Genomic DNA, 71,714 nt, shown 5'->3' with positions numbered 1-71,714 from the left:
TGTAGGATGCTAAATCACAATTGTTTTGGGAAAGAAGAAGAAACACTCACTCCACTGACATTGCCAAAGTCCAGGAATTCCTGACTAAAAGGACATTGAGAACTGACCCTGGTGAAGAAACAAAGAATTACATTCTGGCAGGAAGAAATTTGTGGGACCCATGCTTGGGAATGTGGTATTAATTGGATTTTGGGGTTTATTCTACAGGCTGCGCCCTGTGTTTTGGATAAATCCTTCAGTATGTATTGCCCTCCCTAATTGGATTTTAAATGACATTGCCCTTATCCAGTTTTCACGTCACTTTTACATACCCAGATTGCTCACAAGGGGCTGCCATTAGATTAGCACAACGGAGAACCTGGAATAAGAGGACATTGGGCAGATCCCTATGGGCTGGGGCCAATAGTGTAGTAGCCATTTGGACTATTCTTAAAGGCCAAGAACATGATAAGAAATTGGGCCAACTAGAAAAGGCTACTAGCCTTATTCTTGAAACTCAGCTATCTTAAGTACAGGCTGGAGTTGGTGAGTTACATGTCATTTCCACCCTTAGTTCTATGACCCAGAAGTTACTGACAGAGATGGTATTGAATATCACTGAGGCTGGGAAGGCATTGCAGTGGGATCTAGACCAGACTTGGCCCACTGCCCTTACTGTCACATCAGGAGTGCCATCTGATCTGTGGTCATGCAGACATACTTGGACACTTTCTGGATGGAAGTGTGGACATTCACAGTGCTCCTTCCAAGCATATGGACCGGTTAGGGTGGGTGTGGGCTCCCACACACCGAATCCTGCTGGGTCTATGGGGAGGATGCATGTGGGACTGTAATTGTTTACCGAGACATCTGGGAAATTAGACCACCTGGTATAGCCAACTGATTTCTAGACAGTACCCCTAGAATAACACCTGACATTTTGGATAAGAATAGAGAGTCAATGGACATTTTGCCCGTTAGAACCACCACAACTTCAGTGTGTACAGAAACTGACGCCAGGGGAAGTTGTCACTGTTTATGACACTATTTGCTGGGAGGGTAGAGGTCAGGGAACTACCCTGACGGGACACCCACTTTTTCAAGCTAATGATAGCTGTGTGTACGTTAATGCCACCACTTTACAAGATATACATATTGATCTTACCACTGCTGCAGGCAATTATATCATTTACTGGCCTGCAGATAGAATGCAGGTAGAATGTTGCAAGTAGCTCTTAGATTTTGGGTATATTTTGATTGGACTAGGGTAGTGCCTGGTCGGTTTCAAAATTTGCTTTCATGGTTACCAGAGGTTCGAAGAATCTCTGCGTTGCAAGGGCAAATTCATATGCTTCAGGATATGTATATCATGCTGAATAGTATGCCTTTCATACAGCTTATAGAGTGTCTACTTTAGGTACTGAGTATGGTGTATTGTGCTTTGTAACCAAATTGTACGACACCACCATTATTTTATTCCTATGGGAATGTTATTGTTTGTGGTGTTGTTAGTTAGTTTAGGATTATGTTCTTGTTGTTGTAAAGGATATGATGCTAGTAATAATACCTTTCATGTTCGTGCTGATCATGCATTGTCATTACATCCCATGAAAACCCCTCAGGTTGACATGTCTGCTGTAGAATCTGAAATCCATGGTTTAATGCAAATTGAGATTTGAAATATTTGTTGTACTAGAAGTACAAAAGGGGGGAGTGTGGAAGCCAGTAAATAATTAACAAGAATTTGAAGAGATCTTAATGAATGTTAGTTAGCAAGAGTCAGGCCATACTGTAACCCTAATGACGTGAGACTTGTAGGAGCAAAGATAGTGCGAGGCGACAGGACAGGAACTGTGTACAAAGTTATTACGACCTTGCAATCACTAACCAAAATGCAGGCTTGCTTTTCTTAGGCTTATCTTATTGTCTCACTCCTTTCTGCTATGTATAAACAAAATGTATTTGTTGCTTTTTACTGTCTCCATGATTGCTAGAAAATGTCTGTAACAAAGGTATAAAGGCTTGATGTAATTGTTTACCAGTTGAGAGACCTGTCCAGGACTGGGGCGACCCTGTGTCCTATGGCACTCTCTCCCTCCATGGTAATTACTGGAGAAATAATAAAGTATTTGATTTTGCTGCACCCAAACAAAAAGCGAGAACTAAGTTTTTCTTCGACAAGATATTGAACAGAGCCGGTCCCAAAACAGAGCCCTGCAGAACCCCACTCGTTATACCTTTCCTGCAGGATTGGGAACCATTAATAACTACTCTGTGAGGGTACGTCTTCACTACCTGTCGGATCGGCGGGTAGCAATCGATTTCTCGGAGTTCGATATATCGCGTCTCATCTAGACGCGATATATCGAACTCCGAACGCGCTCCCATCGACTCCGGAACTCCACCAGAGCAAGTGGTGGTAGCGGAGTCGACGGGGGAGCCGCGGACGTCGATCCCGCGCCGTGAGGACGGGTAAGTAATTCAAGCTAAGGTACTTCGACTTCAGCTACGCTATTCACGTAGCTGAAGTTGTGTACCTTAGATCGACCCTCCCCCAGTGTAGACCAGGCCTAAGTATGGTTATCCAGCCACCCACCTTGTAGTAGTCCCATCTAAATTGTATTTGCCTAGTTTATCGATAAGAATATCATGCGAGACCGTATCAAATGCCTTACTAAAGTCTAAGTATAGCACATTCACCGCTTCTCCCTTATCCACAAGACTCGTTATCCTATCAAAGAAAGCTATCAGATTGGTTTGACATGATTTGTTCTTTCCAAATCCATGCTGGCTATTCCCTATCACCTTACCACCTTCCAAGTGTTTGCAGATAATTTCCTTAATTACTTGCTCCATTATCTTCCCTGGCACAGAAGTTAAACTAACTGGTCTGTAGTTTCCTGGGTTGTTTTTATTTCCCTTTTTATAGATGGGCATTATATTTGCCCTTTTCCAGTCTTCTGGAATCTCCCCGTCTCCCATGATTTTCCAAAGATAATAGCTAGAGCAGGGGTTGGCAACCTTTCAGAAGTGGTGTGCCGAGTCTTCATTAATTCACTCTAATTTAAGGTTTTGCGTGCCGATAATACATTTTAACGGGTTTTTAGAAGATCTTTTTCTGTAAGTCTATATTATATAACTAAACTATTGTATATAAAGTAAACAAAGTTTTCAAAATGTTTAAGAAGCGTCATTTAAAATTAAATTAAAATGCTGATCTTACGCCGCCAGCCTGCTCAGCTCGCTGCCAGCCTGGGGTTCTTTTCGCCTAGGCCAGCAGCGGGCTGAGCAGAGCCTGCAGCCTGGACGCCAGACCTGGGGGGGAATGGGTTTCAGGGTTCAGGGCAGAGGGCTGAGGGAGGGGGTTCAGGGCAGAAGGCTGGGGTGGGGGGCATTCAGGGATCAGGACAGAGAGCTGGGGTGTGTGGGGAGCGTAGTGCAGAAAGCTGCATGTGTGTGTGGGGGGGTCAAGATTCAGGGCAGAGGGATGGGACTGTGGGGGTGCAGGGCAGAAGGCTGGGTGTGTGTTGGGGTGGGAGGGTTCCGGGCCGCGGGCGGGAGGGGGTGGGGGTGCAGGGCAGAAGGCTGGGTGCGGGGGCGGTTCAAGGGTCACGGCAGAGGACTGGGGGTATGAGGGGTGCAGGGCAGAAGGCTGAGTGTGTGGGGGGTCAGGGCAGAGGGATGGGGGTATGGGGGCTGCAGGGCAGAAAGCTGAGTGTGTGGGGGGTCAGGGCAGAGGGCTGAGGGTTTGGGAGGTGCAGGGCAGAGGGATGGGGCTGTGGGGGGTCAGGGCAGAGGGCTGGGGCTATGGGGGGTGCAGGGCAGAAAGCTGAGTGTATGGGGGGGTGCAGGGCAGAGGGCTGGGGTGCTCGGGTCGTAGGGGTGCTCCCATCCCCCTGCCCTGAGCGGCTCATGGCAGGGGGCTGGAAGGGATGTGCCCTGTTCCACCCCCTTCCCCCAGGCTCCGTCCCTACCTCTCTCTGCATCCTCTACCAGGCTGCGTACACGCTGCCGCTCTCCCCCCGCCCCCTCGCTAGGGCCATCAACTGGTTGACGCAGGGACGGAGAGGGGGCAGGGTAGGAAAGCACCACACCTGGGGAAGAAGCGGGGGAGGGGGAAGCTTGGCTGCCGCAGAACCAAGTTTCTGCCTCCTGCCCCCACAGGGGAGAGCGGTGGGTGGGGAGGCTGAGTGGGCCTGGGGGCCGGAACTACGGCAGAAAGCTGCGTGCCGCTCACAATTGGCTCGTGTGGCATGTTTGGCACACGTGCCGCAGGGTGCCCACTCCTGAGCTAGGGGCTCAGATATCTCCTCTATTAGCTCCTTGAGAATTCTAGGATGCGTTTCATCAGGCCTTGGTGACTTGCAGGCATCTAACTTTTCTAAGTGATTTTTAACTTGTTCTTTTTTTATTTTGTCTTCTAAATCTACCCCCTTCCCATTAGCACTCACTGTGTTAGGCATTCCTACAGACTTCTCGGTGAAGACTGAAACAAAGAAGTCATTAAGCATCTCTGCCATTTCCAAGTTCCTGTTACTGTTTCTCCCTCCTCACTGAGCAGTGGGCCTACCCTGTCCTTGGTCTTCCTCTTGCTTCTAATGTATTGATAAAAAGTCTTGTTTCCCTTTATTCCCATAGCTAGTTTGAGCTCATTTTGTGCCTTTGCCTTTCTAATCTTGCCCCTGCATTCCTGTGTTGTTTGCCTATATTCATCCTTTGTAATCTGTCCTAGTTTCCATTTTTTATATGATTCCTTTTTATTTTTTAGATCATGCAAGATCTCGTGGTTAAGCCAAGGTGGTCTTTTGCCACATTTTCTATCTTTCCTACCCAGTGGAATAGCTTGCTTTTGGGCCCTTAATAGTGTCCCTTTGAACAACTGCCAACTCTCCTGAGGCCTTGTCTACACTACAGGACTATTTCGAATCTACTTAAGTCGAATTTGTGGATTCGACCTTAATAAGTCGAATTTGTGTATCCATACTAAATACACAAATTCGAACTTCTGAGTCCACATTCACGGGGCCAGCTTCGACTTTGGAAGCGGTGCACTGTGGGAAGCTATCCCACAGTTCCCGCACTCCCCGCTGCCCATTGGAATTCTGGGATTTCCCCCCAATGCATGCTGGGGGGAAAAATGTGTCGAGGGTGGTTTTGGGTTAGTGTCGTCATTGAACCGTCAATCACGCCCTCCCTCTCTTCCTTGAAAGCGCCGGCGGGAAATCTGTTCGCACCCTTGTCTGGTCGGTTACAGCGCGGACGCCACAGCACTGTGAGCATGGAGCCCGCTGCGATCATCGCTGCACTTATGGCCGTTGTCAACTCCTTGCATCTTATCGTCCACCTCTGCAACAGTCAGCTGCTGAGAAACCGGGCGAGGAGGCTCCGGCAGCGCGGTGAGGAGAGTGGCACAGACCTCTCAGAAACCAGGGTACGCCGGGCAGTGGAGATCATGGTGGCAATGGGTCACGTTCATGGTGTGGAACGGCGATTCTGGGCCCGGGAAACAAGCACAGACTGGTGGGACCGCATAGTGCTGCAGGTCTGGGATGACACAGAGTGGCTGCGAAACTTCAGGATGCGTAAGGGCACTTTCCTTGAACTGTGTGACTTGCTGGCCCCTGCCCTGAAGCGCCAGGACACAAGGATGCGAGCAGCCCTGAGTGTGCAGAAGCGAGTGGCCATAGCCCTCTGGAAACTTGCCACGCCAGACAGCTACCGGTCAGTAGCGAACCACTTTGGCGTGGGCAAATCTACCGTGGGGATTGCTGTCATTCAAGTAGCCCACGCAATCGTTGAGCAACTGCTCACAAAGGTAGTGACTCTCGGAAATGTCCAGGTCATCATAGATGGCTTCGCCGTGATGGGATTCCCAAACTGCGGTGGGGCTATAGATGGGACTCACATCCCTATCCTGGCACCAGCCCACCAGGCCAGCGAGTACATTAACCGAAAGGGCTACTTTTCAATGGTGCTGCAAGCTGTGGTGGACCATAGGGGACGTTTTACCAACATCAACGTCGGGTGGGTGGGCAAGGTTCATGACGCGCATGTGTTCAGGAACTCTGGTCTGTTTAGACGCCTCCAGGCAGGTACTTTCTTCCCGGACCACAAAATAACGGTTGGGGATGTGCAGATGCCTACAGTGATCCTCGGGGACCCGGCCTACCCGCTAATGCCCTGGCTCATGAAGCCCTATACAGGCGCCTTGGACAGTGAGAAGGAACTCTTCAACTACCGGCTGAGCAAGTGCAGAATGGTGGTGGAGTGTGCTTTTGGACGTCTCAAGAGGAGATGGCGGACCTTACTGACTCGCTCGGACATCAGCGAAAAGAATATCCCCGTAGTTATTGCTGCTTGCTGTGTGCTCCACAATCTCTGTGAGAGCAAGGGCGAGACCTTTTTGGCCGCTTGGGAGGTTGAGGCAAATCGCCTGGCTGCTGTTTACGATCAGCCAGACACCCGTGCCGAGAAAATATCCCAGCGGGAAGCGATGTGCATCAGGGAGGCTTTGAAAGCGAGTTTCCTCGCAAAGCAGGGTAACCTGTGACTGTCCACTTGATTTTAAGAGAGCCTGATCACAAACCAAGTTTCCCCCACTTCCAAAGGACGTTTTAAAACTAAGGACATGTTTCAGTAATTAATAATAAATCTTTCGTTGACTTTGCATTTCTGTTTCTTGGTTGAAACATGGAAGCATTCTGTGCTGGGTAAGGTGTGCACTGATGTACAGACCGCTTGTCCAAAAGAGGACGGACAGCCTCCTGCTCCCACATAGGTCTGCGGGGTGGGAGACGGTTTACGGTGGTTGTGCATGTAGGGGGAGGGTTGCAGGAATGGGTGGGTTTGCAGGAAGGGGCGAGGGGTGCCGTCTTTGGATAGGGGTTAACATGACGGCTGTGGGTTTGGGCGTTGGAAGGGGTGAGGGGTGTGGGGGAAGGGTGAGTATCTGCCCCTGGATGAGGGCTCTTTTTGGGGCTCAGGGCACCGGGGAGGATCGTGGCTACGGTCCAAGTGCATGTGAAGGGAAGCCTGCCTTTACATTTGGGGATGGCAGGCACCAGGACCCTGGACAAGCATACACATCAAGGAAAGACCCGGGGCAGCATACACCACACAGACTGTCCCTGGTGCCTAGTGACTGCAGTCTGTGTGTGCCCTGCAGTTGACCCTGCACCCAAGTCTGTACCATGGCACTGTGGGCTATGCACTAAAATTACAATTCCCCCCCCCACACACACCCACAGAAAGTCTTCTGACACCAGAAACGTGACGGAAACAGTGAGTAACACCAAACCGCTTTTAATAATGTAGTACACAGTGGGGGGTTTAAACTTGGAGTTGGGACTGGTTGATGCTGTAAGGAAAGAGCTTGTACAAATTTACAGCGCGAGAGTTGTCTCGAACATTATCGGTCTGCTGCGGTGCAGGGACAGTTCTCACGGCCCCTACCGCCCCTCCTTCTTGTAACTTTGGGTGAGGGGGGGACAGGACTTCTTGGCGTTGGAGGGCGGTTGCAGATGCACTGCAGGGGGGCTCTCTCCTCCTGCCTGCGGTCTTGCAGAACATCTACAAGGCGCCAGAGCGTGTCCGTTTGCTCCCTCATTAGACCAAGCAGCGTTTGAGTCGCCTGCTGGTCTTCCTGCCGCCACCTATCCTCCCGTTCCAGGTGTGTGCGATGCTGCTGACACAGGGTCTCCCTCCACTGTCTCTGCTCTGCCGCCTCCGCTCTGGAGCAGGCCATCAGTTCCTGGAACATGTCGTCCCTAGTCTTTTTCTTTCGGCGTCTAATCTGAGCCAGCCTCTGCGAGGGGGATGCCGGGGCAGTCCGGGAAGGAGCCGAAGCTGTGTGATGCGAAAAAGTAGGTGATTTCCTTGAACACATACATGTTTGCCAACAGTAAACACAGTCTAGTCAGTTTCAGTTAACAAGACCAAAGAGGGAACCAAGTCTCAGGAGATCTCAGAACTAGTCCGAGATTTCGGAATACGCTCTCATTGGCGGCGCCATTGCACTGGATAGCGCACAAGCGAGGAGAGACAGCTGCATCCCTCTTGCACAAAGTCCTGGTAAGCCTTACAGTACATACTGCTTATCAGTTAGTGGTTAGCTGTGCTCTCCTGCTAAAGGCAATGTGCAAAGCAGAAAAGATTACCCTTTTGCAGCCCCTCCCGCCAGTGCACGGGAAAGATCACTGTATGCTTTTCCTCTGTGGCCTCCAACACGTGGCTGTTAAGCGAGGGTCATTCTTATGCAAAGTAAAAGTCTGTTAAGCGAGGGTCATTCTTATGCAAAGTAAAAGTCTGTTAAGCGAGGTCATTCTTATGCAAAGTAAAGTCTACCATTCACAATAGTAACAGTACACTAATTCCCCTAATTAGATGCAGCACTTCCAGAACGACATTACCCTGAGGCGTGTCAGGCGGACTCAGAGAGAGCGGATGCTAACAGAAGCCCTGCACAGACCAGGACCATACGCTGCCATGCTCGTAGAGGCGATGCTTCCCCTTTACCTTAGGATGGCCTGGCGCGGAAGAGTGTACTTCCACGGAGCACCCAATAAGGCACCTCTCCCAAGGAACCTCCTGCTGAGGCTTTTCCAGCTGCTCTCTGAGAGCTTTTTTGAACTGTCCCCAGAGGATTATTGCTCGATTCCTATATGTGTAGACCTACTTTTTGTATAGTTTGATATTTAAAAATTTTTATATAGTATTTCTATTTTTTATATATATACCTGTTTCTTAAAAAATAAATGTTTCCCTGTTTGTAGCACTTACCGCCTGATCCTTCCCCTGATTCCGAGTCCGGGTTAACAGGTGGGGACGGTTGGTAGGGTATCTCTGTGAGGGTGATGAAGAGATCCTGGCTGTCAGGGAAAGCGGGAGTGGGTTCGATGTCGCCTGCGCCGTCCTCGAAAGACCCTTCCTCATCTTCCCCATCGGCGAACATGGAGGAGGAACTGTCCCGGTACACTATTCCGTCCTCGGAGTCCACCGTCACTGGTGGGGCAGTGGTGGCAGACCCACCTAGAATGGCATGCAGTGCCTCGTAGAAGCGGCATGTCTGGGGCTGGGCTCCGGAGCGTCCGTTTGCCGCTCTGACTTTTTGATACCCTTGTCTTAGGTCCTTCACTTTCACGCGGCACTGCATCGCATCCCGGCTGTATCCTTTCTCTTTCATGGCTTTAGAGACCTTATCGAAGGTCTTCGCGTTCCGCTTGTTGGAGCGCAGCTCCGAGAGCACAGACTCCTCGCCCCACACACCGATCAGATCCATGACTTCCCTGTCAGTCCATGCTGGGGACCTCTTTCTATTCTGGGATTGCCCGGACTCCTCTGCTGGAGAGCTCTGCATCGTTGCAGGTGCTGCGGAGCTCGCCCCGATGTGCAACCAGAACGTCAGATTCAAACCGCCCAGACAGGAAAATGAATTCAAATTTTCGCGGGTCATTTCCTGTGTGGCTGGCCAGAGAATCCAAGCTCGGACTGCTGTCCAGAGCGTCAACAGAGTGGTGCACTGTGGGATAGCTCCCGGAGCTACTAAGTTCGATTAGCATCCACACCAAGCCTAATTCGAGCTAGCCATGTCGAATTTAGCGTTACTCCACCTGCCGGGGTGGAGTACCAAATTCGAACTAAAGAGCCCTCTAGTTCGAATTAAATGGCTTCCTGGTGTGGACGGTTGAGCGGTTAGTTCGAATTAACGCTGATAAATTCGAATTAAAGTCCTAGTGTAGACCAGGCCTCAGTTGTTTTTCCACTCAGTTTTGATTTCCAGAGGACCTTACCTATCAGCTCTCTGAGCTTACCAAAATCCACCTTCCTGAAATCCATTGTCTCTATTTTGCTGTACTCCCTTCTACCCTTCCTTAGAATTGCAAACTCTATGATTTCACGATCACTTTCACCTAAACTGCCTTCTACTTTCAAATTCTCAATGAGTTCCTCCCTATTTGTTAAAATCAAGTCTGGAACAGCTTCCCCCCTAGTAGCTTTTTCAACCTTCTGAAATAAAAAGTTGTCTGCAATGCAGTCCAAGAACTTATTGGATAGTCTGTGCCCCGTGGTGTTATTTTCCCATCATATATTTGGATAGTTGAAGTCCCCCATCACCACCAAATCTTGGGTTTTGTATGATTATGCCCAGGATAGACTGTAACAAAGGATATTAGGAAGTTTAACTCTGCAGAGTACAAGCCATGGCACATTTTCAGGGCAGGGCCCATGCTATATGATACCTAACTGTACAGGATCAGCACACCAATGGCACTGAGAGAAGACAACATTCAGTGACGACTGCACCAGGCCCAGCTGAGAATTTTGCATCAAGATTTTTTTTTTTATAGAAAACTAGATTTTGACTAAATTATTTGTTTTATTTTGCTCTTTTATTTGTGGAATTCTCTCCTCTCTTTGAACATTTTTTATTTTTGTTGGAAAACCAAAAGCTCAATATATTTTGGAAGTAGCAAAAACCTATTCCCTGCCCTTCACAGAATAGTAACACACTGGGTATTGGCTAACCAAGTAAGATCATTCCTGACCTGAGAGGATGGTACAGAGACACACAAATTTTAAAGTAATTCCATAATTACAGGCTTAAGCAGTGGTACAGGAACACACCTACCATCCTTAAAGATAAAGAGGGATGAAAAGATAATGGATAAGGATGTTTGAACTTGTAGGAACAAGGATAAGGGTGGTGATAACGGTAGTAACTGACAGGATCTAAAGTGGAATACATGACTTCTTTATAACAGTGTATAAAAGGAGAAGTCGTAGGAGAGGCATCTTTGTACTAGTCTAGACACAGCTCTCTGGTGTGCTGATTGAACTGGTACCTTGTCGCAGACATACATGTGTTAGTGGATCTGTAGTTCTTATACAGCCACTAAGACTGTGCTTTGTCGACAGCAAACCTAGCCGAGCACCTTCACCACTGAACCGATCCTGTGCTCGTTCTTCCAGCATGAATCAACAGACTGCACCATCGGCTAATGCTGCTGATGTTGGAGCTGTGAGAACGTTAGTAACATTACCATTGCTGCAGCACCAGCAGCACTAAGCAACATGAACAACAATTGTTAATTGTACAAACATAGACATGTCAGGCTGGAAAGGACCTTAAGATGTCATCAAATCGATCCCTCTTCATTGAGGCAGGATCAAGTAAACCTAGACCATCCCTGACAGGGGGTTTCTCCAACCTGTTCTTAATAACCTCCGACAATGGGGATTCCACAACCTGCCTTGAAAGCCTGTTCCTGAGCTTAACTTCCCTGATCATTAGAAAGTTTTTCCTACTATCAAATCTAAACCGCCATTGCAGCAGATTTAGCCATTTACTTCCTGTACTACCTGCAGTGGGCACCGAGAGTAATTGATCACTGTCCTCTTTATGACAGCATTACACTGGTATCATGTCTCCCCTCAGTCTTCTTTTCTCAAGACTAAACATGCCCAGTATTTTCAGCCTTTCCTTCTAGGTCAGGTTTTCTAAACGTTTCATCATTTTTGTTTCTCTCCTCTGGATTCTCTCTAATTTGCCCACATCTTTGATACGATACCCAGAATTGCATATAGTCCTCTAGCTCATACCTCACCAATTCCCAGAAGAATGGGACAATGACCTCCCATATGTCACATATGACACTCATGTTAATACTTCCCAGAATGACATTAGCCTTTTTTGTGACCGTGTCTAATTGTTGACTCACATTCAGTTTTTGATCCTCTGTGATGCTCTTGGCACCCTTTGAACCGAGACATGCAGAGCACAAGAGATTGGCAATCCAGCACCTTACCGGTCATTTTATCAGCCAAACAGCCCCTTCCCCACCAGCTGTTCCTTGGTTAGCCAAGGCCATGCACCCAAGCCAGGGTAGAGCAGACATAGCAGGGGAGGCCTGCAAGCAGACCAGTCGTGTAGAGACTTCATGCTTGATTCTCATTATTGTAAGCAAAGTTTGAGTCCTACCTGGTGTAGGAAGTGTTGCGGCACCCAATTTGTGGGGAGCTTTTAGTGTTCTTTTGGTGACCATACGGCTTAGCTGGGTGAAGAGATGCAGAAGAGCAACCCAGCAGTTGCCTCCACAAAATGAAGAAGTGACAGCCCACAACCAACGGGGACAGTAGGGCACAACAGATTAGTAGTCTAGGGCCTTAACCACTCAGCCATCCTGCATGATGTAGCTATCGGCTTGGTATGCCTGCAGGCTAGATTATGTTTCCTTCTCTACATTCACTTGTGTGTGTGGTCCCATTGAATGAAATAACAGCTCATGTGAAAGAGGCCCCACTGGGTAAAATGGTGGCTGAGGAGTTAAGGCTGATCCTTTGTATTTGTCATTGGTGGGTTTGAATCCCACCTATGCTGATAGGCAGCCTTTCCTTTGGCTGTGGTGGACGCTGGCTCTTGCTTCTTGAGGTCCTCGCTACCCCAGCATGTCTTACCATAAAAATAAAAATGGTTGTAGCCATGTTTATCCCAAGATAGCAGAGCTGTGTAACTCAAAAGCGTCTTTCTCACCAGGAGAAGTTGGTCCGATAGAAGGTTTGAGCTCACCCGTCTTGTATGGCTGATAAAAACCAAATGCATCCAACAAAATGGAGCCCCCAGCAGGCCCTGGGCCAGCTGGACTCCAGGCCGACTCTCCAGCACTGGCACCTCAGCAGACAGAGCCCGTGTCTTCCCCACGCTCGCTCGGGCGTCTGGCCGTGGCTGAGCAATGCCGGCGTAACCCCCGTGTTTGCATTTCAGGGTGCGGTGATGTCACTAGGGGAGCAAACAGTCATGGCACCACCTGGAACACGCTGAATCATTAAGGTAGGTCCCTCCCCGTTATTACCCGCTTTCCTTCACTCTCATGGGTGCTCACACTCCTGCCCCCTGGAGCACGTCCCCCCTGCCATGGCCTGTTCTTGTAAATGGAAGATGCCTCCCTGGTTGTTATTATTACCACCTGTATTACAGTGGCAACTAGAGGCCCAGCTGAGATCTGGGCCCCCCATTGTGCCAGATGCTTCACAGACCATGATTGAGATGAGCGTCCCATTGTGCCAGGTGCTGCACGTACAAACGTTGAGAGACCGCCCTGCCCCAAAGAGCTCTGTCTGGCAAGAGCTTTGTCAGTGTGCTGGGCTCAGACCTTTTCAAGTTTTGTCTCCATGGGACATTATGTTGTGTTAGAACATGTGTTAATCCAGCACAGGACACTGAACACACAGGCCTGGTCAATGCTGGAGGTATGTGTGGTGTTAGATAACGTACTAACTGTCAGACCTAGTAGTTCATGAAGCCCTCAGTTCACACTCGGCCAACAATGGCAGCCTTGATTATCGACCTGTCCCCTCGAGTACCTCCGCACTTTCTCCCACGCTGCTGTCATGCAAGGGAACAGCTCTCTGCCAATGTTCCCAAAGCCACCACCTTCCCCTCCTTGAAATCCCTCCTTGGAGCTACCTCTGCCATGGGGCCTATTGAGCGCTGCCACCTGGCGCTGGCTAGGCTAGCGGCCAGCTGGGACTCTGTTTCCCTGCTACACTCCCTCTTCTGTCTTGTTATCTCATCCTCCCAGCCCCTCACCACCGAGGGGTTTGTCTGTTTCACCCACTGGCTGTGTCCTGACATTTAGAATCAGATGGTGAGTACTCCGGGGCAGGGACTGTCATTGTTACATGTCTATACAGCACTGGGCACAGCGGGGCCCTGACCCCGCTGGGGTTCCTTCTCAATACCGTAATGCAAATCATAGACAACAGTGTAATGATACCTCCCATAAGGCTTTATGGAAATATGCTTAGAATGTGTTTTATGCTACATATGCCTTGTAACGTATCTCCGTAAAGGTTATGATTTACTGAATGCATTAATCCTATTTATATGCATGTATCTTTTTTTTATTCGAAGTTATTAATGTTATGAATGTTGGCTGTGTACTGGCTTGATTTCTAAATAACCTTAGTAGAGCATTTGGTAAGTTCCTGGAGAAAGGAATGTTGAAATTAAAGATCTAATCAAGAAACACTTAAAGGATAATGGATCTTAGAATGCTCCAATCCACATAGGAAGTCTACTTGAGGATGTTCAAGGTACCATGTAAACAATGGATGTTACCTGTAAAAACTGAGTCATGCATGGACATGTGACTTGCCCAGGTGACTCCTAAACTCTATCTTGGAGCTGGACTTTGCATAGGAGTGAGGAGGGGGTCTCCACCCACAAGAGAAAGTCTATTTAAACCCCTGGGAGACCCCTCCATTTTGTCTTCAGCTGGCTAAAGAGAGAGCCTCTCCACTTCCCAGGATACTTGAAAGAAACTGGAACAAAGGACAGTGTGCAAGGGGTGTGAGTGATTGCTGGACCCAGGCTAAAAGGATATTAGCCAGTAAAAGGGAGCAGTCTGGAACTGGTGAGGATCTTATCTGTATTCAGTTTGATTAGACATAGATTTGCGCATTTTATTTTATTTTGCTTGGTGACTTACTTTGTTCTGTCTGTTATTGCTTGGAACCACTTAAATCCGACTTTCTGTATTTAATAAAATCACTTTTTACTTATTAACTCAGAGTATGTATTAATACCTGGGGGAGCAAACAGCTGTGCATCTCTCTCTATCAGTGTTACAGAGAGTGAACAATTTATGAGTTTACCCTGCATAAGCTTTATACAGGGTATAACAGATTTATTTGGGTTTAGACCCCATTGGGAGTTGGGTATCTGAGTATTAAAAACAAGCACACTTCTGTGAGCTGTTTTCAGGTAAACCTGCGGCTTTAGGGCAAGTTTTTCAGACCCTGGGTCTTTGTTGGAGCAGACGGGAATGTCTGGCTCAGCAAGACAGAGTGCTGGGGCCCTGAGCTGGCAGGGAAGGCAGGGGTAAAAGTAGTCTTGGCACATTGGGTGGCAGCTCCCAGAGGGGGTTCTGTGATCCAACCCATCACAAACAGCAATAACTAGCCTGGTGTGATGAGCACTGTGCTGAACACAGTTTTTCTCTTGGTGTGGAAAAGGACGTCTGTGGTCAGCATTGTGTTGACTGGCCACGGTGACCCCTGGGAGTCACTCTAGTGTTATTATTGTGGTGGTACCTGGGGCCTAGTCCTGGAGCAAGGGACCCAGAGTGCTGGGTGCTGCACAGACACAGAACAGAGACAGTCTCTGCCCCAAAGAGCTCACAGCCTAGGGGAAAGACTCTAGGGTTATCCACAACCAACTGACACCATGTTACACACAATACGTCATGTCTACACTGAGGATGAAGTCTTGTCCCTGTAGAGGCCAATGGAACACGCCCATTGATTTCAGTATGGTCAGGGGTTTCACCCTGGGTGGTTAGTGCTGTTAACACACGCTCTAGCACCAGGCAATTGTCCTGTGCAGAGAGGTCACAAGGGCCCTGGCTGGGCTACACTCATCTGGGGAGAGCTGGATTTGCTGATCAGAAGCCAGGAAGCTCTGGGGGTTGCTGTGTGTTAGTTTCTATTCTGAGTCTGGAGCTCACAGACTGTTCATCTGCAGGAAGATTATGCTGGCTGGTGGGTAACATCTTCATAGCCACTCAAGTGATTTAGGAGCTTTGGGCTGGAGTCACAACATTGCAGGGGCTGACTCCCAGGTGCCCTGTCACCTAGTGGACTTCACAGCCCCAAGTTGGCAAGCAAGTTCCCCGTACAATGTCTAGGCAGAGCTGGGCACCTACCAAAGGGCCCCTCAGAAGCCAGCACGCTGAAGAACATCCAGGTCACTGACAAAGGGAAATATGCCTGCCAGGTCGATGTCTCAGACTGGCACGGAGAAGCCTACATTGAACTGGACATTACAGGTCAGTGAAACAGCTTCTTGGTTTACACCAAGGTAATCATGAATCTTCTACTGTCTGGAAATTGGAGACTGAGAGACGCCAAATCCATCCCAGGGCCAACTCCAGTGAAGTCAGTAGGATTGTAACAGGGGTGATTTTGGAGCTGGGTGTCCCAGTGATTAAAGCAGCAGGGTTTTTTACTGAGTCAAATCCCCATAGGAAATGACTCAGTAAATGAGCCCAGACCTGCCACAGAACAAGAATAAATGTGTCACTCATTCCTGAGGGCCTGTTCTACAGCTGGGGCCTGGATCAAGTGAAATCTGGCAGGCGATTCCACCTCTCTCTTAAATGATTCCGTCTCTGAAAGAAACTCCCCACAGAGCCACCTTCTGGGGTGATGGTGTTTGTCCCGGCCCTCTATTTGAGTGGGCCCCCAAACTAAGTGGCATGCACACTTGTGCACAGGGTCGCAATGCCGCTCCCATTTGGCCCAGCCTCCCCTCCCTCATGATAGGGCGGGCGACTAGGCCAGTTGTGTTGTGACCTCGCACATGGGGTTGCTGCGCTGTTCACTCAGGTTTGGCCCAGCTGCCCCTCCATCATGAGGGATGACTGCACCAAACCAGACTGGCACTACTAGCCCACACACCACTTCACACAGCCTGGAGTCAGGATCCAGCCTCAGCCCCATGGGACAGGAACCAGCAGTAATGGGGGGTGGAATCACTCTCCAAACCCCACCACCACTGGGGCCTCCCCTCAGGGTGTTTTTGCACCCTGGGTAATTTGTTTGGAATGGGGAGTGGTTCAAATTCATGTTTAGTTCCAGGCCCCAAAAAATCTCTGTGCAGCCCTGTCCCCTCCTTACGCCATCTACTACCTCCTGCTGTTCCTTGAGCCCTTGGGAATCAAGAACCTCCCTCTCACTCCCCTGCTGCCCTCTGGCTTCATGTATGGGTCGCCAGGTTGTGAGGATACTCTGCCACATTTCCTTCTGCCTCCCCATAAGCCCCTGCCAGCATCAGAAAGTTAATCAGTTCTCCACTGTGAGTCTGGGGATGCTCATCAGTGTCCCCGTTTAGGAATTGTGTATGTTGCTGCCTATTATGAGCCTTGTGGGGCTCTTTGAGAACATATCAAATTCACCCCCCTGTGAGCCTTGGTAGGAGCAATTCAGAGTCCCCCCATCTCACCCTCTTTAGCCTCCAGAGTGTTAAGAGACGCCTAAGAGTATGGAGAGAAAAGAGCACTGCATGCATTGAATGAATCCTGTGGGAAACACAGTATATAGTTGTTTAATTAATTATGCGTATGCACCAGGGGGCAGAGTTAGGGGTACACGGGCAACCTTAATTCTTGTATTTCCTAACTTTTGCATGCTTGACTTTGTACCCTGAGCATTCTTTGAACATAGGTTGTTTTTTTCCCCACGTTTATGTATTTCTAGCTTAATATATAATTTTCTACAGTGCAGAGTCGGAAGTGTACCCCTAGGGGCATTTTATAGGCAACTATCTGACACACAGAATATGTGTATTGCTCTCTCCTGACAGCTCCCTATAGAATCCTTCCTAGCAAGCCTGTTATTGGAGTCATTGGAGCAGGTTATGCTTCCATGCCAGCTCTCAGTCACTAAGTTACCTGGAAGCTTCAAAGTGCAGTGGAAGCTGTTTAGACCATCAGTATTAATCCATGAGATCTCCTATAATGGAGGGATCCAGACAGAAACTCAAGGCGATAGACATCAGGGTCAAACGGAGCTGTCCATCACTGAAATGACTCAGGGAAACTTGTCACTAAAACTGAAGCATGTCTAGGTCTCTGACAAAGCAGAATATGTCTGCAGCCTGGATTCTGGGAGCTGGTATGATGAGACGGTAATTGAACTGGATGTGATCGGGTAGTGAACCTGCTTCTTGGTTTATGACAAATAAATGCTAAATTTTCTAATGCCTGCTAGATATGTCAATGTCTGGAAAAAGCCCTGAAACTTCTAGGAAGAAAGGATTCTTTTTCCATTTTTTTTTCTGAGACCCAGTATGGGAAAACTGGAAATCTCTGGCGGAAATGAAAAGAAACTGTTATAGGAAATATTTTCTCTCCAAATGAACAGTGAAAGAGAAAGGAAAAAAGGAAAAACTTGAGCTACGCTACCATTTCCAAGTATATATTAGTAACTAAGTTATATTTTACTGGTTCATGTAGTTTTGTCTACAGTTATGACAGTTTCTGTATGTATGATGATAATGCACTATTGGTATTACTCTGAAGTTTGGATACATAGACAAATTTACTGCTGGGTCTTAAAAATTGTGCTCTCATTACATAAGAACAATATTCATTTTCTAAGCTTTTTCTCTAGAAACTTTTTCTGACGTACCTACATGGTAATGTCAGGTCAGGTCTATTTACATACCATATTTTAGACCAATGGAACAAACCTTCTGTTTGTTTACAAGAATATTGATTCTTTTTATTTGCAATATTTTATATTTTTTCTATTTGCCAAAAGGCAAAAAAAAAAAAAAGACACAATAGAACCTTAGTATGGAATGGCAGCTCCATCCCTAATACTAGGTATATTTCACATTCTGATTTGTATCAAAGCTAAAGAATTTTTACTTATTTATTTCATACATATGTCACAAAATCATAGAAACATAGAATATCAGGGTTGGAAGGGACCTCAGGAGGTCATCTAGTCCAACCCCCTGCTCAAAGCAGGACCAGTTCCCAACTAAATCATCCCAGCCAGGGCTATGTCAAGACAGGCCTTGAAAACCTCTAAGGAAGGAGATTCCACCACCTCCCTAGGTAACCCATTCCAGTGCTTCACCACCATGCTAGTGAAATAGGGTTTCCTAATATCCAACCTAGTCCTCCCCCACTGCAACTTGAGACCATTGCTTCTTGTTCTGTCATCTGCCACCACTGAAAATAGCTGAGCTCCATCCTCTTTGGAACCCCCTTTCAGGTAGCTGAAAGCAGCTATCAAATCCCCCCTCACTCTTCTCTTCTTCAGACTAAATAACTCCAGTCAGGGCCAGCTCTACTGTTTTTGCCACCCCAAGCAGCTTGCCAAATTGCCTCCACGGACAGTCGGGGCAGTCTGTGTGCTGTTAGGGCAGCATGCATGTTTCCGCGACAGTGGCAATTCGGCGGTAGCTTCTGTCTTCAGCCGGAAGACAGAAGGCACCAAATTGCCGCCACGGGCAGCTGAACATAGAAGCTGCCATTGAATTGCCATTGCCGCAGAAACGCGTGTGCCGCCCTAACTGCACATGGACTGTCCCCACCGTCTGCGGCAGCAATTCGGCGCGCTGCTTGGAGCCGCAAAAACACAGAGACTGATACCCCTTGCAGATTGCCACCCCAAGCACCTGCTTGGAATGCTGGTGCCTGGAGCCGGCCCTGACCCCAGTTCCCTCAGCCTCTCCTCAGAAATCATGTGCCCCAGTACCCTAATCATTTTCGTTGCCTTCCACTGGACTCTCTCCAGTTTGTCCACATCCCTTCTGTAGTGGGGGGACCAAAACTGTACAAAGTACTTCAGGTGTGGCCTCACCAATGCCTAATGGAGGGGAATAATCACTTCCCTCGATCTGGTGGCAATGCCCCTATTAATACAGCCCAATATGTAATTAGCCTTCTTGACAACAAGGGCACACTGCTGACTCATATCCAACTTCTCATCCACTGTAATCCCCAGGTCCTTTTCTGCAGAACTGCCTCTCAGCCAGTCAGTCCCCAGCCTGTAGCAGCACATGGGATTCTTCCGTCCTAAGTGCAGGTCTCTGCATTTGTCCTTGTTGAACCTCATCAAATTTCTTTTGGTCCAAACCTCCTATTTGTCTCTTGGTGTTTCTCTTCACCGTGTTTAACACACTAAGAGATGGAGGCAGTGGTGACAGGTCCAGAGGCCAAGTTACATGTCTGAAGTTGGGTCTAAGTGGTTCTGAGTGGGTCAAAGGACATCTAGCTGGTGTCACTGCCATGGCTAGAGTGGGGACGAGTGGTCAAAAATTTCCCATCAAAACTTTTGTTTCTGACAAACAATATCTGTGTAATAACAAGATTTTGTCAGAAAACAAAACAGTTTCATTTTTCAGGTGAAAATTGGAGGAGATTGGGTTTTTTTTCTTTTTTTTTTTTTCAATTAAACCTGAAATTTTCTGCTGAAAACCCCACCAAAACAGAACTATTTTCCAATCGGCTGTATGGATGGACCCTGAATGAGGATGTAAGTTACAGAGGGATCATTTTAAAGGTTCATTGTGCTATTAGACCAATTGTTGTTATTTGTATCACCAAAGCGCTTACATGGGGATCACTGCAGCAGCTGGATGTATCTCTCGAACCTGAATTAACTTTGTAGCTGCATCCATGCTCTATTCATCTAAACTCCCTGGTGCATGTGGTCCAAGTGCTTGTCTCTGACATGGCCAGTTTCTTAGGCTTTTGGAACCTACGTTCAACCTTTCTGATCAAGGACAAGGAGGATTTTAAAGACATTTTTCTGACTTCGTGTTATTGAGTTTGTGCAAAGACCCGCACATCAGTGGTTCTGAGGAGGAGGTGCCTTTTGTTTGTCACACTGGCAGGTGACCGGTTGATTTCATTATTTCCCATTCCAGAGATGACGGCCCTGATTCTATGCAAGCTGAATTTTCTAAGCTGAAAGCCAGCTGTGTCCCTTTCTGGCACACAAAGACCATCCTAGGGTGGTTATCTCATGGGTTTGATGGATTCCTTCTATTGGGTTTTGGTCTGGGGTTAATTTCCCCACCGAAGACCCAGTTTTGCATCTGCTACAGGTTTGGGGCCTGATTTAGTGGGATGTTCAAAAGCACTGGGGTGCCTAAAACCCACTGAAATCTGGTCCTTGGCTTAAGGCTGGGCTCAGTCACTATGGCCCAGATCCTGCCCTGCTGGGTTCCAGGCCAGCAGCACAGAGCTCCTCTAAAGCCAGCGGATCTGGCCACTGGAGGATTCCATCTCTCTAGTGGAACCTGCATGCAGGGGCGGCTCTAGACATTTTGCCGCCCCAAGCAGGGTGGCATGACACGGGGTGTGCTCTGCCGGTCGCCGGGAGGGTGGCAGGTGGCTCCGGTGGACCTCCCGCAGGTGTGCCTGTGGAGGGTCCGCTGGTTCGGCGGCTTTGGTAGACCACTGGAGCTATGGGACCAGCGGACCCTCCCAGGCATGCCACCAAAGGCAGCCTGCCTGTTGCCCTCCCGGCGACCGGCAGAGCGCCCCCCGCGGCATGCCGCCCTGCTTGGGGTGGCAAAATGTCTAGAGCCGCCCCTGGCTGGGACATACTGGCCCACAGCTTTTATAGGCAAATGAGTTCAAACTGATGAACTGTTTCCTCTGCAGAATGAAATACAACAAAGAGTAATAGGCTAATCGGCATCTCGTTAGAACATCAGTGCTATCTAATTAGGAATCTAATTAACCTAATCTCTGAACATAGGTTAAAAAATAACTAAACAATTCATATATTCAAAATAAATGGGAAAATGTGTTTATAACTTTTTTTTCTCTTGGGAACCTTTTTCATAGTGGAAGGATCAGTTGCATGACTAATTTTTTTTTGCAAAAATAAAATGCATGTGCCAAACTCTACTAAGATTAACCCATGACCTGAGAGTGAATTCATTGGCTCATGGTCAGGGATTTTCTAACAATTTTTTTTTCATCAGAAAATTCTGATTCATCTGACCCAAAACTTTTTACAGGAAAGGGCTGATTCGGGGCGGGGGGGGGGGGGAGAAATCATTTGAATTTTTTTTCCCAGGGTACGTGTGTCCCAGAGTAACCACCTGGTCATGGCACTTGCCTGGGAGGAGAGCCAGGTCCAAAACCAGCAGAGCAAGGGCTTGAACCCACAACATTTTGACAGGTCTCAGATTCACCCCATTGTGGAACAAATTACAAAACCCCACAATTTTTTGTGGGATGGAAATCTGTTTTCCAGCCAGCTCTGCTCTTGGTGCACTGCTTGGGTATTTGTAGGCATGCAACATTCATTTTCAGATCATACCCAGATCACATACTAATAGGCCAATGGACGCACACATCATGTTTGTGGGAATGATTCCAATCTTCCCCTTATTTTTCTTTCCTTTCATGTGTGGAATGAATTTTGTTATGTGCACCGATATCGAGGTAATGTGCGGATATGCACCACCAGTAGAAACAAAAAAACCTATATATAGTTTATATTATAAAAAGTTAACATCTGTGCCAGCTAGGACAGATTAGGCATTTTAGAACTCACTACTCAAATAATTAAATTTAAGTATAAGAGAGAAATAAAATGATGAAATGCACAGACCAGTCAAAAAACTAAAATAACAGCACCTTGAAAGAATAAAATTACAGTGACTATATGTGCATTGCAGGAAGTACCAAGAAGTAACAACAACAACAACACACGTATGTGTTGAGAGGTGAGTGTAAAAGAGACAATGGGAGTGTGAAAGAGACAGATTGTGTGTTTGTGTGTGTGTGTGTGTGTGCATGTGAGAGACAGAGACAGACAGAGGCATTGTGTGAGACACAAAGACAGAGTGTGTGTGTGTGTGTGTGTGTGTGTGTGTGTGTGTGTGTGTGTGTGTGTGTGTGTGTGTGTGCTGGCTGCAGGGGAACTGCATGAGAGACCCTGAGCTGTCTCTAAGCATAGTGGCACTCACCAGTCTGAAGGATCCTTCAGACCACAGCAGCTGCCAGCAGCTTCATATAAGTCCAGAGCTCTGTCCCCCTCCCCTGTTCTGCGGAAATGATGTGAGGGAGGCAGGGACAGGGGACACCCTGACATTAGTGCCCCCTACGCCCTGCCTGCTCTGCACAGCCAGCAGGAGGGTCCCAGGAGCAGCTGGCCAGGGGCAGGAGCATTGCGGCAGCAGAGCAGCAGGGTGAGAGGCACCTAAACACAAATTGCCAGTTGTGCGCGGCTCTGCTAATCAAGTGCGCGGGACTTGATTGATTCTTGTGTGGCCATGCAGGCATGCAGCTTAGCGGGAACACTGATAATAACTCTGAGAATGAATAATAAAAACATCCATTTTAGCACAAACAGAGGCTGAGAGGAGTTAATGCAACACTGACCTTGATTTGTTTGTAGAAGTCATCATAGAATATCAGAGTTGGAAGGGACCTCAGGAGGTCATCTAGTCCAACCCCCTGCTCAAAGCAGGACGAATCCCCAACTAAATCATCCCAGCCAGGGCTTTGTCAAGCCTCACCTTAAAAACCTCTAAGGAAGGAGATTCCGCCACCTCCCTGGGTAACCCATTCCAGTGCTTCACCACCCTCCCAGTGAAAAAGTTTTTCCTTATATCCAATCTAAACCTCCCCCACTGAAACTTGAGACCATTACTCCTTGTTCCATCATCTGTTACAACTGAGAACAGTCTAGATCCATCCTCTTTGGAACCCTCTTTTAGGATAGTTGAAAGCAGCTATCAAATCCCCCCTCATTCTTCTCTTCTCTAGGACATCCTCCCACTGTTTGAACAAAGGTTTGACACGACGAAGCAGAGGCAGAGCGGTGCTGGGATGGAGCATTCCACTCAGCAGACAGGAACTGCGATTCTGTGACATTTTTTGTGAAAGTGATGAAGATTTTAGGGATAAGGAAGATCATAATTAGCTCCAAGGCTGCAGCTGCTAATTCTGGCTTTCAAAGGAAAAAATCCACCCTGTGAATCTGGGAGCCAGCCCCATGTAGATGGGATTAAGGCTAGAAAAAAAGAGGATAATCTGAGAGTAAATGGGGACAAATGCATAGAAAACCCTGGGAGTCTGTGATCAAATAACGGGGAAAAGTGAAGCCATCCCTAGTCCTTCTTTAAATTGGGCCACAGTTCCTAGTACACTCAGGCTGCTTCACACTACACCAGTGTCCCAAAGCAGCCATAATTAACTAGCCAGTTAAGCTGGGTGCACAACTGTTAGTCATCACAGAATGGTGCAAAGCAATTGAACAATACTGGTGAATCTGGCCCGTGGTGCTGCAGAAAAAACATGACATGATGGTGGCTTTTCCCTGTCTGTTACAGCTCCATTTTGTTTCTTAAAGCTGTCCCCTTACTCCATTTTGTTCTTGTTCTCCTCTGTGGCCGCCCCTCCCTGGCTGTTAAGTTGTTTACCAGGGCCTCTGCCCTTCTCAAAGAGAGGGCCCCTTAAGTTGTTTAACAAAAGCCATTGCCCTTCTCAAAGGGATGGCCACTTGTGCTAAGTGGGACCACTGCCCTGTTCAAAGGGTTAGTCCTGTTATCACCTTGTTAAAACCTGGGCTTGGTGTAGGGTAGGCTCTGTCCAGAGCTGCAAGACCTATTGTGTTTTTAAGATCCTGGGCATGAGTCATACCTCTGGGCTCAGGACTAGTCCAAACGTGTCTTGGTGGCTGCCTGCAGTTTTTTTTTTCTCTGCCTTCTCTCCTACCTGTAAGAGGGGGAGCCAATCAGAGTTACTGGCGGGAAGCTGCCAGGGTTTGCCTTTATAAACAGACATTTTTTGAACAGACTTCAGAAAGGTTCTTGCATTGCTGCCTGGTCTGATCAACCAGGGGTTCTGGGGGTCCTTTGTCTGCTCTCGTTTTATTTTTGAGCATACCCCCGTTTTTGAACCCCCCCCCCACGAACAATGAATTTTGCCTGGAGATCTCCTGATTATTGTGAACGAATTGAGCCCTCTCTGCATCCTCTGATGCTGATGCTGCTGTGCCTGCTCCACTGCTGCTGCTGCCTTGTGGGATGGTAAGAATCCCTCTGTGAAAGTTTCTATACTTTTATTTTATTATTTTAGCTGCTGGCTCTGTCTCCCCAGCACACAGACTCAAGCTAAACCTTGGTCTGTGTCCTAAAACCTCTCTTGCCCCCCGCCCCTATCCTGGCTGCTGGCTCTGTCTCCCCAGCACACAGACTCAAGCTAAACCTTGCTCTGTGTTTTAAAACCTCTCTCTTAAACCCCGTGGCACTCTGCCACTGAAAATAAGTTTGTGCTGCTGCTAAGTTCTGCTCCTGTGGGCTTTGCCTTGGACTGTTTTCAGCTGTATCCACTGCTGCAGTCACCCTCCCCCTTTGGAGCTGTGTCCTGGACACACACCACTCAGCCCTCTGGAACTATCCTTAGCATAAGGTGCACCCATTAAGTTAAGTTTAGCATTATACTTTGTAAGTTAGGCTTAGAGAATTGTTGCATTGTGTTTTAATTTGTGTAGTCTTGGTTAAGTTAGCTCATAGATAAGATTTTGCTGTGTTCTGTATAATTGTAATTGTCTGTCTTCCCACTGCAAACAACCCCCCCCCCCAGCTTCTCTGTGTCTTTCTACCTTGTTACACTCTCTCTGCTGCTTAAGCTTGCAGCCCGTTTGCTCTGTCTCACTAAGTTTAAATCTCTAGCATAAAACCCCATTGGTTACTTTCTTCCTTTCTGATACCCCTCACATTCTACATTTACACCACTGTGACACATTTTTACCTGAAATTGTTTGTTATTTAACACATTTTATCCATAACTGTTAGTTGGTTATATGCTGCTGTGACACACCTTTTTACATAGAAATCGCTAGCTACCTGTTATATTTATACCTCAGTGTTAACTGATTACCCACTGTATTGTATCCTACTGTGTTGTACCCCACTATTGAAACCCCCTTACTGTTCACCAAAAAGAAACCCCTTCCCAATTGTCTACCTTAACAACCCCATACCCCTCACTATTGAATTTTCCCTATTTTTGTATTTTCTTAATAAAGTTTATTTTGCACCCCACCCGTGTGGTAATTGCTCCCCAAGATCCCATATACCTGCTGGCAGGGACATTCCCTAGTTTTGCGAGGTGTTTTATGGGAGCCCTTTACATTGCTGACCTGTGTTTGGGCTCTTCTAGGAGTTAGTTTCTTTGTACCTTGCTTGTGAAAAGAAACAAGCCCACTACCTTAGAGTCAATGATTTTGTATGAGGCACTAAGGGCTGGTCTACACTGGGAATTTACACTGGCAAAGCTGTGTCTCTCATGGGGTGTGAAAATCCACACCCCCGGGAGATTATACTTGCTATACTGACCTAACCACCCTCAGTGTAGCCAGTGCTATGTCAATGGAAGAATTCTTCCATCAACCTAGCTACCGCCTCTTGGGGAGGTGCATTATCTACTATGCAAATGGGCAAACCCCTCCTATCAGCAAGGTAGTCTACTCTGTAGCACTACAGCAGCGCTGCTCCAGCTCTGCAGATGCATTGTTTCAAAATGTAGACATACCCTAAAGATGTGAATTAAAAGTGGATTAGCTAAACTGCATTAAACCCCTGTGTGGACACTCTCGTTAAGGGTAGGTCAACATTTAAAACACTGACAGGTGATAGCTATGTCAGCAGGACAAGCTCTCCCATCAAACATAGCACTGTTTACAAAGGGGTGTTAAGGTCATTATAACTACATGGCTCCAGGGTATGGAATTTTCATACCTGAGCATCATAGTTGGACAGACCTAGGTCTGTTGTGTAGACCAGACCTCAGAATTAAATCAGTTTAGCTTAATTCACTTTGAGTGAATTCCCAGAAGAATTCTTTCTTGATGGGAAGTGTCAGGAAGATTGGATAACTTTATCCAGGAGGTGGGTGTGTAAAAATTGTGTCTATAGTGGAAATCTATCTTCAGTCTAAATTTTGTTCCAGCCACTGCAACTTCATAATACAGAATAATACCATCCCAAAATAAGGTTATTAGTGAGATATCCATGTTACGTATCTTTTATTACTGAGGAAAATGCTGAAATTAGCAATGAGATTCTTGTTATTTTGCCTCCGCGGTGAAGCTGCCAATAAGGAAAGTGTTAGAGAGGATGGATGGTGTTTTCTTAACATCTGCATCAAATTCCCCAGAAACACTGTGCTAGTCAAATATTGTATTGGACAAAAGTCACAAGCAAAAAACAAATAAGAAATTAAAACATTTTATTGCAAAACACGTAAGGAAGACAGCATGACAATGTACATTTAAAAAAAACAGATTTTTTCAACAAAATACATTCATGAAAACCTTGATTTCAGTTACACCAGTATAAAATCAGCATCAGTGTCATGTTATATTTATTCCTCTTTAATTGAACAAATTCTCATTGATGTTTCTTTGTGTGAATTTTTAAAGAATGGATAAATCTCTCCTGAGAATGAACATTCATTAAATGTGAACAACACAGACATGTCAGTTACATTGAAAAAAGTCACCTGCCCCTGTTGGTAACTAAGGTAAACTCCAATTTTCTTGGGCTTTTTCTGCACCATGACCCGGGTCCATGGGTCTGTTTTTGCCCAATAATCTCTCCCACTCAGACCCAGAGCCCAGAATCCCTCTTTATGAGACAAAGAAAGTTTTCCTTTTCTTTGTATTGACTTTCTGGCCACTCCCAGGTCCCAGTCAGTGCTGCTCACAACCTCCACCTCCCAGTAGTGCTTTCCAGAGGAGAATCCTTCAGAGCCCAACACACAGACAGTTGAATCGAACCTCTCTGGAGCTGGAGGAACTTTCTGAGGTTGGGCTTCATGTGTAAAACTCTTCTTATCCCCAGAAATGTGGAGGTTGGGGTGGGCTGTAACTCCATTAAGAGTGATGTCATCTACAGGAACAGAGTTTTCTTTTTGAGAATCACTCCTATAATGCCAGTATATATTGGACTAGGAGGGAAATATACACTATGAGCCTTCTCCTGCCTCCTCTCCTCATGCAAAGCTCCCACTGATTTCAATGGGAGTTTTGCCTGAGTAAGGACTGCAGGACTTGACCAGTGCTGCACACTTGCCAATTCAATGGTGCATTGAACTTTGTTGGAAATGAGACTTGTGTGATATTTGCACAAAAATAAAAGTGATCCACAATTGTTTATAACATTAGTACTCAAATTGGGCCAGATTCTGAGCTCAGTTATACAAGTGTGAATCTAGACTAACTCCACTTCATCTAATGGCCAGCAAAGTGCACCATCACCATCATAACTGAGAGATGAATCAGGCCACTATGTGTCCAGCATTATGGGATATTTTGTGTGGGACGAGTGGCAAAAATATGTTTCCTACGTCAGCTAATATAGAAAATGTTTATCAGAATGTTTATGAGAAGTTCATCATAAAACACAGAATTGGATTATGGAGATATCAAACACTGGTCATGTCAACATACCTCTAGTACCACATTGTAAATAAATACAATGCACATAAGTAATAAAACGTTATAATTATTCATTAAAATAAAGTTTTACCTAATAATTAGACCTGGAATCAGTACCCCTAGGTTCTGTTTCCAGCTTTGCTGCTGTGTGACATTGGTCAGGTTACATAAGCTCTCTGATAGTTGGTTTACTCCTCAGTAAGCTCAATATAGTGCCAACTTCATGAGGTGTTTTATAATTGTTTGTAAAGAGCTCGGAGATGGTCAGCAGAAAACTGCTGTAACAAGCAAATTATTATCTGCACTATCTTCACTGTCAGATCACCATCACTGTGTCCTTCCTCACCTCAGCATCATTTTAGTCTTCTCTCACTATAATTATTATAATCAGCAACATCACAGTCAGTCTCTGTTATCACCAGAGCCAATAATCCCACCACTGTCTTCATCATGGTGCCCTCATAAACCTCATCGACTCGCTCCTGACCATGCCTGTCACCACTGCAGTCCCCTTCATGGTCCCACCACCACTGCATTATGATTCTCATCACATCCCCATTCCTGCCATCAAATCATCTGTGCCTTCATTCTGGCCAAAATCCCAAAGTTCTTCTGTAGGCACTTTTTAAAATCCTGCTCCAAGTAAACACTGAGACCCAGCTCCTCAAAGGTATTTAGGTGCCTAACTCCCATTTGGATCATTACCTTGGAGGAGCTGGGTCGAAGTGACTTGGGAACGCAGGTCTGTCAGAGGGTAGCTGGCCCTCTGAAGGGGTCAGGGGCCCAGCCTTCCGCTGACAGGCTCTGCAAGGGGACAGGAGGAAGCTCAAGTTCACCTGGGAGTAGTTACCTCAGTGAGTAACTGGGGGAAGGGAATTAGGCGGGGAAGAACTGGGTATTGAGAAAAGGTTAAGGGCCTCAGTGAGCGAGGAGCTCCTGGGGAGAAAGGCAGCAGCCAGAGAGGCAGAGGGATTGCAGAGAGAGGATCCCTCCAGCACACTGGGGAGAAGCTGCTTGAGAAGCCAACACGACAAAGAGAGAGAAGCAGAGTAAGAGGCTGGGGAAGCCTCCAGAGCAGGAGCAATAGGAGGCAGCTCACGGAGCCGCAAGAGAGTGACAGGAACTGGTTCTGGCTGTTCCAAACAAGGACCCTGAGATGGAACCCAGTGGAGTGGATGGGCCCGGGTTCTCCTACCTACTCCAGCCAAGACATGTGGAGAAGAAGGCTCCAAAAAATGGAGCTCTAGGGCTCTCTAGCCCCACTAGAGTCAAGGAACTTCCAATTCCCCATGATCCTGAAGGGGACTGAGTCTATTAAGGACCCAGTGAAAGGGCTAGAGAATGAACTTGACAAATACACAATTAAGGGTGTATGGAGGGGGATGGAGTCAGGTGGTGAATCTCTCCATCCTGCCACAGTGGGGTGTTAAAAGATATAGGCCCCATATACAAGCCCCATTGAGTTGCAATGAGATTTGTGCTCTGCAATCACTTAGATTTTTTGAATATCGCACCATCAGTCATCACTCAGGAAAATCTCTCACTGGAGGCTGATTCTGAACTAATTCAGCAGTAACTCCATGCAGGTCAGTGGAGTTACAAAGGTGTAAAATTGATGTAAATAAAGTCAAAATTAGGCCTTGAAATTAGTTTAGGAGCTGAGAAGGACCTTTAGGAGCTGTGTCTCTGATAAGAAAAGGTGGTGTTTCTAGTTTGATTATAGCATCAAACCTGCTGATTTCCTTAATAATGAAATAGATTGCAATGTATTGAGGTTCTCACAGTGCATCTATTACCATAGTATCAGCACCTCTATCCACGTGCTCTGTATTCTCTTACCTGAATTGTTCCGAGCCCTTCTCCATTCTGAAATGAAAGTAAGAAAACAACAGACATTGGATTAAGAGAGGCATTGACTGAAAACTTCCTCCATCCAGCAGCAGGGAAGTTCCAGACTGAGGGCAAGTGAGGATGCCAGATGCATTAGGGGGTGATTCCTTTTGCAAGAGTTAATATAGACAAAAATGACACTTGAATGGTCATTCTCTCTCCTCTCTCTCTCTCTGTCACACACACGTGGCTGTTCTGAGCTAGGATTAGAAACCAGGGCAGGGGTCATGCTCTAGCTAACATCTGCTCTGTCAGTTCTGCATCTCCAGCCAATGTATCACCTCCCCATGTTACCTGATCTCTCTGGCTTTGATCTAACTCCCTCTTACAGTTCCCCTCTCACTTGAACAAAAAATGAACCTTCCCATTAACACACACAGTGTTTCCAACCACCAGGGGCTGTATTCACAGCAACCCAGCTTCTACTAGGCAGGACATAGAAGGACAATTCCCTCCAATGTGTGTCTACATTGCAGCGGGGAGGTGTAATACCCAGCATGGGTAGACAAACATGTTCCAGCTCTGTTTGAGCTAGTGCACTAACAATAGCAGAGTGACCACACAGACTAGGGTTAGCTGCATGAGATCAATCCACTTGACTCCTGTGTATGTATTCAGGCAGCTGGTCTGAGCTGCTACTTGTCTCTTTGCACTTACACTGCTATTTTTAGCATGCTAGCTTGAGGAGAGCTGGCAGGTGTCCGTCTGCTTGCACTGGGAATTACACACCCCAGCTGCTGTGCAGACATACTCTAAATCAGTGACACTCCAGCTGTGGCTACTGAGGTGTTTTATACCCCATATGTGGCTGTCAAGGAGACAGTGGGTCTGTCCCACTCCTCAGGCTGAGACAGACAACAGGGATCAGGCCACATCTCCCATGATGCCTGGTATGTGTGTGCTGTGTGGGGAGCTGCTATGTGTCTGCCTGGAGCTGCTGTATTCCCTCCTATGGATGAGGAAGAACATGGACTGTCAGGATCCCCTTCTCCATCAGGAGCAGCCAAGGAGATGGAAGAGAGACACGAGAAATGGCCCCTCTCTCCAAATACCCAAGCAATGGGAGTGGGGAAACCAACAATAGTGTACATAGGTCTTCACTCACCTAATTCCTTCTTCATTTCATCTGGGAAAAAAATTATTACAGCCTTTTAAACTCTTGTTCAGTTTTTCCCTTGGTACCATGCATCAAAGATTACCCAGTAAATGAATTAAATTGTTCAAAACCCATGATGACTTAAATTTAAAAAGAGCTAGAGAAATTTATAGCCAGACAGCTGGAAGAATTTACTGTGATGATGGTTTATGGTTTGGATGATTAATCTCACAGATATTTATGTCGAATGGGGAAAAAGTGTGGAGTTCAAGGGGCTTTGAGATCCAGGTAAGGGACGGCAGATCTGCAGAGCTATCTGAGCCATTCTTCCACATAAAGAGAGAGGAATCTTGGGTGCTCTGCAGAGGATATGGGTGTGCCCCTTTTTTTTTTTAGAATCATAGAATATCAGGGTTGGAAGGGACCTCAGGAGGTATCTAGTCCAACCCCACACTCAAAGCAGGACCAATCCCCAACTAAATCATCCCAGCCAGGGCTTTGTCAAGCCTGACCTTAAAAACCTCAAAGGAAGGAGAATCCACCCCCTCCGTAGGTAACCCATTCCAGTGCTTCACCACCCTCCTAGTGAAAAAGTTTTCCCTAATATTCAACCTAAACCTCTCCCTATCCCTGTGCTGAAGATATTCTGTTTCATCACCAGTACCAAGGGTGTTGATGGCATCAACGTTGGCCCCAATGCTGAAGAAGTTGAAGGGCCTGGAATAGCAGATGGTATCGATAGTCCTGCTGATTCCTGAGATGTGCTGAGACTGGCATGACAAATAAAACAAGTCCATTGCTGCCACACCTGTGTCTGTAGGTACTGGATTTCACAGCCATCCCTAGATGGATCCAGAGTCACCAGTATGGTACAGGATAACTCCTGTCCCAGTACAACCCTGGTTACCATCTGGACATCTCAAGGTTGTCATTGAGGAGGAAGATGATGAATCCTTCCTTTCTGCAATCTGTCTTATGGGTTCTCTTTCAAGGCGGTTCCGGAGACATAGAGCAACTTCCCTCTTTGAGGGAGAATCAGAGTCCCAGGGTCTGTCCTCTGCCACTTCAGGGGTGGAAGGCAGCTGAGGGTGGTTAGACCCACAGGCAGTGGAGGGTATTGATACCAATACAGGCCTTATGGCTTGCTCCACCAACTGCTGCTTCGGAGAAAGTTTCCTTGACATCTGTGTTCTCTTTTTAAAAGAACAACTCTCTGAAATGTGACCCACCCCAGGGTGGAGCAAACAGCAAGTGTGTAAGTCACTGATGTAGACAGAGACCCCGACATGACGGGCAATGCTGAAGCCCGGAGAACGCTGCATAACCCTTGTTGCTGGGCAACACAAAACATTAAAAATGACTAACCGTAAAAACTACACTAAATCTAATTAGACTTTACCATGAACAACTATTTAAAACTATTTTGAAAGTGAAAAACTCAGCAAAACAGCCTGATGTAGAGCGAAAAAACAAAGAGAAAATGTGCACGGGGAGCTCCAACTATGGCCCCTGGCATCAAGAAGGAACTGAGGGGGGTCGGGGCGGTGCTGCCCTTGTATAGCCTCTGGAGGGACAAAAAGGAGGTGTTAAGCACATGCGCTGCCCTCATGGGTACTGCTAGGGGGAAAATCTCCAGCCCCAGTGCACTGAGCACAAACACACCTGAGTGGAATACATGTCTCCAACCATCCCAAGAAAAACTAATAGTTATAAAATTAAAGATTTTGTGAACAGGATTGTGTTTTATGGAGATTCTCTCTTTTGGTGAAGGAGAAAAGGTGCATTATCCTCACACATATCCAACCCAGTCCCCGGCTCACTCTTTCTCTACATAAAGTTCCATGGATCTGAAGAAGGACCTTTGAATACCAAGAAAAGGGGCAACAGAAGAGCAGAGTGTGTTGAACCCTCCTTCCATGTAGGGGGAGGGGTCACAACTCTCCCTCCTCACACACACACACTTTTGTTCTGGCACAGAAGCTCCTGTAAGACACTCCTGGGAGGGAGAGGGTCTGAAAATGTTGCACAAAAGAAATTGCACCAGTTTCCATGCTATAGCATCTGAGAGACCACCTGCCAGTGGAAAATACTCTACAGCACTGAATCTCAACTTTAAAACTTACCCACCTTCCTCTCAATGCAAAAGCAGAAAGATCCTGATTAGTGCGGGTTGGAGAGCCCTGGAGCCAGATCCTGGGCTTCCCATGACCCAGTCCCACAAGCACTGAAGCTTTGAGCAGGGGATAGGACTAGATGACCTCCTGAGATCTTTTCCAATCTTGATCTTTTATGATTCATGACAAGCATCTTTTGACTTCAGTGGGAGCAAGATTGAGTCCAGACTGTTTATTAAAAACACCCCTGTGGAGCTTATCATCTTCAGACTGAAATATATGAACCATTGCTCTGTTCTGTGTATTTCATCAGTTAAAAAAAGGGAAAACCAAACCAGCCAACCAAAACCAATAACCAAATAAGGTAAGGTGTCATAGCTAGGGAGAAAGACAAAGCAATTTTGATATGTTTACTATTAGAAATTGCAATGTGTTCAGAACCCATGGAGATGAGCACAGAATAAATAACAGAGAAATAAGAGTAGGTAGAAAAATGAACAAGTGTTGGACCAGATTTCATTCACAAAGCTTCGTAATGACAGTTCACTTAAAATTCATATTGATTTCAATGGAAATTTAGAGTTATGGAAACAGACATCACACACTGAGGTACAGATATAAAAAATGGTCCTATAAGAAAGAGGCTGAGAACATGGTTTAGTTAGAACTGGGCAGAAACTAGAATTTCCATTTCATGGGAAATTCTATTATTGTAAAATTAGTCTTTTCTTCTAAAAAGAATGAAAACAAAGATTTTTGAAATTTCCTCCAAAATGTTCAGGTCAACCAGAACATTCTGTTTTGATAAAATTGAAACATTTTGTTCCCTTTTTTAAATGAAAAAAAAATATATAAAAAAATCCATTTCAATGCAGTCAAAAAGGAAAGTTTTTACCTTACTGAAATGTTTTGTTTTTATTTTCCCCCAAACAATTTTCTTTTTTTGAAACACACACGTTTCGATGGAAAGTTTTTAACAGCTCTTGGTCCAGTAGTGAATACACTGGGTTGGAAGCCAGAATATCTGGGTTGTATTTCCTGCTCTAGCAAACATTCCTGTGAGAATGTGCAGGAGAATTTTCAAAAGTCTCCTCTGGGTGTTCTGCATAGGGCATGGGTTTCCAGCTGGGGGAAGCTATTTTGGAAAGACTATTCTCCTCCCAAACCGGCTTCCTGCTTTTGATGTACTTAACTTTTCTTTGTTTAGTTTTTAAACCTTCAGCTAGCTGCCCTTCAAAATATTTTTGGCCTGTTTAATTGTACTTTAACACTTGTCAGAGTTTATGCTCCTTTCTATGTTCCTGTCATAAATATAAAGGGAAGGGTAATAACCTTTATGTATGCAGTAACATAAATCTCTCCTGACCAGAAGGACCAATGGGGAAAGAAGATCCTTTGAAATACGGGGTGGGGGAAGGTTTTATTTGGCTCTCTTTGTTGGTTCCTTCTTGGGACAGAGAGCGAGACCAAGCAGGTAAACCAGCTTCTGAAAAAGTATCTGAAATGATATATCTAAAGTTACAAAAAAATGTAAGTAAAGGCAAGGAAATGCATTAGATTATCTTTTGTTTTAGCTTGTAAATTTTCCCTATGCTAAGAGGTAATTTTATTCCTTTTTTGTAACTGGGAAGTAGAGTCAGAGGGGAATCCTCTGTGTTTTAAATCTTTTTATTTAGCCTGTAAAGTTATCTTACATCCTGAATTTGCAGGTGTGATTCTTTTATTTGTTTTTAAATAAAATTCTTCTTTTGAGAACCTGATTGATTTTTCAGTGTCCTAAAAAACCAGGGATTTGGTCTTTGTTAACCTATTGATTGGTATATTATTCTCAAGCCTCCCCAGGAAAAGGGGGTGAAGAGGCTTGAGGGGATATTGTGGGGGGAATAGGGCTCTAAGTGGTGCCTCCCTGAATGTTTGTTTAAATCACTTGGTGGTGGCAGCAATACTGTCCCAGGATAAGGAAAGGAATTTGTGCTTTGGGGAAGTTTTTAACCTAAACTGGTGGAATATAAGGTTAGGGGGTCTTTCATGCCAATCCCCACATCTGTACCCCAGAGTTCCTCAGTAGGATTTTACTTCTAATTTTTAATGGATGCCTTTTTGCCTCTAACTGCTTCTTTTACTTTGTTTTTTAGCCTTGGTGGTATTTTCTTGGTCCTCTTAATATGATTTTTTTTAAATTTGAGGTATATATTTTACTTGAGCCTGTATTATGGTGTATTTAAAAAGTTTCTACAGCTTGCAGACATAACACTTTTGGGACTGTACCTTTAAATTTCTGTTAAACTAGTCCAATGATTAACTCATCTTTATCAGTCTTAGTTCTCTCAAGGTAGAACGCTACTGCATGTCTGATGTCCAGAGTATATAGTATTTAGACCTGTTTGCTCCCATGAGGTTAAGGGAATAATGAAGGAAGATGAGTTGGTTGGTTCAATTGGAAAGAGGAGGGTATAGTGGGTAAAAATTTAGTTTGATGTCAAATATTTGTTCCTCGTGTTTTTAATTATAGAGTGTGATCGAGTCATCCCTTTTCTTTATTTAGCAAAAAAGATTGAGCTCCTGGAGTGTATCACTATAAAATATGTTTTCTAATCCTTTAATCATTTATCTTCTTCTTCTCTGAACCCTCTCCTATTTATCAGCTTCCTTCCTCAATTGGGGACACCAGAAATGGACACAGTATTTCAATGGCAGAGCCAAAGACAGAGAAAATATAACCTTCATAGTCCTACTTAATACCATCCCCATGTCCTCTGGCCCACTGGCTACCCAACCCATTCCTATTGAAGGGGTTTTGTGAGCTTCAAGGAAAAGGGTACAGTCCTGCTGAGAAAGAAATTGCACCTGTTCAGATTACAGACAATGTGTGTCTGACTGAACCAGTTATGGGACAGGAATGGTGAGCGGGTTCTTGGATATCACCCTGGGGAACAGTAGGAGGGATTGTATAGAAAGGGGTTAATGGCTCTTCCTGGAGATCTCAGGTTTGCAGGGGGACAGCACCCTCAGCATCCTGCTGCCAGAGGCAGAGGCATCCAGGAAACTCTTCTGGCAGAAAGACACAAGACCTCTGAGCATGAGACCTGGCATGTGTCAGAGTCTTGGGCTTTGTGGTTATTCCGCATGCTCTGCACTCTGCTGTGTGAGCGGAGAACCCCCCACCCTGATGCAAGATGCAATTAAAGGCCCTGAAGTTTCCAGCAGAAGTTTCCCATCCAAGGGGATGCTCTGGCCTTTCAATATCAAGAGTTCCCCCTCAGAGCACTGTATAAAACCCCACAGAGATGTTTAAGACTTACCATGATTTTCTGGGTGCAATCTAGAGCTGGCTGCTAAATATTTCCCTGATAAAATCCCACTCTGTGTGATCACCTCAGAAATCAAAGCAAACTCATTCTTCCTGTCCTACCATTGTTTGCAAAATGAGATACAGGCTCATACCACCTATTTGTCTTTTTTTCTGAAAATTGCGTTAATGAACTTTTCTTTCCTCTCAATAGCCTCCCTGGCGCCAACTTCATCAGTGCTCCAGGAATGGAGCAACCATGGAAAAAAAGACAAGGTGTCCAGCACTCACCGGCAGGCCCTGCCAATCAGGTCCTCCCCCTCCACCCCAGCACCTCATGTCCGCCACAGATCAGCTTTTTTGCAGAGGGCAGGAGGTACTGAGGGGAGGAGTTGAGGAAGGAAGAGACGGAATGAGGGTGGGGCTCCCTTGGAAGAGGGGGTGGAACAGGGCAGGAAGAGGCAGAATGGAGCAGGACGATGTGGAGCAGGGGTGGGGCCTGGGGCAGAGAGGACCCAAGAGGAAATGAAAAAGTTGGCGCCTCTGCCTACACTGCCCTCCCATTATTTCATAACTGAATCAAACCTTAACAATGTCTCATTCATTTTGAAGTGAATAATCAGAATGTTCCTCCTTAATATGGAGGAAATAGAAACTTTTGACTCTACTGAGATACTTTTGCTTCTTTCTTGTTCTTTTTTCATCCATACATTTTTTCCATCTGAAATAGAAACATTCCCATGGAAAGTTTCTGCCAACGCCTTGCTCTCATACTGAGTACACGGAATGGGAGGACAGAACAGCTACGTTCTATTTCCTGCTCTAGCAAACATTCCTGTGTGACTATCAGCACTTCCTTTGCAGAGGGATTGTCAAAGAGCCTACACTGGGTGCTCTGCACAGGATGTGGGTTCCCAGTTTGGGGGAAGCTCTTTGGGGAGGACATTTCTCCCTCCAACCCTGAGGCACAGGGTGGAGTGTCCACATGGCCTCAGTTACTACAAGGTCAGGCACAGCACTAGCAACTCGGTCCTGCCACACTCCCCAGCCAGAGCCTTTTCATTGAATGGAAATGTTCGATTCCTGTAGCATGTGGATTTTTTTCTCATACCCCACTGCCCTTAAACCCCGCACTGACTATCTTTGCAAAGTGACGTCTCAGCTCGATGACATACCACAATTCCACAGTAATCTACACAGACTCTCCACTTCCTAGATCCACAGGGAATGTGTCCCTTCTGCAGTACAATGTACGTCCATTGTCTTATGAATTGAAGAAGGTGAATGAGATCCTTTCTTTATTAATTAGCATAAATATTGTTCATGGGGAGTGAATTAGCTATTCAATCCGTGGGCTAGCCCCATTCCTATCCCACCAAGTAGTAGATAGAGGAGATTATATTCTTGCTTTATTCAATTTAAGAAGAAGCTTCATGGTCACAAGTAATTAACAAAAGGTGAATACGTTCCTCTGCTAATATGGGTTCTGCTATGAAAGGAGCAGTAACACCATTTACATAGTGTGCTGCATTCCATTTGCTTATTTCAATGCAGAGTCCTTTCAATGTCTACATTGCCTTTAATAGTGTGTCTCTGCAAGAGTGTTACCGTTCTTGGAGTATACAAACAAGTAGTGGGTGAGTCTATTTAAATTTCAACAATGTATGAGCAGCACTGCTCAGAACCAGAAAGTGCTCATATACGTTTATTGACAAAATTAGACAAGTCATCCACTCTATCAAAAAGAGGAGTAGAGCACATGGAAGGAAAAGGCCACAGACTTACTTATTGTTTTTTCCATTTCTCCTAAAAAAGAGAAAAAATATATTTAAAGATAACAATAGCACCTTTTGTAATATATGACCAAGAACAAAGGTAACTACTAGTTAAAATATCAAAAGCTGTATTTATTGGAGAATAGCTCTGAGGGAGCAAGTGACACAGTGAACATCATACTGTCTAAGGCCGGAAGGAAACACTCTCAAAATCTATTACATGCACCAGAGAACTTCCCCGAAACAATTCATTTTTGCAATAGAGCAGTTCCTTTAGAAAAAAATGTCAAGTGATGAAGGATGCACCACAACCTCTCATCAATTGTAACAATGGCTTATCACCCTCACTCTTAAAAATGTATACCTTATTGCTAGTCTGACTTTCCTAGTTTCAGTTTCCAGCCACTGGATTTTGTTAGACCATTCTCTTCTAGGCTAAAGAGCCCATTATCACATATATGTTCTCTGTCTACATATGGCTAGAGTGTATCCAAGCCACCCCTTTTCTTTGGCGAACTAAATAGATTGAGCTCTTTGAGTGTATCACTATAACACATGTTATCTAATCCTTTAATCATTCTGGTGCTCTTCTATGAAGCCTCTCCAGTTTGGCAACTTCCTTCTTCAGTTGGGGACAGCAGAACTGCACTCAGTATTCCAGCAACCGAGCCATATATTGAGCTAATATAATGCCTATAGTCCTAATTAACATCATCCCCATGCCATCTTGTTTGGGGCCTAGTGAACACTTTCCTCCTGAAGGGCTTCTGTGAGCTCCAGTGAATGGGGTACAGTTTTTCTCAGACAGAAATTGCACTCACCAGCAGACACCATCAATCAGCTCCTCCCCCTCCACCCTAGCGTCTCCTTCCCACCGCTGATCAGCTCTTCTGCAGAGGGCAGGAGGCGCTAAGGGGGAGGAGCCGAGGAAGGAAGAGGTGGAATGAGGGCGGGGCACTCTTGAGAGAGGGGGTGGAGCAGCGTCAGAAGAGGAAGAGTGGGAGTAGGAACAGGTGGGGCAGGGGTGGGGCCTTCAGGGAAGGGGTATAGTTGGGACAGGGCGTTGGGCAGAGAGGTGGTCAAGTACCCGCGAGGAAATCAAAAAGTTGGCACCTGTGCCTATACTGCCCACACATTATTTCATAACTGAATCAAACCTTAACAATGTCTTCTTCATTTTGAAGTGAAAAATCAGAATATTCCTTTTCAATATGTAGGAAATGGAAACTTTTTACTCTAATGAGATGCTCTTCCAACTTCCTTGTTCTTTTTTTAATTACAAACAGTAGTTTTTGGCCTGAAATAAACATATTCCCATGGAAAGGTTTTGTCAACACCTTGCTCTCATAGAGAATACATGGGACCCGAAGACAGAATATCCAGGTTCTATTTCCTACTCTAGCAAACATTCCTTTGTGACTAATTAACATCCTAATTAACATCATCCCTCTGGTTTCGGGCCCTCTGGTTTGGGGCCTAGCGAACACTTTCCTACTGAAGGGCTTATGTGAACTCCAGTGAAAGGGGTACCCTTTTTCTTAGACAGAAATTGCACTCACAAGCAGGCCCCACCAATCAGCTCCTCCCCCTCCACCGCAGTGCCTCCTGCTCACCACTGATCATTTCTTTCTGGAGAGGGCAGAAGGCGCTGGAGGTGGGACAGGGGACGAGGTTGGGGCACGCTTGGGAGGGGAGGAACAGGGCAGGAAGAGGTAGAGTGGGAGCGGGCAAGGATGGGGCCTTAGGTGAAGGAGGTTAGGAGAGGCAGGGCCTGGGGCAGAGAGGTTGTCAAGGACCCCTGTGGAAATCAAAAAGTTGGTGCCTGTGCCTACACTACCCTCCTGTGTTTGGGTAACTGAATCGAAACTTAACAATGTCTCCTTCATTTTGAAGTGAAAAATCAGAATATTCCTTTTTAACTCGGAGGAAATAGAAACTTTTGCCTCTACTGAGAAGCTTTTGCTTCTTTCTTGTGCTTTTTTTCACCCAAAATGTTTGTTTCCACCTGAAATAGAAATATTCCCATGGAAAGTCTCTGCCAACATCTTCCCCTCATAGTGAATACACCGCTCCAGAAGAAAGAGTATCTAGGTTCTATTTCCTGCTCTAGCACACATTCCTGTGTCAATATTAGCCCTTCCTTTGCAGGGAAATTGTCCAAGAGTCTACACTGGGTGCTCTCCACGGGATGTGGTTTCCCAGTTTCGGGGAGGCTCTTTAGGAAGGACAATTCTCCCTCCTTCCGTGAGGCACAGGGTGGAGTGTCTGCATGGCCTCAGTAACTACAAGGTCAGGCACAGAACTAGCAACTCGGTCCTGCCACACTCCCCAGCCAGAGCTTCTTCATTTAATGGATATGTTCAGTTCCTGTAGCGCGTGGATGTTTTTCCTATCGTACCCGACTGCCCTTGAACCTCTGCCTCTTTGACTTTCTTTGCCAAGTGATGTCACAGCTTGATGACATTCCACAATTCCAGAGTAATCTACACAGAACTTCCCATATCCATGGGGCATGCAATGATAGCGTCCCTTCCGCAGTTGAAATTGTTCTAACCATTAAGGCCACACTTAGTTTGGTCAGTCAACTGTAACTATTGAGTAAAGTAGGCAAACTCACCCTTTTCCTCCTGGAGTTGTTCTGCAAAAAAAAAAAAAAAAAAAAAAACATTGGGGAGGAGAAGAAAACAGTTCAGTGTATGTCCATTGACTTATGAATTGAAAAGGGTGAATGAGATCGTTTCTTTCTTGATTAGCATAAATATTGGCCATGGATAGTCAATTAGCTCTTCAATCCGTGGGCTAGCCCCATTCCTATCCACTATGTAGTAGATAGAGGAGAATATATTTTTGCTTTAATCAATTTTAGAAGAAGCTTCATGGCCACAAGTAACTACCAAAAGGTGAATATGAAACACTACGCTCCTCTGCTAATATGGGTTCTGCCATGAAAGGAGCAGTAACACCATTTACATCATGAGCTGAATTCAATTCACTTATTTAAATGCAGAGTCCTTTCAATGTGTACATTGCCTTTCATGGTGTGTCTCTGCAAGGGCGTTATGGTTCTTGGAAGCTACAAACAGGTAGTGGGTGAGTCTATTTAAATTTCAACAATGTATGAGCAGCACTGCTCAGAACCAGCAAGTCCTCATATACAGTATTGACAAAATCAGCCAAGTCATCCGCTCTATCAAAAAGAGGAGACGAGCACATGGAAGAAAAAGGCTACAGACTTACTTATTGTTTTTTCCTTTTCTCCTAAAAATTAGAAAAATATTTAACGATAACAATAGCACCTTTTGTAATATATGGCCAAGAACAAAGGTAACTATTAGTTAAAATATCAAAAGCTTTATTTATTGGAGAATAGCTGTGAGGGAGCTAGTGACACAATGAACATCATACTGTCTAAGGCCGGAAGGAAACACTCTCAAAATCTATTAAACGTGCCCGAGAACTTCCCCCAAGCAATTCATATTTGCAGTAGAGCAGTACCCCGCCCCCTCAAAATGTCCAGTGATAGAGGATGCACCACAACCCCTCGTCAATGGTAACAATGGCTAATCACCCTCACTCTTAAAAATTTAACCCTTATTTCTAGTCTGACTTTCCTAGTTTCAGCTTCCAGCCATATTCGGTGTTAGATTAAAGAGCCCATTATCACATATATGTTCTCTGTCTACATATGGCTAGAGTGTAACCAAGCCACCCCTTTTCTTTGGTGAGCTAAATAGATTGAGCTCTTTCAGTCTATCACTATAACACATGTTATCTAATCCTTTAATCATTCTGCTGCTTTTCTATGAACCCTCTCCAGTTTGTCAACTTCCTTCTTCAGCTGGGGACACCAGAACTGCACTCAGTATTCCAGGAACTGAGCCATATATTGACCTAATATAACCCCTACAGTCCTAATTAACATCATCCCCATGCCCTCTGGTTTGGGGCCTAGTGAACACTTTCCTACTGAAGGGCTTGTTTGAGCGCCAGTGAAAGGGGTACCCTTTTTTCTGAGACAGATATTGTACTCACAGGCAGACCTAACCAATCAGCTCCTCCTCCACCGCAGTGCCTCCTGCTCACCACTGATCAGTTCTTTCTGGAGAGAGCAGAAGGCACTGGGGGTGGGGTAGGGGAGGAGCTGAAGAAGGAAGCGGTAGAATGAGGGTGGGGCACTCTTGGGAGTGGGGGAACAGGCAGGGCCGGCTCAAGGTTTTTTGCTGCCTGAAGCAAAAATATTTTTGGCTGCCCCCCACCATGTCCTGGGCTCTCCCCCACCCCAGCTGCCTACCCTGGGTGGGGATAGGACAATTCTTCTTCCATCCCTGAGGGACAGGGTGGAGTGTCTGCATGGCCTCAGTGTGGAAATAGAGCAAGAACAGACAGAGATTTCAATGCATGACAGTCTCTGTTAGCAAGAGTCAGGCTAGCTGTAACCCTAATAATGTGAGATTTGTAGAAGCAAGGATTGTGTGAAGTGAGTGGGAAAGAACTGTGGGAGAAGTCGTTGTGACCTTGTTTCGATAATAAGGAATGTAAATTGGCATCTGAATAGAACTGAGAAAAATAAGATAACAAAATAGCCTATGTATAAACAAAATGCAGCTGTTGCTCATTATTGTAGGTAACAAAATTATAAATGACTGCTGTAATTGTTTACTTGGAGCGAGACCTGCCTAGGAATGGGGCAACCCTGTGTCCTAGGGCACTCACTCCCTCTATACAATCGTAAAGAGAAAATAAAGTATGTGATTCTGCTGAACCCAACCAAAAAGTGAGAACAAGTTTTTCTCCAACATTAGTTACAAAAAGGTCAGGCACAGCACTAGCAACTCGGGTCTCCTGCACTCCCCAGCCAGAGCTTCTTCATTGAATGGATATGTTCGGTTCCTGTAGCGTGTGGATTTTCTTTCTGTCATACCCGACTGCCCTTGAATCCCTGCACCTATGACTTTCTTTGCAAAGAGCTGGTGAGGTCTAGGCTTGATTACATACCACGATTCAATAGTAATCTACACAGACCTCCCCCCCACTTCCCAGATCCACGGAGCATGCAATGATAGTTTCCCTACTGTCGCTGAAGTTGTTGCAACCAATACAGGGCACACGAAGTTTGGTTAGTCAACTGTAACTACTGAGTAAAATAGGAAAACTCACGCTTTTCCTCCTGGAGTTCTTCTGCAAAAGAACAATGGGGAGGAGAAGAAAACAGTTCAGTGTATGTCCATTGACTTATGAATAGAAAAGGTTGAATGATATAGTTTCTTTGTTGATTAGCATAAATATTGGCCATGGATAGTCAATTAGCTCCTCAATCTGTGGGCTAGCCCCATTCCTATCTCACTACATAGTAGATAGAGGAGAGTATATTCTTGCTTTAATTAATTTAAAAAGAAGTTTCTTTGCCACAAGTAACTAGCAAAAGGTGAATATGAAACACTACGCTCCTCTGCTAATATGGGTTCTGCCATGAAAGGAGCAGTAACACCATTTACATCATGAGCTGAATTCCATTTGCTTATTTAAATGCAGAGTCCTTTCAATGTGTACATTGCCTTTCATGGTGTGTCTCTGCAAGAGCGTTATGGTTCTTGGAAGCTACAAACAGGTAGTGGGTGAGTCTATTTAAATTTCAACAATGTATGAGCAGCACTGCTCAGGACCAGGAAGTGTTCATGTACGTTATTGACAAAATTAGCCAAGTAATCTCCTCTATCAAAACAAGGAGTAGAGCACATGGAAGAAAAAGGCCACAGACTTACTTATTGTCTTTTCCATTTCTCCAAAAAAGAACAAAAATATATTTAAAGATAACAATAGCTCCTTTTGTAATATTTGGATAAGAACAAAGGTAACTAATAGATAAAATATCAAAAGCTCTCTTTATGGAGAATAGCTGTGAGGTGAACAAGTGACACAATGAACATCACTCTGTCTAAGGCCGTAAGGAAGCACTTTCATCATCTATTGAATGCGTCAGAGAACTTCCCCCAAACAATTCATGTTTGCAGTAGAGCAGTACCTTTAGAAAAAATTGTCCAGTGAATGAGGATCCACCACAACCCCCTGTAAATTGTTAGAAAGGCTATTCACCTTCACTCTGAAAAATTTATACTTTGTTTCTAATCTGACTTTCCTAGTTTCACTTTCCAGCCATTGGATTTTGCTAGACTAAAGAGTCCATTATCACATAAATGTTCTCTGTCTACATATGGCTAGAGTGTAACCAAGCCACCCCTTTTCTTTGGTGAGCTAAATAGATTGAGCTCTTTGAGTCTATCACTATAACACATGCTATCTAATCCTTTGATCATTCTGGTGCTCTTCTCTGAACCCTCTCCAGTTTCGCAACTTCTTTCTTCAGTTGGGGACACCGGAACTCCACTCAGTATTCCAGCAACAGAGCCAAATACTAAGCTAATATAACCCCTATTGTCCTAATTAACTTTATCCCCATGCCCTCTGGTTTGGGGCTTAGCGAACACTTTCCTACTGAAGAGCTTGTGTGAGCTCCAGTGAAAGGGGTACCCTTTTTCTGAGACAGAAATTGCACTCACAGGAAGGCCACACCAATCAGCTCCTCCCTCTTCACCTCAGCGCCTCCTACTCACCGCTGATCACCTCTTCTGGAGAGGGCAGAAGGCGCTGAGGGGGGAGGAGCTCAGTAAGGAAGTGGTGGAATGAGGGTGGGGCACTCTAGGGGGAAGAACAGGGCAGGAAGAGGCAGGAGTTAGAGTGGGTAAAGACGGGGCCTTGAGGAAAGGGGTATAGTAGTGGCAGAGCCTGGGGTAGAGAGGTTGTCAAGTACCCATGAGAAAATAAAAAAGTTGGCACCTGTGCCTACACTGACCCCACAATATTTCGTAACTGAATCGAATCTTAACAATGTCTCAGTTCCTGCTCTATTAAAACAGGAACGTGGGGTGAGGTCTAATAACTCAATGATTTCTCTTTTCAATCTACAAGACTCCTACACAGCAGTAGAGCACACAGAAGAAAAAGGACAAAGACTTACTCATTCTCTTTTCCAAATCTCCTGAAAAAGAAAAAATAAATAAAGATAACAATAGCACCTTTTGCAATAATATGGCCAAGAAGAAAGATAACATAGTTAAAATTTCAAAAGCTGTATTTATTGGAGAACAGCTGCGAGGGAGCAAGTGACACAATGAAAATGATGGTGTCTAAGGCCGGAAGGAAGCACCGTCATCATCTACAACATGCTCCAGAGAACTTCCGCCAAACAATTCATGTTTGCAGTAGAGCAGTACCTTTATAAAAAAATGTCCAATGATGGAGGATGCACCATAATCTCTCGTCAATTGTAACAATGATTAATCACCCTCACTTTTAAAAATTTAAATGTTATTTCTAGTCTGAATTTCCTAGTTTCACTTTCCAGCCATTGGATTTTGCTAGACTAAAGAGCCCATTATCATATATATGATCTCTATCTACATATGTTTAGGGTGTAATCAATTCACCTCTTTTCTTTGGTGAGCTAAATAGATTGAGCTCTTTGAGTTTATCTCTATAACATATGCTCTCTAATCCTTTAATCATTCTGATGCTCTTCTATGAACCCTCTCCAGTTTGACAACTTCTTTCTTCAGTTGGGGACACGGGAACTGCACTCAGTATTCCAGCAACAGAGCCTAATACTGAGTTATTGTAACCCCTAGAGTACTAATTAACATCATCCCCATGCTCTCTGGTTTGGGGCCTAATAAACACATTCCTACTGAAAGGCATGTGTGAGCTCCAGTGAAAGGGGTACCCTTTTTCTGAGACAGAAATTGCACTCACAGGCAGGCCCCACCAATCAGCTTCTCCCCCTCCACCACAGCGCCTCCTGCTCACCACTGATCAGCTCTTGTGGAAAGGACAGGTGGCGCTGGTGGGGGAGGAGACGTGGAAGGAAGATGTGGAATGATGGTGGGGCACTCTTGGCAGGGAGAACAGGGCAGGAAGAGGCAGAGTTAGAGTGGGCAAGGTTGGGGCGCCAGCTCTAGGCACCAGCATGGCAAGCATGTGCTTTGGACTGCACTTTCCAAGGGGCTGCACTCCCACCTCCGCCCCCCCCTTTTTTTTCCCTTGGGGAGCAAAAAGCCGGAAACCGGCCCTGAACCAACATGTTCCCTGTCAGCTGAGGCTTTCAGGCTGAGCTGGAACTGACACTGCAGTTTTGGCTTCAGTTGCTACATGGTGCTCATGACAGCCTGAGTTTCACAGGCTGCACTGCAGTTCAGGCTGCCCTGCCACTGGGGAGCCAGTGCATCATCCCCTGGAGCTGAGCCTGGGCTGCGAAGGCGAGAGGGGCTCAGATCCGGGGGATGATGCTCTGGCTCTCCAGCGGCAGGGCAGCCTGAACTCCAGTCCAGCCTGCGTGTGAGGAGCCAGGGAGGGAGGGAAGTGGGGCCAGAGATGCAGGCAGGGAGGAGGGGTCCTGCTGCCGCTGTTGCTTTGCTCTGAGTCTCCCCAGGGCCACGCAGTGTTTCCCTGCTCGAGTGGGTTGTGCAGAGCACCGCTGGGCTGGGCAGGGAGCGCGGATCTGGGCTGACACACTGACAGGGAGAGTGGCTGGGCAGTCCAAGCTGCCAGGGAGCTGCCACCTCCTGCCCCCGGACCCAGCCCGCCACCCACATCCCCCACCACAGCCCTGCGCTGCCTGCCCTGGGCAGGGAGAGGCAGAGCCCGGCTCTGAGCGGGGCAGCGGGGGATACTGCCCTGCCGGGGACTCCGCAGCTCGGGCACCTGGTGGGGTCAGTGTCTGTCCTCTCGGCTCTGCCTGTAGGGGCTGGGAAGCAGCTGTTAGCACCTGCCCCTCTCAGCCCCTGCACCCCCCATCCCGCTCACAGCCTCTTTGCTTTTAACTCCCCCCATCGCTCCGACACGCCACCCCTCCCCCTTGTACTCTCCCTTCTCCCGCACCTCTCCCCTTGAACCCTTTCCCAGCCCTCTCCTCCTGCACTTCCCCCTTCCCCTGCACTTCTTATCCCGCAACCCTCTTGATACCTCCTCTCCTCCTCCACCCTCCTCTGCGAGTACATCACACCCTGCTTCTCTGCCAGTGTAGAGCCCCAAGCACCCCCACACCCACTCCTCTGCCTGAACTCTCTTTAATAGATCCCCATCCGTTTATGGGTACAAGGTTTGAGGGTTAGTCCCTATGCCTCCCATGTGCAGTTGGAGCACTAAAGATGTGGTTGGGGAGGGCGAGATTTATACTAAAGTGAAATAAAAATAGGAGAAACGGTTTGATCCCCACTGCAAGTGTAAATGGGAATTGCTGTAATGAACGAGGAGGTCATGTTTGGAGGTGAGGAGCCCAGGGCTAGGGTAGCAGAGTGTGCGGGTGGGGGAGGGCACTGGTTGGGGGGAGGAGGCCATAGCTCAGGTGGGGGGCAGCCAGAATATTTTTGCTTGGGTCAGCAAAAAAGCTAGATCCAGCCTTGCTTGAAGGAAGGGGTATAGTAGTGGCAGGGCCTGGAGCAGAGAGGTGGATGAATACCCACGAGGAAATCAAAAAGTTGGCACCTGTGTCTACATTGACCCCACATTATTTTGTAACTGAATCAAATCTTAACTATGTCTCAGTTCCTGCTCTATCAAAACAGGAAAGTGGGGTGAGGTCTAATAACTCAATGATTTTTCTTTTCATTCTACAAGACTCCTACACAGAAGTAGAGAACACGGAAGAAAAAGGACCACAGACTTACTCATTCTCTTTTCCAAGTCTCCTAAAAAGAAAAACAATATATTTAAAGATAATAATAGCACCTTTTGTAATATGATGGACAAGTAGAAAGATAACTAATAGTTGAAATATCAAAAGCTGTATTTATTGGAGAATAGTTGTGAGGGAGTAAGTGACACAATTAACATCATGGTGTCTAAGGCTGGAAGGAAGCATTCCCATCATCTATAACATGGTCCAGAGAACTTCCCCCAAACAATTAATGTTTGCAGTAGAGCAGTACCTTTAGAAAAAAATTCCAGTGATGGAAGATGCAGCACAAACCCTCGTAAATTGTAACATTGGCTAATCACCCTCACTCTTAAAAATTTATACCTTATTTCTAGTCTGACTTTCCTAGCATCAGTTTCCAGCCATTGGATTTTGCTAGACCATTATCTGCCAGACTAAAGAGCCAATTATCACATATATGTTCTCTATCTACATACGTCTAGAGTGTAACCAAGTCACCCCTTTTCTTTGGTGAACTAAATAGATTGAGCTTGTCATGAATAGTTAGTAAAGGGTTAAAACATAGTACCTGGTAGGCACCTGACCTGAGGACCAATCAGGGAAGAGAATTTGAAACTCCTAGGAGGGAACTTTTTCCCTCTGTTTCTGTGTGTGTTGTTCTTAGCCGTTTGGAGTTACAAGAGTCCAGATGTTTTAATCAAGTCTGCTACAAATTTCCATCTTTCTGAACTAATTTCTTCTAGTCAAAATAGTGAGTATTAGAAAGGTACTTTGTGTCCTCATCTAATAATCCTATGTTTGCAATTCTGTGTGTTTGCTATTGATTATTCTTAATTCTGCCTGTATTGCTTGTACTGAGAAGGAGAGAGGATTCTCTCCAGAACATAGCAAGGTTATACCCTATGAGTGTCCAGCTTGGACTTATAGAGATTCTGTATTTTCTTGTTTTTCTTTAATAAATTCTTTTATAAAGATTTGATTAAATCCTCTACTGTGGATACAGGGGAGGGGCTAAGAAACTCTCTCTCGGTGGTGAGACAGACTTATCTCCGGGCAGAGAGGGGAGGGGGAAGGTTTCTCTCTCTGTGAGTTGATCTGTGTTTCCCCAGGGAATGTCTTTGGAAAGAGGCAGGGGGAAAATAGGGGTGTCCCGGCCCACGTAATTGACCGGGTGGTGGCGGCAAAAAGGGGACCTACCCTAGGATTTTAGGGTGGGGGGATACATGCTGGTCCTCAACTTGAAACCCCCCAGTTTCAAGTGAGGGTAAAACCATGACAGAGCTCTTTGAGTCTATCACTATAACACATGATATCTAATCCTTTAATCATTTAATCTAATCCTGTGCTCTTCTATGAACCCTCTCCAGCTTGACAACTTCTTTCTTCTGTTGGGGATTACAGAACTGCACTCAGTATTCCAGCAAAAGAGCCAAATGCAGAGCTAATATAACCACTATAGTCCTAAATAAGAACATCCCCATACCCTCTGGTTTGGGGCCTAGCGAACACTTACCTTCTGAAGGGCTTGTGTGAGCTCCAGTGAATGGAGTATATTTTTTGAGACAGAAATTGCACTCACCATCAGATACTATCAGTGATGAGCTGCTAAAATCTTAACAACCGGTTCCCTATTAAAAATTCTGATTTAAGGGATGTGCCAGAGCATGTATTTTTTGTACCAATAGGGTTACCATACATCTGTATTTTCCCAGGAGGAATTTTTAAAATTTAAAAATTTTAAAAATTCTGCCCAGACAGCGATTTAAGAACCGAAAAGCCTGACATGTCCAGGAAAATACAGATGTATGTTAACCCTACCTAAAGTTCTTTTTTAAAAAGATGGGCCTGAACTAGAAATGAGCTCCGTTTCACATGTGTGGGTCCCTGCCACTCCCTTGGGGTGTGCTAAGGTGACCAGATGTCCCAATTTTATAGGGACAGTCTCAATTTTTGGGTATTTTTCTTATATAGGCACCTATTACCCCTCACTCCGTCCCGATTTTTCACTCTTGCTGTCTGGTCACCCTAGGGTGTGCACATGTGTGGGTCCCAGCTGCTCCCTGTCCCCCTCATTGAAGCAGGTGTGTAGGGTTACTGCCCTAAGAACTGCAGGGCACCAGTGGACATGGGGCTGGCTGGAGGCAGGGAGTGTGACACGGGCTGGCTGTGGGCAGGTGATGCAGACAGGGGCTGGCTGCAGACAGGGGCTAGCTGTGGCAGGGGCTGTGGGTAGCTGCCAGCAGGGGGTGGCTGCCGGTGGCTGCAGGCAGGGGGTGGCTGCGGGCAGGGGGTGGCTGCGGGTAGCTGCGGGCAGGGGGTGGCTGTGGGTAGCTGCGGGCAGGGGGTGGCTGTTGCAGGGACTGGCTGCGGGCAGGGGGTGGCTGCAGGTGGCTGTGGGCAGGGGCTGGCTGTGGCAGGCTGTGGCAGGGGGTGGCTACGGGTAGCTGCCCGCACGGGGTGGCTGCAGGTGGCTGTGGGCAAGGGCTGGCTGTGGCAGGCTGTGGCAGGGGGTGGCTACGGGTAGCTGCCCGCAGGGGGTGGCTGCAGGTGGCTGTGGGCAGGGGCTGGCTGTGGCAGGCTGTGGCAGGGGGTGGCTACGGGTAGCTGCCCGCAGGGGGTGGCTGCAGGTGGCTGCGGGCAGAGGGTGGCTGTGGGCAGGGGCTGGCTGCGGACAGGGGCTGGCTGCGGACAGGGGCTGTGGGTAGCTGCCAGCCGGGGGTGGCTGCAGGCAGGGGGTGGCTGTGGGTAGCTGCGGGCAGAGGGTGGCTGTTGCAGGGGCTGGCTGCGGGCAGGGGCTGGCTGCAGGTGGCTGTGGGCAGGGGCTGGCTGTGGCAGAGGGTGGCTGAGAGTAGCTGCCGGCAGGGGGTGGCTGCAGGTGACTGACGGCAGGGGGTGGCTGTGGGCAGCTGCGGGCAGGGGCTGGCTGCAGGTGGCTGCAGGCGGAGGGTGACTGTTGCAGGGGTTGGCTGCGGGCAGGGGCTGGCTGCGGGCAGGGGCTGGCTGCGGGCAGGGGCTGGCTGTGGGTAGCTGCGGGCAGTGGGTGGCTGTGGCAGGGGGTGACTGCGGGTGGCTGTGGGCAGGGGCTGGCTGCGGACAGGGACTGGCTGCGGCAGGGGGTGTGGGTAGCTGCCAGCAGCGTGTGGCTGCCGGTGGCTGCGGGCAGGGGGTGGCTGCGGGTAGCTGCCGGCAGGGGGTGGCTGCAGGTGACTGCCGGCAGGGGGTGGCTGTGGCTGCAGGTGGCTGCGGGCAGAGGGTGGCTGTTGCAGGGGCTGGCTGTGGGTGGCTGCGGGCAGGAGTGGCTGTGGCTACAGGTGGCTGCGAGCAGGGGGTAGCTGCGGGCAGGGGGTGAAGACGGGATGTGGATGGGGGCAGGGGCTGGCTGTGGCAGAGGGTGGCTGTGAGTAGCTGCCGGCAGGGGGTGGCTGCAGGTGGCTGTGGGCAGGGGGTGGCTGCGGGTAGCTGCGGGCAGGGGCTGGCTGCAGGTGGCTGCAGGCGGAGGGTGGCTGTTGCAGGGGCTGGCTGCGGGCAGGGGCTGGCTGCGGGCAGGGGGTGGCTGCAGGTGGCTGTGGGCAGGGGGTGGCTGTTGCAGAGGCTGGCTGCGGGCAGGGGCTGGCTGTGGGAGGGGCTGGCTGCGGACAGGGACTGGCTGCCGGCAGGGGGTGGCTGCAGGTGGCTGCGGGCAGGGGGTGAAGACGGGCTGTGGCTGGGGGCAGGGGGGAGCGTTAGTCACACGGGGGGAGGGGCTGGGAGCAGCCCGAGCAGCAGGACTCAGCCGGGGACTCACCCGGCAGCAGCAGGAGCCCCACGGCCAGAAGTACAAGGAGCAGCAGCAACAGGGCCAGGACGCAGCCCACATGGCTCCTGCAACGCAACGCAACGCATCTCCCCCTGGTGGCCGGGAGGAGGAATTACAGGCTTCCCAGCCCAAGTCCATCAAAGCTTCCCTCGCAGGAAAGCCAGTTAACAAGCGGTTCTAAAACCGCTTCTAAATTTAACAACCGGTTTGTGTGAACCGGTGTGAACAGGCTCCAGCTCACCCCTGGATACCATCAGTCAGCTTCTCCCCCTCCACCCTAGCATCTCCTGCCACCACTGATCAGCTCTTCTGCACAAGGCAGGAGGAGCTGGGCGGGAGGAGCCAAGGAAGGAAGAGGCGGAAGCAGGGCGGGGCACTCTTGGGAGAGGGGTTGGAGCAGGACAGGAAGAGGCAGAGTGGGAGCGGGAAGTGATGGGGCAGGGGTAGGTCCTTGAGGGAAGGGGTACAGTTGGGACAGGGCGTTGGGCAGAGAGGTGGTCAAGTACTCGCCAGGATATCAAGAAGTTGGCACCTGTGCCTAAACTGCCCCCACATGATTGGGTAACTGAATCGAAGCTTAACAATGTCTCCTTCATTTTGAATTGAAAAATCAGAATATTCCTTTTTAATATGGAAGAAATAGAAACTTTTGATTCTACTGAGATGCTTTTGCTTCTTTCTTGTTCTTTTTTTCATCCAAAAAGTTTTTTTCCACCTGAAATGGAGACATTCCCATGGAAAGTTTCTGACAATACCTTGCTGTCATAGTGAGTACACGGGATCGGAAGACAGAGTATCTAGGTTCCATTTCCTGCTCTAGCACACATTCCTGTGTCAATATGAGCACTTCCTTTGCAGGGAAATTGTCAAAGAGCCTCACTGGGTGCTCTGCACAGGATGTGGTTTCCCAGTTTAGGGGAAGGTCTTTGGGGAGGACAACTCTCCCTCCATCCCTGAGGCACATGCATGGTCTCAGTTATTACAATGTGAGGTACAGGACTGGCAAATCAGTCCTGCCACACTCCCCATCCAGAGCTTTTTCACTGAATGGATATGTTCAGTTCCTTTAGCACGTGGCTGTTTTTTCTCTCATACCCTACTGCCCTTGAACGCCCGCCCCTCTGACTTTCTTTGAAAAGTGAGGTCTCATCTCGATGACATACCACAATTCTAGAGTAATCTATATAGACCCTCCACTTCCCTTTAATTTGGTTAGTTGACGGTAACTATTCATTAAAATAGGCAAACTCACCCATTTCCTCCAGGGGTTCCTCTGCAAAAGAACAATGGTGAGGAGAAGAAAACAGTTCAGTGTATGTCCATTGATTTATGAATTGAAGAAGGTGAATGAGATCGTTTCTTTCTTGAATAGCATAAATATTGGCCGTGGGTAGTGAACTACCTGTTCAATCCATGGGCTAGCCCCATTCCTATCCTACTATGTAGTAGATAGAGGAGAGTATATTCTTGCTTTAATCAATTTAAGAAGAAGCTTCATGGCCACAAGTAAACGGCAAAAGGTGAATATGAAACATGACGCTCCTCTGCAGATATGGGTTCTGCTATGACAGGAGCAGTAACACCATTGCCTTTCATAGTGTGTCTCTGCAATGGTGTTATGGGTCTTGGCGGATATAAACAACTAGTGGGTGAGTCTATTTAAATTTCAACAATGTATGAGCAGCACTGCTCAGAACCTGCAAGTGTTCACATACATTATTGACAAAATTAGCCAGGTAATCTGCTCTATCAAAAAGAGGGGTAGAGTACATGGAAGAAAAAGGCCACAAACTTACTTATTGTCTTTTCCATTTCTCCTAAAAAAGAGAAAAATATATTTAAAGATAACAATAGCATCTTTTATAATATATAGCCAAGAAAAAAGGTAACTAATAGTTAAAATATGGAAAGCTGCATTTATTGGAGAATAGCTGTGAGGGAGCAATTGACACAATGAACATCATACTGTCTAAGGCCGGAAGGACACACTCCCATAACCTATTATATGCATCAGAGAACTTCCCCCTAACAATTCATGTTTGCATTAGAACAGTTCATTTAGAAAAAATGTGCAGTGATGGAGGATTCACCACAGCGCCCTGTAAATTGTTAGAAAGGGTAAAGATTCTCACTTTTAAAAATTTATACCTTATTTCTAATCTGACTTTCCTAGTTTCCGTTTCCAGCCATTGGATTTTGCTAGACTAAAGAGCTGATTATCACATATATGTTCTCTGTCTACATATGTCTAGAGTGTAATCAAATCACCCCTTTTCTTTGGTGAGCTAAACAGATTGAGCTCTTTGAATCTATGACTATAACACATGTTATCAAATCCTTTAATCATTCTGGTGCTCTTCTATGAACTTTCTCCAGTTTGACAACTTCTTTCTTCTGTTGGGGACACCGGAACTGCACTCAGTATTCCAGCAACAGAGCCAAATACTCAGCTAATATAACTCCTAGAGTCCTAATTAACATCCTTCCCATGCCCTCTGGTCTGGGGCCTAGTGAACACTTTCCTACTGAAGGGCTTGTGTGAGCTCCAGTGAAAGCGGTGTCCTTTTTCTGAGACACAAATTGCACTCAGAAGCAGACCTCACCAATCAGCTCCTCCCCCTCCACAGCAGTGTCTCCTGCTCACCACTGATCAGCTCTTCTGGAGAGGACAGAAGGCTCTGGATGGGGGTGGAGCTGAGTAAGAAAGTGCGGTACTCTTGGGGGGCAGGGAGAACAGGGCAGGAAGAGGCAGAGTTAGAGCATGCAAGGACGTGGTCTTGAGGGAAGGGGTATAGTAGGGGCAGGGCCTGGGGCAGAGAGGTTGTCAAATACCCACGAGAAAATAAAAAAAATTGGTATCTATGCCTACACTGACCCCACATTATTTCGTAACTGAATCGAATCTTAACAATGTCTCAGTTCCTGCTCTCTCAAAACAGGAAAGTGGGATAACTCAATGATTTTTCTTTTCATTCTACAAGACTCCTACACAGCAGTAGAGCACATGGAAGAAAAAGGACAAAGACTTACTCATTCTCTTTTCCAAGTCTCTTGAAAAAGAAAAAAAATATTTAAAGATAACAGTAGCACCTTTTGTAATAATATGGCCAAGAAGAAAGATAACAGTTAAAATATTAAAAGTGGTTGTGGCAGAGCTCTGACCTTGCTCCCATGGGTCCTGCGCTTCTAGGCGGTTTATGCTAGCCTCAGTGGCTCACTGTGACCCTCCATGTAGCCCTACTCTCTCTAGGGCCAGGGTTACAGTCTACTGAGCCCTTTTCATCATAGGCCTGCAAGGAGGTTGGTGAGAGAACTCCCACAGTTTCTGTTCAGCCTCCTGTCCTGACAGGGACCCGACTTCCCCTTCCAGGAGATGTTCCTGTAGTGGTGGGTTGAGGGGAACCCGGGCCCGCCCTCTACTCCGGGTTCCAGCCCAGGGACCCTAATGGTAGCAGTTGTTGGCAGCCAACCTTTCACTGCCAGAGTTGCTACGTTTCCCTGGGCCACTTTCCCACAGCTCTCCTGCTTCTCCCTTCTTCACCCTTACCTTAGGGCTCCTTTAACGATGTTTTAGGGTATCTTCAGTAACCAGCCTTTCAGCCACACTTCCTCTCCTCTGGCTCCCTGACTCCCCTGCCCGACTGGAGTGAGCCCTTTTTATAGTATCAGCAGGGCCTTAATTAGAGTTAGGTGGTCACATTAACTGAATGGCCTCACCTGACTCTTTACAGCTTAATTAAAGTCAGGTGTTCTCATTATCCTGGAGCAGCCCCTGCTCTGGTCAGTCAGGTAACAGAAAACTGTTAATCCAGTGGCCAGAATATCTGCCTTCTGCTATTCCGCTGTCATAAACAGATAGTTAAGGATTAAGGTATCTTCTACCTATAAAGGGTTAACAAGCTCAGTAACCTGACGGACACCTGACCAGAGGACCAATCAAGGGACAAGATAATTTCAAATCTCTGTGGAGGGAAGTCTTTGTTTGTGTTCTTTGTTTGGTGGTTGTTCTCTCTTTGGATCTAAGCGGGGCCAGACGTATATCCAGGCTCTCCAAGCTTCCTGAAGTATTTTCTTCTATTCAGTATAGTGAGTATTAGAATGGCGGATTGGTCTTATAATTAATTTCTGTATTTGCAAATGTGTGTTTGCTGGAGAAATCTCTTTATTTCTGTTTGCTGTTACTTTTGATTATTCTGAGAAGGGAGGGGGGAGTCCCTCTAGGTTTATAAGCTAGACCCTGTGATATTTTTCTTCCTGTTGTTACAGATATAGTGTTACTTTCTTTCTTTCTTTTAATAAAATATTTTCTTTTTAGAACCTGATTGATTTCTTCCCTTGTTTGGAATCTCAGGGGAAGAGGAGGGGGGGGAAAGGGAATCCCTCTTTGTTTGATTCAAGGAGTTTGAATCAAGGTGATCTCTCCCAACGGCTAAGGGAGGGGGAGGTGGGTGAATGGGCTATTTCCCTTTGTGTTAAGATCCAAGGAGTTTGGATCGGTGTTCCCCAGAGAAAGTTTTGCGGGAGCAGGGAGTGTGCTAGACACTGGAATTTCTAGCTGGTGGCAGCATTACCAGATCTGAACTAGGATTTAAGTTTAGAGGACCCCATGCAGGTCCCCATCTTGTGGACGCTAAAGTTCAAAGTGGGGAATAAACCTATGACACTGCTGTACCCAACTGGCCTGGGTCTATCACACTGTATTTACTGGAGAATAGCTGCGACGGAGCAAGTGAAACAATGGACATCATGGTGTCTAAAGCTGGAAGGAAGCACTCTCATCGTCTATAGCATGGTCCAGAGAACTTTCCCCAAACAATTCATGTTTGCAGTAGAGAAGTACCTTTAGAAAAAAAATTCCAGTGATGGAGGATGCACCACAAAATCTCGTAAATTGTAACAATGGCTAATAACCCTCATTCCTAAAAATTTACACTTTATTTCTAGACTGACTTTCCTAGTTTCACTTTCCAGCCATTTGATTTTGACAGACCATTCTCTGCTAGAGTAAAGAGCCCTTTATAGATTCATAGACGTTAGGACTGGAAGGGACCTCGAGAGGTCATCGAGTCCAGTCACCTGTCCTCATGGCAGGACCAAATACTGTCTAGACCATCCCTGATAGACATTTATCTAACCTACTCTTAAATATCTCCAGAGATGGAGAGTCCACAACCTCCCTAGGCAGTTTATTCCAATGTTTAACCACCCTGACAGTTAGGAACTTTTTCCTCATGTCCAACCTAAACCTCCCTTGCTGCAGTTTAAGCCCATTGCTTCTTCTACTATCCTTAGAGGCTAAGAGGAACAAGTTTTCTCCCATCTCTTTATGACACCCTTTTAGATACCTGAAAACTGCTATAATCTTCCCTCTCAGTCTTCTCTTTTCCAAACTAAACAAACCCAATTCTTTCAGCCTTCCTTCATAGGTTGTTTTCTCTAGACCTTTAATCATTCATGTTGCTCTTCTCTGGACCCACTCCAATTTCTCCACATCTTTCTTGTAATGCAGTGCCCAGAACTGGACACAATACTCCAACTGAGGCCTGACCAGTGCAGAGTAGAGGGGAAGAATGACTTCTCATGTCTTGCTCACAAAACACCTGTTAATGCATCCCAGAATCACATTTGCTTTTTTTTGCAACAGCATCACACTGTTGACTCATATTTAGCTTGTGGTCCACTATAACCCCTAAATCCCTTTCTGCTGTACTCCTTCCTAGACAGTCTCTTCCCATTCTGTACGTGTGAAACTGATTGTTCCTTCTTAAGTGGAACACTTTGTATTTGTCTTTATCAAACTTCATCCTGTTTACCTCAGACCATTTCTCCAATTTGTCCAGATCATTTTGAATTATGACCCTGTCCTCCAATCCAGTTGCAATCCCTCCAAGTTTGGTATCATCTGCAAACTTGATAAGCGTACTTTCTATGCCAATATCTATGTCGTTGATGAAGATATTGAACAGAGTCGGTCCCAAAACAGACCCCTGCGGAACCCCATTCGTTATACCTTTACAGCAGGATTGGTGGGTGAGTCTATTTCAATTTCAACAATGTATGAGCAGCACAGCACAGAACAAGCAAGCCCTCATATACGTTATCGACAAAATTAGCCAAGTAATCTGCTCTATAAAAAGGAGAAGTAGAGCACAAGGCAGAAAAAGGCCACAGACTTACTTATTATCTTTTCCATTTCTCATAAAAAAGACAAAAATATATTTAAAGATAACAATAGCACCTTTTGCAATATATGGCCAAGAACAAAGGTAACTAATAGTTAAAATATCAAAAGCTGTATTTATTGGAGAATAGCTGTGAGAGAGCAAGTGACACAATGAATATCATACTGTCTAAGGCTGGAAGGAAACACTCTCAAAATCTATTACATGCGCCAGAGTAAATCCACCAAACAATTAAGGTTTGCAGTAGAGCAGTACCTTTAGAAAAAAATGTCCATTGATAAAGGATCCACCACTATCCACTGTAAATTATTAGAAAAGCTAATCATCCTCACTCTCTAAAATTTATACCTTATTTCTAGTCTGACTTTCCTAGTTTCAGTTTCCAGCCATTGGATTTTGCTGGACCATTCTCTGCTAGACTAAAGAGCCCATTATCACATATATGTTCTCTGTCTACATTCAGCTAGAGTGTAACCAAGTCACCCTTTTTCTTTGGTGAGCTAAATAGATTGAGCTCTTTGAGTCTATCACTATAAGACATGTTATCTAATCCTTTAATCATTCTGGTGCTCTTCTATGAACCCTCTCCAGTTTGACAACTTCTTTCTTCTGTTGCGGACACCTGAACTGCACTCAGTATTTCAGCAACAGAGCAAAATACTGAGCTAATAAAAGCCCTAGAGTCCTGATTAAGATCATCCCCATGCCCTCTGGTTTGGGGCCTAGCGAACACTTTCCTACTGAAGGGCTTGTGTGAGCTCCAGTGAAGGGGTACCCTTTTTCTGAGACAGAAGTTGCACTCACAGGCAGGACCCACCAATCAGCTCCTCCTACACCGCAGCGCTTCCTACTCACCACTGATCACCTCTTCTGAAGAGGGCAGAAGGCGCTGGTGGAGGAGGAGAGGAGGAAGGAAGAGGTGGAATGAGGGTGGGGCACTCTTGGGAGGAGGGGAACAGGGCAGGAAGAGGCAGAGTGGGAGCGGGCAAGGATGGGGCCTTAAGTGAAGGGGTTAGGAAAGGCAGGGCCTGGGGCAGAGAGGTTGTCAAGCAGCCATGCGGAAATCAAAAAGTTGGTGCCTGTGCCTACACTACCCCCACATGATTGGGTAACTGAATCAAAACTTAGCTATGTCACCTTCATTTTGAAGTAAAAAAACAGAATATTCCTTTTCAACTCGGAGGAAATAGAAACTTTTGCCTCTACTGAGATGCTTTTGCCTCTTGCTTGTCCTTTTTTTCATCCAAAATGTTTATTTCCACCTGAAATAGACACATTCCCATGGAAAGTTTCTGCCAACACCTTCCTCTCATAGTGAATACACCGGTCCAGAAGACCAGAGTATCTAGGTTCTATTTCCTGCTCTAGCACAGATTCCTGTGTCAATATTAGCACTTCCTTTGCAGGGAAATTGTCCAAGTGTCTACACTGGGTGCTCTACACAGGATGTGGTTTCCCAGTTTTGGGGAGGCTCTTTGGGGAGGTCAATTCTCTCTCCGTCCCTGAGGCACAGGGTGGAGTGTCTGCATGGCCTCAGTTTCTACAAGGTCAGGCACCGCACTAGCAACTCGGTCCTGCCTCACTACCCAGCCAGAGCTTCTTGATTGAATAAATATGTTCAGTTCCTGTAGCACGTGGATCTTTTTCCTATCGTACCCGACTGCCCTTGAACCTCTGGCCCTCTGATTTTCTTTGCAAAGTGAGGTCTCAGCTTGATGACATTCCACGATTCCAGTGTAATCTACACAGACCCCCCCCCACTTCCCAGATCCATGGGGCATGCAATGATAGCATCCCTTCTGCAGCTGAAATTGTTGGAATCATTAAGGGCACACATAGTTTGGTCAGTCAACTGTAACCAATGAGTAAAGTCGGCAAACTCACCCTTTTCCTCCTGGAGTTGTTCTGCAAAAAAACAATGGGGAGGAGAAAAAAACAGTTCAGTGTATGTCCATTGACTTATGAATTGAAAAGTGTGAATGAGATCTTTTCTTACTTGATTAGCATAAATATTGGCCATGGGTAGTGAACTAGCCATTCAATCCGTGGGCTTGCCCCATTCCTATCCCACTATGTAGTAGATAGAGGAGAGCATATTTTTACTTTAATCAATTTTAGAAGAAGCTTCATGGCCACAAGTAATTAGCAAAAGGTGAATATGAAACACTACGCTCCTCTGCTAATATGGGTTCTGCTATGACAGGAGCAGTAACGCCATTTACATCATGAGCTGAATAACATTTACTTATTTCAATTCAACGTCCTTTCAGTGTGTACATTGCCTTTCCTAATGTGTCTCTACAGGAGTCTTATTGTTCTTAGAGAATACAAACAAGTAGTGGGTGAGTCTATTTACATTTCAAAAATGTATGAGCAGCACTGCTCAGAACCAGCAAGTCCTCATATAAGTTATTGACAAAATTAGCCAAGTAATCTGCTCTATCAAAAAGATCATCCACATGCTCTCTGGTTTTGGGCCTAGCGAACACTTTCCTACTGAAGGGCTTGTGTGAGCTCCAGTGAAAGGGGAACCCTTTTCCTGAGACAGAAATTGCACGCACAGGCAGGCCTCACCAATCAGCTCCTCCCCCTCCACCGCAGCATCTTCTGCCCACCACTGATCACCTCTTCTGGAGAGGGCAGAAGGCACTGGTGGGGGAGGAGACGAGGAAGGAAGAGGTGGACTGAGGTGGGGCACTCTTGGCGGGGAGAAAATGGCAGGAAGAGGCAGAGTTAGAGCAGGCAAGGTTGGGGCCTTGAGGGAAGGGGCATAGTAGGGGCAGGGCCTGGGGCAGAGAGGTTGTCAAGCACCCTTGTGGAAATCAAAAAGTTGGTGCCTGTGCCTTCACTACCCCCACGTGATTAGGTAACTGAATCGAAACTTAACAATGTCTCCTTCATTTTGAAGTCAAAAATCAGAATATTCCTTTTCAACTTGGAGGAAATAAAAACTTTTGCCTCTACTGAGATGCTTTGGCTTCTTTCTTGTCTTTTTTTCCATCCAAAATGTTTGTTTCCACCTGAAATGGACACATTCCCATGGAAAGTCTCTGCCAACACCTTCCTCTCATAGTGAATACACCGGTCCAGAAGACCAGAGTATCTAGGTTCTATTTCCTGCTCTAGCACACATTCCTGTGTCAATATTAGCACTTCCTTTGCAGGGAAATTGTCAAAGAGCTTATTCTGGGTGCTCTGCACAGGATGTGTTTTCCCAGTTTGGGGGAAGCTCTTTGGGGAGGACAATTCTCCCTCCATCCCTGAGGCACAGGGTGGAGTGTTTTCATGGCCTCGGTTACTACAAGGTGACTAGCAGCTCGGCCCTGACACACTCCCCAGCCAGAGCTTCTTCATTGAATGGATATGTTCAGTTCCTCATAGACTCACAGAATTTAAGGTCAGAAGGGACCATTATGATCATCTAGTCTGACCTCCTGCACAATGCAGGCCACAGAATCTCACCCATCCACTTCTATAACAACCCTCTAACCTATGTCTGAGTTATTGAGGTCCTCAAATTGTGGTTTGAAGACCTCAAGCTGCAGAGAATCCTCCAGAAAGTGACCCGTGCCCCATGCTGCAGAGGAAGGCGAAAAACCTCCAGGGCCTCTGCCAATCTGCCCTGGAGGAAAATTCTTTCCCAACACCAAATATGGCAATCAGTTAACCCCTGAGCATTTGGGTAAGACTCACCAGCCAGCATCCAGGAAAGAATTCTCTACAGTAACTCCATATAAGATCCCATCACTGACCACTGGGCATACTTTCCTGCTGATAACCCATGATCAATTGCTAAATTAATTGCCAAAATTAGGCTATGCCATCATACCATACCCTCCATAAACTCATCAAGCTTAGTGTTAAACCAGATATGTCTTTTGCCCTCACTACTCCCCTTGGAAGGCTGTTCCAGAACTTCACTCCTCTAATGGTTAGAAACCTTCATCTAATTTCAAGACTAAACTTCCTAGTTTCCAGTTTATACCCATTTGTTCTTGTGTCCACATTGGTACTAAGGTTAAATAATTTCTCTCCCTCCCTGATATTAATACCTCTGATATATTTATAAAGAGCAATCATAACCTCCCTCAACCTTCTTTTGGTTAAGCTAAACAAGCCAAGCTCTTTGAGTTTCCTTTCATAAGACAGGTTTTCCATTCCTCGGATCATCCTAGTAGCCCATCTCTGAACCTGTTCCACTTTGAATTCATCCTTCTTAATCATTGGAGACCAGAACTGTACACAGTATTCCAGATGAGGTCTCACCAGTGCCTTGTACAACGGCACTAACACCTCCTTATCTTTGCAGGAAATACCTCGCCTGATGCATCCTAAAACTGCATTAGCTTTTTTAACGGCCATATCACATTGGCGTCTCATAGTCATCCTGTGATCAACAAATACTCCGAGGTCCTTCTCCTCCCCCGTTACTTCCAACTGATATGTCACCAATTTATAACTAAAATTCTTGTTATTAGTCACTAAATGCATGACCTTGCACTTTTCACTATTAAATTTCATCCTATTACTACTACTCCAGTTTACAAGGTCATCTGGATCTTCCTGTATGATATCCGGTCCTTCTCTGTGTTAGCAATACCTCCCAGCTTTGTGTCATCCATAAACTTTATTAGCACATTCCCGCTTTTTGTGCCAAGGTCAGTAATAAAAGGTTAAATAAGATTGGTCCCAAAACTGATCCTGAGGAACTCCACTAGTAACCTCCTTCCAGCCTGACAGTTCACTTTTCAGTACAACCCGCTGTAGTCTTCCCTTTAACCAGTTCCTTATACACCTTTCAATTTTCACACTGATCCCCATATTTTCCAATTTAACTAATAATTCCCCATGTGGAACCGTGTCAAATGCCTTACTGAAATCGAGGTAAATTAGATCCACTGCATTTCCTTTGTCTAAAAAAATTGTTACCTTCTCAAAGAAGGAGATCAGGTTGGTTTCACACGATCTACCTTATGTAAAACCATGTTGTATTTTGTCCCAGTTACCATTGACCTCAATGTTCTTAACTACTTTATCTTTCAAAATTTTTTCCAAGACCTTACATACTACAGATGTCAAACTAACAGGCCTATAGTTACTCGGATCACCTTTTTTCCCCTTTCTTAAATATAGGAACTATGCTAGCAATTCTCCAGTTGTACGGTACAACCCCTGAGTTTACTGATTCATTAAAAATTCTTGCTAATGGGCTTGCAATTTCATGTGCCAGTTCCTTTAATATTCTTGGATGAAGATTATCTGGGCAATCTGATTTTGTCCCATTAAGCTGTTCGAGTTTGGCTTCTACCTCGGATGTGGTAATATCTACCTCCATATCCTCATTCCCATTTGTCATTCTGCCATTATCTCTAAGCTCCTCATTAGCCTTATTAAAGACTGAAGTATTTATTTAGATATTGGGCTATGCCTAGATAATCCTTAACCTCCTGTAGCACGTGGATGTTTTTCCTATCATACCCGAATGCTCTTGAACCTCTGCCCTCTGACTTTCTTTGCAAAGTGAGGTCTCAGCTTGATGGGATTCCATGATTCCAGAGTAATCTACACAGACCCCCCAACTTCCCAGATCCATGGGGCATGCAATGATAGCATCTCTACTGCCATTGAAGTTGTTGCAATCAACATAGGGCAGACAAAGTTTGGTTACTTGACTGTAACTATTCATTAAAATAGGCAAACTCACCCATTTGCTCCTGGGGTTCCTCTGCAAAAGAACAATAGGGAGGAGAAGAAAACAGTTCAGTGTATGTCCAATGACTTATAAATTGAAGAAGGTGAATGAGATCCTTTCTTTGTTGATTAGCATAAATATTGGCAATGGATAGTGAACTAGCTGTTTAATCCGTGGGCTAGACCCATTCCTATTTCCCTACATAGTAGATTGAGGAGATTATATTCTTGCTTTAATCAATTTAAGAAGAAGCTTCATGATGACAAGTAATTAGCAAAAGGTGAATATGAAACACTATGCTCCTCTGCTAATAAGGGTTCTGCTATGAAAGGAGTGGTAACACCATTTACACAATGAGCTGAATTCCATTTGCTTATTTCAATGCAGAGTCCTTTCACTGTGTACATTGCCTTTCACAGTGGGTCTCTGCAAGAGTGTAATGGTTCTTGGAGAATACAAACTGGTAGTGGGTGAGTCTATTTAAATTTCAACAATGTATGAGCAGACTACTCAGAACCAGCAAGTGCCCTGACATGTTATTGACAAAATTAGCCAAGTCATCCGCTCTATCAAAAAGAGGAGTAGAGCACATGGACGAAAAAGGCAACAGACTTATTTATTGTCTTTTCCATTTCTCCTAAAAAAGAGAAAAATATATTTACAAACAACAAAAGCATCTTTTGTAATATATGGCCAAGAACAAAGATAAATAATAGTTACAATAACAAAAGCTGTATTTATTGGTGAATAGCTGTGAGGGAGCAAGTGACACAATGAATGTCATACTGCCTAAGGCCAAAAGGAGACACTCTCACCATCTATTGAATGCATCAGAGAACTTCCCCCAAACAATTCATGTTTGCAGTAAAGCAGTACCTTTAGAAAAATTGTCCAGTGATGGAGGATGCACCACAAATCCTCGTCTATTGTGACAATGGTTAGTCAGCCTCACTCTTAACAATTTATACCTTATTTCTAGTCTGACTTTCCTAGTATCAGTTTCCAGCCATTGGATTTTGCTAGACCATTCTCTGCTGGACTAAAGAGCTCATTATCACATATAAGTTCTCTGTCTACATATGGCTAGAGTGTAATCAAGTCACCCGTTTCTTTGGGAGCTAAATAGATTGAGCTCTTTGAGTCTATCACTATAACACATGTTATCTAATCCTTTAATCATTCTGGTGCTCTCCAGTTTGACAACTTCTTTCTTCTGTTGGAGACACCAGAACTCCATTAAGTATTCCAGAAACCGAGCCAAATACTGAGCTAATATAACTCCTACAGTCCTAATTAACATCATCCCCATGCCCTCTGGTTTGGGGCCTAGCACACACTTTCCTACTGAAGGGCTTCTGTGAGCTACAGTGAACAGGGTACCCTTTTTCTTAGACAGAAATTGCACTCACAGGCAGGCCCCACCAATCAGCTCCTCCCCCTCCGTTGCAGCGCCTCCTGCTCACCACTGATCTGTTCTTCTGGAGAGGGCAGAGGGCACTTGGGGGCAGGAGGAGCTGACAGAAGAAGTGGAACAAGGGTGGGGCATTCATGGAGAGGGGAAACAGGGCAGGAACAGGCAGAGAGGGATTGGGCAAGGGTGGGGTGTTAAGTGAAGGAGATTAGGAGAGGCAGGGCCTGGGGCAGAGAGGTTTTCAAGCCCCCCTGTGGAAATCAAAAAGTTGGCGCCTGTGCCTACACTACCCCCAACATGATTGTCTGACTGAATCGAAACTTAACAATCTCTCCTTCATTTTGAAATAAAAAAAACAGAATATTCCTTTTCAGCTCGGAGGAAATAAAAACTTCTGACTCTACTGAGATGGTTTTGCTTCTTTCTTGTTCTTTTTCCATTCAAAACGTTTTTTTTTCCCACCTGAAATACACACATTCCCATGGAAAGTTTCTGCCAACACCTTCCTCTCATAGTGAATACAACGGTCGAGAAGACAAAGTATCTAGGTTCTATTTCCTGCTCCAGCACACATTCCTCTGTCAATATTAGCACTTCATTTGCAGGGAAATTGTCAAATAGCCTATACTGGGTGCTCTGCACAGAATGTGGGTTCCCAGCTTGGGGGAAGCTCTTTGGGGAGGACAATTCTCCCTCCATACCTGAGGCAGACGGTGGAGTGGCTGCATGGCCTCAGTTACTAGAAGGTCAGACACAGCACTAGCAACTCGGTCCTGCCACATTCCCCAGCCAGAGCTTCTACATTGAATGGATGTGTTTGGTTCCTGTAGCGCGTGGATTTTCTTCCTGTCATACCCGACTGCCCTTGAATCCCTGCACCTATGACTTTCTTTGCAAAGAGCTGGTGAGGTCTCGGCTTGATTACTTACCACGATTCAATAGTAATCTACACAGACCTGCCCCCCACTTCCCAGATCCACGGGACATGCAATGATAGCGTCCCTACTGTCGTTGAAGTTGTTGCAACCAATACAGGGCACACAAAGTTTGATTAGTCAACTGTAACAACTGAGTAAAGTAGGAAAACTCACCCTTTTTCTCCTGGAGTTCCTCTGCAAAGAACAATGGGGAGGAGAAGAAAACAGTTTAGTGTATGTCCATTGACTTATGAATTGAAGAGGGTGAATGAGATACTTTCTTTGTTGATTAGCATAAATATTGGCCATGGATAGTCAATTAGCTCCTCAATCCATGGGCTAGCCCCATTCCTATCTCACCACGTAGTAAATAGAGGAGTTAATATTCTTGCTTTAGTTAATTTAAAAAGAAGTTTCTTGGCCACAAGTAACTAGCAAAAGGTGAATATGAAAGACTACGCTCCTCTGCTAATATGGGTTCTGCTATGAAAGGAGCAGTAACACCATTAACATCATGAGCTGAATTCCATTTGCTTATTTAAATGCAGAGTCCTTTCAATGTGTACATTGCCTTTCATAGTGTGTCTCTGCAAGGGCGTTATGGTTCTTGGCAGATACAAACAGGTAGTGGGTGAGTCTATTTAAATTTTAATAATGTATGAGCAGCACTGCTCAGGACCAGGAAGTGCTCATGTACGTTATTGACAAAATTAGCCGAGTAATCTGCTCTATCAAAATGAGAAGTAGAGCACATGGAAGAAAAAGGCCACAGACTTACTTATTGTCTTTTCCATTTCTCCAAAAAAGAACAAAAATATATTTAAAGATAACAATAGCTCCTTTTGTAATATTTGGCTAAGAACAAAGGTAACTAATAGTTAAAATATCAAAGCTCTATTTATGGAGAATAGCTGTGAGGTGAACAAGTGAGGCCGTAAGGAAGCACTCTCATCATCTATTGAATGCGTCAGAGAACTTCCCCCAAACAATTCATGTTTGCAGTAGAGCAGTACCTTTAGAAAAAATGTCCAGTGATGGAGGATCCACCACAACCCCCTGTAAATTGTTAGAAAGGCTATTGACCTCCTCTCAGAAAAATTTATACCTTATTTCTAGTCTGACTTTCCTAGTTTCAGTTTCCAGCCATTGGATTTTGCTAGACTAAAGAGTCCATTATCACATATATGATCTCTATCTGCTTACATCTAGATTGTAATCAAGTCACCTTTTTTCTTTGCTGCGTTAAATAGATTTAACTCTTTGAGTTTATCACTATAACATGTTATCTAATCCTTTAATCATTCCGGTGCTCTTCTCTGAACCCTCTACAGTTTGACAACTTACTTTATTTGGGGACACCAGAACTGCACACACCATTCCAGCAACAGAGCCAAATACAGAGCTAAAATAACCCCTATTGTCCTAATTAAGATCCTCTCCATGCCCTCTGGTTTGGGGCCTAGTGAACACTTTCCTACTGAAGGGCTTGTGTGAGCTCCAGTGAATGGAGTACAATTTTTCTGAGACAGAAATGGCACTCACAGGCAGACCCCACCAATCAGCTCCTCCCCCTCCACCGCAGCGCCTCCTGCTCACCACTGATCAGCTCTTCTGGAGAGGGCAGAAGGTGCTGAGTAAGGAAGTGGTGGAACGATGGTGGGGCACTATTGGGAGGAAAGAACAGGGCAAGAAGAGGCAGAGTTAAAGCGGGCAAGGATGTGGCCTTGAGGAAGAGGTATAGTAGTGGCAGGGTCTGGGGTAGAGAGGTTGTCAAATACCCGTGAGAAAATAAAAAAGTTGGCACCTGTGCCTTCCCTGACCGCTCAATATTTCGTAACTGAATCGAATCTTAACAATGTCTCAGTTCCTGCTCTATTAAAACAGGAACGTGGGGTGAGGTCTAATAACTCAATGATTTCTCTTTTCATTCTACAAGACTCCTACACAGCAGTAGAGCACACAGAAGAAAAAGGACAAAGACTTACTCATTCTCTTTCCAAATCTACTGAAAAAGAAAAAATAAATAATAGCAACTTTTGTAATAATATGGCCAAGAAGAAATATAACATAGTTAAAATTTCAAAAGCTGTTTTTATAGGAGAATAGCTGCGAGGGAGCAAGTGACACAATGAACTCCATGGTGTCTAAGGCTGGAAGGAAGCACTCTCATCATCTACAATATGGTCCAGAGAACTTCCCCCAAACAATTCATGTTTGCAGTAGAGCAGTACCTTCATAAAAAAATGTCAAGTGATGGAGGATGCCACAATCCTCGTCAATTGTAACAATGGTTAATCACCCTCACTTTTAAAAATGTATACCTTATTGCTAGTCTGAATTTCATAGTTTCACTTTCCAGCCATTGGATTTTGCTAGACCATTCTCTGCTAGACTAAAGAGCCCATTATCACATACATGTTCTCTATCTACATATGTCTAGAGTGTAATCAAATCACTCCTTTTCTTTGGCAAGCTAAAGAGATTCAGCTCTTTCAGTCTATCACTAGAACACATGTTATCTAATTCTTTATCATTCCTGTGCTTTTCTATGAACCCTCTCTAGTTTGACAACTTCTTTCTTCAGTTGGGGACACGGGAACTGCACTCAGTATAACAGCAACAGAGTCAAATACTGAGTTATTGTAACCCCTAGAGTACTAATTAACATCATCCCCATGCCCTCTGGTTTGGGGCATAGCAAACACTTTCCAACTGAAGGGCTTGTGTGAGCTCCAGTGAAAGGGGTACCCTTTTTCTGAGACAGAAATTGCACTCACAGGCAGGCCCCACCAATCAGCTTCTCCCCCTCCACTGCAGCGCCTCCTGCTCATCACTGATCAGCTCTTGTGGAGAGGGCAGGTGGCGCTGGTGGGGGAGGAGTCGTGGAAGGAAGATTTGGAATGATGGTGGGGCACTCTTGGCGGGGAGAAAAGGGCAGGAAGAGGCAGAATTAAAGCGGGCGAAGTTGGGGCCCTGTTCCCAGGGCCCGCTTTAGGCAATAGTCGGCAAGTATTCCCGCCTCGGCCCCCCCCCTTTTTTCTTTTTCCCTTTGGGAGTAAAAAGCTGGGAACCGGCCCTGAACCAACATGTTACCTGTCAGCTGAGGCTTTCAGGCAGAGCTGGAACTGACACTGCAGTTCTGGCTTCAGTTGCTACATGGCGCTCATGACAGCCTGAGTTTCACAGGCTGCACTGCAGTTCAGGCTGCCCTGCCGTTGGAGAGCCGAGCATCATCCCGGGCTGAGCCGGGCTGCGGCGGCGAGAGGGGCTCAGATCCGGGGGATGATGCTCTGGCTCTCCAGCAGCAGGGCAGCCTGAACTCCAGTCCAGCCTGCGTGTGAGGAGCCGGGGAGGGAGGGAAGTGGGGCCCGGGATTCAGTGAGGAGGAGGGTCCTGCTGCTACTGCTGCTTTGCTCTGAGTCTCCCCAGGGCGCGTGGTGTTTCCCTCCTCGAGTGGGTTTTGCATGGTGCCGCCGGGCTGGGCAGGGAGCGCAGATCTGGGCTGACACGCTGACAGGGAGAGTGGCTGGACAGCCCAAGCTGCCAGGAGCTGCCGCCTCCTGCCCCAGACCCAGCCCGCCACCCACCTCCCCACCACAGCCCTGCGCTGCCTGCCTGGGCAGGAGAGGCAGAGCCCGGCTCTGAGCGGGGCAGCGGGGATACTGCCCTGCCGAGGACTCCGCAGCTCGGGCACCTGGGGTCAGTGTCTGTCCTCTCAGCTCTGCCTGTAGGGGCTGGGAAGCAGCTGTCAGCACCTGCCCCTCTCAGCCCTTGCACCCCATCCCGCTCACAGCCTCTTTGCTTGTACCTCCCCCCATTGCTCCTTCACTGCACTCCTTCCTTGTACTCTCCTTCACCCTCACCTCTGCCCTTGAACCCGCCAACAGCCCTCTCCTCCCGCACTTTCCCCTTCCCCTGCACTTCTTATCCAACCCTCTTGATACTTCCTCTCCTCCTCCACCCTCCTCCATAGTACATCACACCCTGCTTCTCTGCCAGTGTAGAGCCCCCAAGCACCCCCACACCCACTCCTATGCCTGAACTCTCTTTAATAGATCCCCATTCATTTCTGGGTACAAGGTTTGAGGGTTAGTCCCTATGCCTCCCATGTGCATTTGGAGCACTAAAGATGGGGTTGGAGGGGGGCGAGATTTATACTAAAGTGAAATAAAAATAGGAGAAACGGTTTGATCCCCACTGCAAGTGTAAATGGGAATTGCTGTAATGAACGAGGAGGTCATGTTTGGAGGTGTGGAGCCCAGGGCTAGGGTAGCAGAGTGTGCGGGTGGGGGAGGGCACTGGTTGGGGAGGAGGCCATAGCTCAGGTGGGCGGCAGCCAGAATCATTTTGCTTGGGTCAGCAAAAAAGCTAGATCCAGCCTTGCTTGAAGGAAGGGGTATAGTAGTGGCAGGGCCTGGAGCAGAGAGGTGGATGAATACCCACGAGGAAATCAAAAAGTTGGCACCTGTGTCTACATTGACCCCACATTATTTTGTAACTGAATCAAATCTTAACTATGTCTCAGTTCCTGCTCTATCAAAACAGGAAAGTGGGGTGAGGTCTAATAACTCAATGATTTTTCTTTTCATTCTACAAGACTCCTACACAGAAGTAGAGCACACTGAAGAAAAAGGACCACAGACTTACTCATTCTCTTTTCCAACTCTCCTAAAAGAAAAAATATATTTAAAGATAATAATAGCACCTTTGTAATATGATGGCCAAGTAGAAAGATAACTAATAGTTGAAATATCAAAGCTGTATTTATTGGAGAATAGTTGTGAGGGAGTAAGTGACACAATTAACATCATGGTGTCTAAGGCTGGAAGGAAACACTCCCATCATCTATAACATGGTCCAGAGAACTTCCCCCAAACAATTAATGTTTGCAGTAGAGCAGTACCTTTAGAAAAAAATTCCAGTGATGGAGGATGCAGCACAAACCCTCGTAAATTGTAACATTGGCTAATCATCCTCACTCTCCAAAATTTATACCTTATTTCTAGTCTGACTTTCGTAGCATCAGCTTCCAGCCATTGGATTTTGCTAGACCATTATCTGCTAGACTAAAGAGCCAATTATCACATATATGTTCTCTATCTACATACGTCTAGAGTGTAACCAAGTCACCCCTTTTCTTTGGTGAACTAAATAGATTGAGCTCTTTGAGTCTATCACTATAACACATGATATCTAATCCTTTAATCATTCCTGTGCTCTTCTATGAACCTCTCCAGTTTGACAACTTCTTTCTTCAGTTGGGGACACCGGAACTGCACTCCAGTATTCAGCAACAGAGCCAAATACTGAGCTAATATAACCCCTATAGTCCTAATTAACATCATTCCCGTCCTCTGGTTTCAGGCCTAGCGAACGCTTTCCTACTGAAGGGCTTGCGTGAGCTCCAGTGAAAGGTACCCTTTTTCTGAGACAGAAATTGCACTCACAGGCACGACCCACCAATCAGGTCCTCCTCCACTGCAGCGCCTCCTACTCACCACTGATCACCACTTCTGGAGGGGGTAGAGGGCATTGGTGGGGAGGAGATAAGGAAGGAAGAGGTGGAACGAGGTGGGGCACTCATGGGAGGGAGCAGGGCAGGAAGAGGCAGAGAGGAGCGGGCAAGGATGGGGCCTTAAGTGAAGGGGTTAGGAAAGGCAGGGCCTGGGCCAGAGAGGTTGTCAAGCACCCTGTGGAAATCAAAAAGTTGGTGCCTATGCCTACACTGCCCCCACATGATTGGGTAACTGAATCAAAACTTAACTATGTCACCTTCATTTTGAAGTTAAAAACAGAATATTCCTTTTCAGCTCAGAGGAAATAGAAACTTTTGATTCTACTGAGATGCTTTAGCTTTTCTTGTCCTTTTTCATCAACATTTTT

At 46.1% G+C, this 71,714-nt stretch overlaps 1 protein-coding gene and 1 long non-coding RNA gene across 2 annotated transcripts; both read right to left on the bottom strand.

Moving 5' to 3' along the window:
• Window positions 1–26,855: 26,855 nt before the first annotated feature.
• LOC120388860 (butyrophilin subfamily 1 member A1-like) lies at window positions 26,856–31,743 on the bottom strand. The gene is made up of 4 exons (XM_039510951.1): window positions 31,611–31,743; window positions 30,956–30,976; window positions 29,800–29,826; window positions 26,856–27,412 (listed from the first exon to the last, which is right to left on the bottom strand). Exons 1-4 carry the CDS (start codon window positions 31,741–31,743, stop codon window positions 26,886–26,888), a joined length of 708 nt encoding a protein of 235 aa, XP_039366885.1. The 3' UTR covers window positions 26,856–26,885.
• Window positions 31,744–43,124: 11,381 nt separating this feature from the next.
• Window positions 43,125–51,638, bottom strand: LOC120388882. The gene is made up of 4 exons (XR_005590662.1): window positions 51,618–51,638; window positions 47,844–47,864; window positions 45,140–45,160; window positions 43,125–43,302 (listed from the first exon to the last, which is right to left on the bottom strand). It is a non-coding gene; the product is annotated as an uncharacterized LOC120388882 (long non-coding RNA).
• Window positions 51,639–71,714: the final 20,076 nt, after the last annotated feature.

This window comes from Mauremys reevesii, linkage group 22 (genome assembly GCF_016161935.1).
Source record: "Mauremys reevesii isolate NIE-2019 linkage group 22, ASM1616193v1, whole genome shotgun sequence".
Classification (NCBI taxonomy): domain Eukaryota; kingdom Metazoa; phylum Chordata; order Testudines; family Geoemydidae; genus Mauremys; species Mauremys reevesii.
Note: the sequence above shows the minus strand (reverse complement) of the source record. Positions and strands in the feature narration are given on the sequence as shown.

What these genes read in the sequence shown, in the direction of transcription:
- LOC120388860 (XM_039510951.1), bottom strand. Translation starts at nt 31,743, where the DNA reads ATGGACTTGTTTTATTTGTCATGCCAGTCTCAGCACATCTCAGGAATC. An exon ending in TGATGCCATCAACACCCTTG is followed by an intron (nt 30,977 to 31,610) that starts GTACTGGTGATG and finishes TTTTTTTCCCAG; the next exon opens with ATGAAATGAAGAAGGAATTA. An exon ending in AAGGGCTCGGAACAATTCAG is followed by an intron (nt 27,413 to 29,799) that starts GTAAGAGAATAC and finishes CTGTTCCTGTAG; the next exon opens with ATGACATCACTCTTAATGGA.